This window comes from Larimichthys crocea, chromosome VI (genome assembly GCF_000972845.2).
Source record: "Larimichthys crocea isolate SSNF chromosome VI, L_crocea_2.0, whole genome shotgun sequence".
Lineage (NCBI taxonomy): Eukaryota > Metazoa > Chordata > Actinopteri > Sciaenidae > Larimichthys > Larimichthys crocea.
Genome location: NC_040016.1, coordinates 21,501,504 through 21,573,592, shown reverse-complemented (window position 1 = coordinate 21,573,592; position 72,089 = coordinate 21,501,504). Strand labels below are relative to the sequence as shown.

General features: G+C 39.8%; 1 protein-coding gene and 1 long non-coding RNA gene across 2 annotated transcripts; one reads left to right on the top strand and one right to left on the bottom strand.

Moving 5' to 3' along the window:
- Positions 1-17,244: 17,244 nt before the first annotated feature.
- LOC113745931 (uncharacterized) lies at positions 17,245-18,350 on the bottom strand. The gene is made up of 3 exons (XR_003462501.1): positions 18,183-18,350; positions 17,983-18,097; positions 17,245-17,883 (listed from the first exon to the last, which is right to left on the bottom strand). It is a non-coding gene; the product is annotated as an uncharacterized LOC113745931 (long non-coding RNA).
- Positions 18,351-26,373: 8,023 nt separating this feature from the next.
- LOC104936092 (sodium- and chloride-dependent taurine transporter) lies at positions 26,374-58,098 on the top strand. The gene is made up of 15 exons (XM_027279362.1): positions 26,374-26,605; positions 34,344-34,573; positions 34,676-34,810; positions 40,830-40,918; positions 42,086-42,231; positions 42,694-42,826; positions 44,301-44,435; positions 45,102-45,205; positions 45,315-45,439; positions 48,039-48,151; positions 48,801-48,938; positions 51,312-51,414; positions 51,942-52,042; positions 52,397-52,567; positions 52,671-58,098. Exons 2-15 carry the CDS (start codon positions 34,345-34,347, stop codon positions 52,824-52,826), a joined length of 1,878 nt encoding a protein of 625 aa, XP_027135163.1. The 5' UTR covers positions 26,374-26,605; position 34,344; the 3' UTR covers positions 52,827-58,098.
- Positions 58,099-72,089: the final 13,991 nt, after the last annotated feature.

Genomic DNA, 72,089 nt, shown 5'->3' with positions numbered 1-72,089 from the left:
GGAAATGTATCTAGTAAAAATGTATCGAAATATACAAATGCAACACTTTGGTTTTTAAAATATTTAAAATCTGCTCATGATTTTATGGAAATCTGTAAGCGAGCACAAAAAAATCCACCCAGCTGACAGATGTGGCATATCAAGACGCTGGTGGAACGGCATGACTGTTGTTTTATTTCAGTTCTGATACTTCCATTACATGGCCAGCTTGGGACTTTGATGTTTTGGCTACGTGTTAAACCTAAAGATTGTCAGAGCACCAACATCTGATTCTTCATGGACAACTCAGAACACATGTTTATTCTTACTTTACACAGACTTTGAAATCTATAACCTGACCTTTGCACATAGACCGCTGAAACCGGGGGCCCGTGTAACTTTTGTACTCTGACAAACTATTTTATATGAATAAAAGTTGTATCTGTGTTTTTACGAGCCAAACAATACTAGTCACCACACACCTTCACTCACTAACTTCTGCTGATAAAAAACTCCCACTGACTGCTGCATTTTGATTTGAAATGAGTGTGCGTTATTTATCAACTACGTCATGTGTGAGCGTTGTTGTGAGCTAACAGAAGTCAATATCTGCAATATCGGCTTATAAGTGAAGCAATGAATGCTGTCCCTGTGGCCAAAGAACTACAGTCAGAGGTGCACAGATTGCTGAAACAGTTTTTCACGATCACTACAGCATCAGCTGAAAGATCTTCCTCAACACTTCACCATATCAAAACATACCTGCGTTCAACTATGACACAGAGAAGGCTGAATGACTCGATGTGCAGCCACATTCACCGGTCTTCGGGAAGTTCAAGAACCACTAACGTAAGTCAGTTTTTTTTACATAACCTACATGTCGTTTTCTGTGTTATGGCTGCAGTAGGTGCAGGTCTGTTGTGTTGCTTACTTTTCATTTAACTGCGCAGCTGCACTTGTTGTTGTTGTGTGTGTGTTTGTGTGTGTGCGTGCGGCTCTGCACATCAGTCTGATATGAGTGTTGACTTGTGATGATAGTGACTGTCATGCTGATTTAGTTTCAAGGCAGCACGATGCGTTTGGGTTGTGGTTGTGGACTGGATGTACTTTGTTGTTTGCTATAGTTTCATCTAGTGTAAATAGGCTTGGCCTGTTGTGTGTACTGTAGTTGTGACTGTGTGGTGTCGGAATAAAAAAACAAAAAACGTTATAATAACGTTATAATATTGTCTGTGCGCCCCCTTCGCGTGACTTGAAATTATGCCCCCCCCTTGTTCAGATGCGTTTCGCGGTCCATGCCTTTGCATGTAAATAGATTTGGAGTGAGTTCAGTTCAGAACAGTTCAGAACGAGGACAAAAACAAAGAATCATTGTATTATATTACATTGTTACATGTGACTAACATGGTGACCCTTCGGAATAAAAGCATTTGAAACAGTTGAGGCTGATTCAGGAGTCTTATGATTCTGTCTCTTTGAATTTCTTGAAAGCTGTGTAGCTGTGTTTTGTACTAGCTGATGGTGTGATGTTTTATTTGTGATCGTCAAGGTTTAGTGATAAGAAAGCATATATGACCTTCTTGACCCAATTTTTTCGAGATGCTTGAGGGAGCATGATTAAATGACTCTTGTAACTTGTTTGTCATTTGGTCTTTCTGAAGTGTGGATGTACTTTGGAGGACAACATACAATTATTATTGTTGGGTCTTTGTAAATATTATAAAAAGCACAGTCTATACCTGCATTAACTTGTGATTTTGTTCTTATGAATGCAATCAGTTTAATTGAATTATTGGTTCATAGTTTACAAACAAGTTCTGGGTTATCAATGCTTGATTTCAGAGAGGCAAGATCTGCTTGTCATCCACATAAAGTTCAAGCTGGAAATACTGAATAGAAATGTACAGCATATTATATAAAGACTAACAGGGGACCAAGGATGGAGCCTTGGGGAACTCCACAGGTCAAGGGGTCCAAAGATAAAGACGCATTATCAACAACTTTTAAAAAAGCAAGGTAGTAAACATAAACACCTGTTCCCAGCTCCTCTTTGGTGGCCCAGCCGACGCCTGGTCCTCATTCCCAGTGACTGATTCGGGCCACACTTGTTCCTGATTCCCAGTTGGTGGTCTGGCAGACACCAGTCTATGTGTCGCTGTAGCCGTGGCACTCTTAAGTGGGTGACCTTCAGCAGCCCTGGGTTAACTCATCAAGTCATCTAGCCTTGCCATTCATTTGAAAGACACGGCTTTGACAGTGCATACAACAAAAACATTTACTCTGCTGAACTCTAACTATCTCTAACCTAAACCATTTGATTGGTACAGGCATGAAGCAGTTGCCACTCTTGTGACTACTGAGAGCTTCAACATTGTTTCCACACCAGATTCTTCAGGAGTGAAAAATCAAGTCACAAGCTTGCTTGGTTATTAGTTATGCTTTATCCTCTGCAAACTTCAGTTAACTGGATAATGCTATTGTTTAGTCACATTAAGTGACCTCTTGAGTCTTTAAATAATTGACTACACGTTTTGGAATGATGTCTTTTGCAAAGACGATCACAGACACAAAGCAAAGCATTCTAATGACAGCAGGATGATCAACAAACATCAACACTGTGCTCAGCCTCTTATCCCATCTGCATGTCAGCATTATCCAGGCTGCCAGCTCAGGGATCTTGTCTGTCAGGAGTAAGATGCAGAGTCTGTCTGTGCTCTGAAGATGCCTTGTTTCCATGCCAACCTTCTATTAAATCCTTCAGCTTGCCCTCACTCTCCTTCTCTCTGATAAATCACATCTGATCTGAGGGAGACGTCGCCCTCAACGAGTCCCCGAGGGCTGCCATGACATGTATCTGTGACATGGGTGTGACGGTGAATTCAGTTCACAGCGTCTTGCCATGGTTCGTGTTAAAAATAACAGCTGACTTATAGGCTCCAGTCAATACAACTTCTGTGGTCACTGAGAAAGTCGTCTCATTTTGGACAAGGCAAAATACTAAACCACCAAATCATGAAGCAATACATGTCCACTCCCTAGAAGGGAGCTATCAGATATCCTGTCTTAAGTAAAACAGCAAGCATATGGTTTGGCCAGTGAGATACAAGCTTGTAATTTGACCTCTGCGGCCATACAAATTGTAGTTTATATATTCCTTCTCCTTCCATGGTCAGACCATAATGTGCGGAAATATTCTACTTAGCCAGATGAACCCAGCCATTACAAAGTGATTAAACATGAGCTGAATTCTTAATTTATTGATTTTAATTTTGGACTGTTGCAGTTTCTACATATTGAGCACCTGGCATTGCAACAAGGGGTTATGTTTAGTGAGCCGTGAGGACAAGACAAGCAGATCTGCAAATCTGCACAATTAAAAAACCTGATAACAAAGAGCCAAGCACAGCGAAGCCTGCCATCAGACCGGAGGAAACAGCTGGTCATTTTTGGCATTTGGCCTGTAAATGCCAAACAGATATAGGACTAAGAGTGAAGCCAAGAACTGTAGACGCCGATACTGAAGATGGAACAATCAGTAAAAACACTGAATCTCTGATGTCTTAAATGTGTATTCATGGTTAAAAGAGACTAATATAATATCACAAATGTTATAACTGGCTCAGTAAAAGAAAGTAATTGTAATAACATTCACATTAAATGGGTTTCAAACTTGTCTGATACAAAGTCTTCATCCAATACACCAACTAGGCTTGTTGGAGACAGTTAATAACTTATGTACTTGCTAATGGTTACATGATAAGCCACTGTAGGCATGTTGACATCAAACTGTTATGTAATGTAATAACTGAGAATGGCACATTTTTCCTGAAAACTGATGATATATTGAGTAGGCCAATAACATCACTTTCCAGGATTCACTTCCCATTTTTTTACCAAAATACCTAAATGCAACCATGGCATCTGGATAATGTATCCACCAGTATATCATCAGAGTGATGTGCTTCTGTTAGAGAGCGAGGAAAGCTTCCAGGAAACCGACAGGGGAAAACATTAGACAACATTACCAGTTAACTGTCCATCAATACCAGGCTGGAGATGACATACTGCAACAACAACGTCTATGTGTCTGTCCATCAACATCATCATATCCTCATGTATTATTATCTCTCATTGCTCTCTCCGCTACATTAGAAAAGCGATGCACTCGACTGTTCCATCTGGCGTTCCTTCAGTCTGCATTCATTTATCACTCACTGTCATTTTCTGGATTCGTTTCCAAGTAGATATAAAACAAATTATAACATGTAAAAAAAAAAAAACAAGCTGCTGTCAGCAGGATAGCCCGAGAGCTTTAAAGCTATAATGCTGCACTAATAAGTAGTTTTCTAACAACAATGGATCAAATGACTGCTTAATGTGAAAGGGGTCAATCACAGCAATGAACACAGAAAGTCATCACCCAACTTTGCAGACCCAGTGCAAAGTGTTTTTATGTCTTTCAGCTTACTGTTTCGGTTTAATGGCTCATCAAACTGGTTGAAACCTAAATGCACCATACAGCAGAAGTTAGTAACTAGCAAATGAACATGGTCATGTATTTAGTACCCAAAGAACCCAATATTCCCTGCAGGAGTGAAGCAACCAATCACAGCCTGCGTGAGGCGGGACATTGAAAAAAGATTGACATACTACAGTAAACTTTTGAACGATGCGTGAATGATTTTTGATTATTAACAGGTTTGTGCTTAACAAAATAGATAAAAACATAAAATCACACCTTGAATTAATTAAAGTTTAATTCTTTACTTCTGTTTCTTTGGATCATTGGTTTATTTCTTGGCCTTGCTGCTCCGGTATTTGACCTTTGTGCCCCCCGAAATCACCACAGGTCAGAGGGCTTTGACCCTAAAATGTGGCCCTGTTCATCTCCCCTGGTCTTCCCTGCTAATTTAGCACCACTTTCTTTTCTTTCTTTTTTATGAAGAATGTATTCCTGTGATACTGATGGAATCAGAGTTTTTTAGCTGACCACACATCTTTCACCTCTGAGTCAGACATAAGCACATTTAGGCACCAAGCTCAGTCCACTCCTCTCTCCGCGTACTTAAAATATTAGTTTGGTTTACTCCCTTTCCCAGCATGTAGGGCACCGAAACACCATAACAAGAAATACCACTAATTAACTTTTGATAAGGCAGACCTACTACTACAACTCTTTTGTGTAACATTTAGGACGATCTATTTGCAAAGATGGACCACGATATTCATAAGTTTATGTTTGTTCGTGTACAATCACCTGAAAATAGGAATTGTTGTGTTTTCCTTACCTATGAGTTCCACAGCAGAACTACTTTACAAAAACACCACAAAGTCAATTTTATGAGAGGGTAAAGTAGAACAAATCCTTGTTCCTGAAAACTCAGCTTAATATGATGGATTTCTCTTCTGGGGTGTTCATACCTTTTGTTTTTCTTTGCTACAAATGCACCATTGTCTTTTTATGAAAGCAACATTTATACTTCAAGAGTCCATCCACATCCTTAAGGGTAAGACAAGGCTTCTGTAAAAGCAGGCAGATAGGAAAGGACTTGTTGTGGAGATTGATTGGCATTTACAGTAGCCAGTAGTGCTGAATACGCCTTACACTCCTCACATTGCAGGTGTGCAGGCTATGAGCTAGCGTAAGCGTCAGTGAACATGTCTGGACTCAGGACGCGTTTTTTTTGTTTTTTTGCTGGGTTTGGCTCTTGGCATCCTTTGTCTGAGTCTGTTTGTTTAGCTGCACAGCTGACCGAGCTGTAAATCACAGAACGTTGACGCTGAGCAGTCGGAGGACATCAGAGAGAAAAGCAGCAAATATATTCTGAATAAAATCACTGAATAAAGTTATGAAGCCGTGCTTTTGTACAGTAATCAGTGAGCATGCAGATGCATGTAGCAACCCTCAGAATCACTCATGAATCACTGTATCAGACAGAAATCACTCCACAAGTGAGAAAGTGTTTCATTAAATGTAAAATGGCCTCGAGTGCAGGATGAGTCACCAACAACGTTTTATTAGTTTATCAAGAAACTCTAAAATACCATCAAACCTTTTTTTTTTCTCTTCCTTGGGCCAGATGCTGGAGCTTAGGCGACATATAACACTAGACATATGTGATAAAAACGTTTTCTGATCCGGTGCTACTATCAGCAGGACAGCATGATTTATCTGTACCTCCAAAAACTGTTTTAAAAACTATTGTTTAAAAATACAAACATATTCATATGTGATGTTGGGTTTGTGTCAGGGTTCGATTCAATTCAATTGTTGCATGATCTTTGTTGGTGAGAGAGCGTGCGAGAAAACTTTTCTTGCTGTGTCTTTGGTGATTATCCAACAGCCTCAAGGACATTGCTCCCTCCTTCTGAATTAGACGACTGCCGATACCCTTAAATTTACATGTCAGTGTGCCAATACATGTTAGTTACATAAAAATCTCAGTTGTTGGCTCATGATAACATTGGGTCAAAAGTGTGTGTTTCCAAAAGAGTAGTGATCCAGCCCCTGATTCCAGGTGATGGAAGAGTGTCTACAGCCCTATATCTGCTAACACCTCTTCTGAGTAACTCAGAACTGTTTTACACCCTGCCAGTATATTCAGTTTCAGAATTACAGTGCAGTGTGAGCTATAAATTACTCAATTTGGGAAAAGTTTAAAACAAACTGTGAACAAAGTTCGACAGAAGCTGTGTATGTTGCAGCAGAAAGAAGTTTTTCACAGGAACCCATCGTAACTGCTGTGGATCCATTCTGAAAAAGACTTTTACTTGAGTATAGATTTTCAATACTCTAAACACTAAATGACTGCCCTCCTATGTCCCCGTTGGAAAATGCCCAGCAGCAGCAGTTGTTCCAGACGTCATGACACCCTGCTACCACCTCCCTTCAGCCAGCCATGACTGAAAACTAGGTGGCTTTGGTAGCCTTGTTCAAAGTTCCAGGTTCAAATAGAATATAAAAACCATAATTATGTTTTCATGTCATGTTTCATCACAACTGAAAAATGGGTTGGGTGACGGTTAGGTGAGCTGTATTCAGTTGGTTGCAATCTGCACCTTTGATTAAGAAATACACCTTTATGATTCAGTTATTTACATAATGAACAGCAGTGGACCATGGAAAGTACCAACAGATCTGAGGATACAAATATGGCCCAGTTCCCACTGATGCATTTAACATTTCACTACTCTAGCTGACTCTCACCGTTGATGGCTTTAATTCTGTAGTTATCGCCAAGACGTGCCCTCATCCTACATGCAAACAGGGACTTACCTGTGTTAGTTGCTGGTAAAGAGATCTGATTCACTGACCAAGCTGCTGTAAGAAGGTGTTGGTTAGAACTCATTTTTGATACAGAACCCTTGAAATAGCGCCACAACACTATAGTGATACAGGACCCAGTGGATATTGTACTGTAGTGGTTGCAACTAACACACGGTGGAATTGCAAAGGAGGTTAATGTCAAAAGGGTAGAGAGAACAGGAAGCCTGGTTTGCAGTGAGAACGTATCAAGAGATGAAGCGGAGGTTGAAAGCGGATAAAGGCGGAGATCGATGATTTGTTTAAGGAAGAAATGTAATGAAGTCAAAGAAAATCAAAGCACAGTAAAAAGAAATACAAGGAGGCGATGAAATATAATCCAGGAAGTCTAGTTTGAGTCATACGCACACAATGAGTCTACTATGAGACAGAACTTTACACCTCGGAGAAAGTTATTACAGCTACAATAATTCATAACCTCAAGCGTGATGATCCATCAGGTATGTATATTAGTACAAATTGCAACATCATCATCCCCAGATGACATTGCATTTTGTTGTATGACCGAATCACCTTGTGTTTTTGGACCTCAAGAAGCGATATATGAACAAAATTCCTTTTATCTTTTGTTTGTATTCACCATTTCTTTTTATTTTGTTAATAACCATTGATTTCATTGATCCAATGTTTTGTTCTAAGTGGCGAGTGCACATGACACGAGTCAATTATTGTTTTTCTGCGTGTTTCTTTTTTTTATTGTCATTTAATGCGGCCCACAGCGATGAGAGGACCCCAACAAATTATATATCATGCGGCCCACAGCGATGAGAGGACCCCAACAAATTATATATCAAAGTGGGTGACAGCATCAGCTAGAGTGAGGAGCAGAGAGAAAAATCTGTGAAAAAATAAAAAGTATTCGACTACCGTGGCCTCAAATGCCCCACTACAGACATGATTTATACATAGAAACGTAGGAAAATTTGTCTTCTCACTCACATTCGTCTGCTAAAGCTGTCAGCCTTATAGTTTTGGCGTAACACACAAAGATGCGCCACCAACACCCATCCACAGCCCCATAGACTGCCATGTTAAAAAGGCGGGAACATTTCTGGAGGAAAGCAGAAGTAACGTTTCTTTGAATCGCTCTAAAGGTCACATTTCTTCACTTTATCAACACAAAATAACTATGTAGACGTTCAGGAAGGGCTCAGGATGCTCCCAGTGATTTCGGTTCAATGATTGGAAATACGGTTTGGCCAGAAATCCTTCCTGTTCGAGGGGTGGTCTCAGCATTTTCTCTCTCTCTCTGTCAGCATTTCCAACTGACATTCTAACAGGTGCAGTAACTGCTCTGCTGATTAGGTCCTGGTTGCTTGGCAACCTCAAGCCTGCCTGAAGGAGGAGAGGGGGGAGGGGCTATTTTCAAAATAAGAGTCCCTCCTAGCTAGCGCTAGATGCTCATGTGTGTAAATAAACATGTTAAAAATGACTATTTGAGGTGTGCTTGAATACAGACCCCCGGCAACAGCCCACTTGTCAATCTCAAAATTTCTGCAGGATTTTTTTTTTTTTTGCTTTTCATGAATATCATAGACTCAAATGTATATTATCTATCCTAATTAAGGCCCCCAAACCCTGAAATGATATCGCTTGCTTTCTAAATGGTTTGCATTCTGCTCTTGGATGCTGTTACAGTTTTCAGTTTGTTGTGTGTTTCCTGTTTTATTTTGTAGTTTTTCAATGTCATTGTCTTGTCTACTTCCTGTCTTGTTTTCCTGGCTTTTTTGATTCTGCAACTGTCCCTGATTTGTTTCAACTGTCCCTGATAAGTCCTGCATGTCTATTTAGTCACTGTGTTTCATTTGTTCCCCTGTTCTGTCTGTTGTGTGTTTGTATAAGCCTTGTGTCTATTCTAGTTTTCCAGTGGTTTTCCCAGTGTATTATTGGTTCCCGGTTTTGTATCTTGCCTGTGTTTGTCCCTTGCTTCTGTGTTCGCCGCCGATCTGTATCATTCTGGATTTAGGTTATTGAGGTGATACATTTCATGAATCGAATGAATCGGCATTGAGCCATTGTCGCCAAATTCTGGAGCCTCAACTTCAGTGAAACGCACAGGTCCTGACACAGCACTTACATCATACATCATATATGTTGATGCTATAGAAACTTTAAGTTTATCTGTGAGTCAATTTTCACTGCTGCTGGAGTTCTTCTACGTTAAGTATCGATATCTCATCTCTTCGATCTTTTAGGTATCAAATATTTAGAGTGTGCACAGGTTGTACTCCTTATTAAGCTGCTGGAATTTAGAATTTTAGTTATTTTTCTCTCTTCTTAAAATGTATTTACTGTTACTATGGAATGCCTGGTTAACCTGCTTCTTGTTACACAAATAATTTGGGATCTATACATTTCTATCTCTGTATCTGTCTAACTATCTGTATCAATCTTTCTTGGTAGCATCTTTTCCTTGGTTCTTGCACACAGATGTCATGTTGTCTGAGGCCCAGTGTTATTCTGTGGTCAAGAAGGTAAAAGTGTGAGTAGCAGCAGAAGCAGGAGAAACAGCAGAAGGAGTCGAGCAGTCAAGCGAAATGACCCAAAAACCAGGAGGTGAGCTGGGATAAACACATTCCAGAGGTAAAAGAGGTCAAATGGAGAAGTAAAACATGAGATGGGTGAACATGGGAGGGAACGATATGTTCGGATGGTAATGAAGACAAACAAAAATGCAACGTTTCGTCCATGAGGGGACATGAGATCTAGCTTGAAATGAGAGAGGCCCTGTCCACACAAATACGCTGAAAAAAATATCCGTAAACACGGCGTAGTTTCCAGAAATATCTGCGTCCACACGGATTCACTGGAAACGACCTAAAACGCTGTAGTACATATGCCAGGCCTGTATGTGTCCTCGCAGTAATATAGAAGAAGGTTTTGTTGTAGCAGCCGTGATAGACTGAGTAGTTTCTGTAGTACGAGCACAAGCCTGTAGTCCGCCATTGTTGTTGTTATGACGCGTCTAGCGGCGGCTGAGGTTAAAGGTTGGAGGCGGGGCTTATACGTCATTGTTTCTGAAAAAATCAGCATTCGCCGTCCAGACGACTCGGTGCTATCCGGCGTTTTAGGATTTTCCCACTCTGGGTTAAAAAAAGTATCGTTTTTACACCTCGACAAAGCCGGATCTGTCTGGACACGAGGCCGAAACGATAAAGTATTTATGCAGATTTGACAAATACTTGTGTGGACGGGCCCTATGAGTGCATTTGTTTTGGTGAGGTGGAACTGTGTGTGTGTGTGTGTGTGTGTGGTTGAGTGTGAAACCAAGTGAAAAAAGATTTGACGTCTGTTTCTAAGGAGAAGAAAATAAGTGACTTAGAGTGTTTAATGAGCGAATAGCAGAACAGGAGCTCAGCCAACCGGATAATGCTTCGTTAAGGAGACGCTGAGTGGCCTGCCGGCTAAATCCCCCCACCAGACACATGACAATAATGAGGTCTTTTGTTAAGTAACAAGTGAGAAATCATAAAGACACACAGACACTTCTGCAGATATGACAGAAATTATGAATAATATTGCGATTAAAATTCCTTTTTCTATTTTTATTTTTCCTTATGTGGGCTGATGGTTTGTTGCACAGAACCATCTGGGAAGTTATCATTGCAAAGTTTTTGGAGCCGGACTTTAACCAATCAGATCAATGGACAATATAACATATTTAAACTGTTCTATCATTGTTGGTTTTCAGCAACCTCCTGCAGAAAACCGTTGTTTGGTGGTGGCGGCGAGAGCGACCCTGACTCTAGAGAAACCTACAAGTGACATGACGGATACTACATCTGTGTTTTTCACGTACCGAGCTCTGTATGTAGTTTTTTTTTTTTACTTTTCTGCACCTAAAATAGTTCCCGCCTGTCTGGATATTTGTTTATCTCTCTGACGTGTGATCCCTGTGCCACTGTAAGTGATTTGCATGTTGCATCAAGGGCAAAACCCAACAACACAGGTGATGTGCCAAATGTCAAGAAAAGGTGTGTAACACGCTCCTGAGAACAGAATGCAGAATGCTCTGCAAAACACAGCCTGTGCCATGGTAACAGATCGACTTTCTGCCTCACGCTCTGCAGTGATGATTATTACCATGGCAACATTATCAAAAGTTGCATGGCAACAATCATAAGCGTGCCAGCCAGATCTGCACAGTAATGCCCTTCCTATCCTTCTTTCATCTATTCATTCTGTGCGGAGAGAATTATAATAGCACCGTTCACCATCACATGTCCCGCGTCTTTTTTTCTCATATTGCGTTTTTATTGTTATGGCAATATTAGGCCCGTTTGACTGCAGGCTGTTACGGGAATGTAATATAAAGCTTGACTGCTTCATTTATTTGCATGTGAAAGTGAACAGAGGAAACAAGAAACACAACAACATCCAGAATCTGCCTTGACATTAATATTTAGGTTGACATCATTTCTATAAAGCATGGAGGTAATATGGCAACATGAACAGAGCTTGAAGGACACATTTACTACGAGGTCAACCTGCTTTTGATCATAAAACAGCAGCAATATTATGACAGGACATCCTGCTGCTTATTGTTTGATCAACCATAAAACAGTTTCAACTGCACTTTCCTGCACACTTTCACTTCAGTTTCCAACAGTACAGTACAGTGTCCTCATTAGCATTTCATGTGCTGACATTAATTCACAGAACGCTGCACAAACATCTTGGACTAGAAAAGGTCAGATTTTCTTCTGGCTTCTGTGTTTTGGCTTTGGCAATATTTTCTTATGTCAACATCGATTCAAATGTAATAAAAAGTTCTATTTTCAGAGAATATACACACAGCAGTCTAACCAGGTTTAGCTCATTTGAGTGACTGCTCTCAGTGAACTCCAGCAGCATTATACAATTCTACTGGAGTCTGGTTAAAGAGCAACAAGTTGTTGCTGGTAGGTCTGCCAAAGTCCACAGTGGCGGGGGGTTATGGTGGAAACATGCACAGGATTTTCACCCAAAACATCAGAGTTCATGTCAACAATGTGGCACCAAAAGATGATGTGGACTTGTTATTTTAGACTCTAATATATATATATATTAGATTTTTTGTTATTTTTTATGCTTTGGGCACCAAAGACGGTCGGTTGAGTTTAGGAAAAGATGGTTTGAGTTAAAATGGTAAGTCAGCATTGAGTTTTGTGAACATGAACCATAGACTATATAAAACATGGACGTAGGTTCTGTGACGTCACCCATAGTTTCTCAGGAGTCGTATGTGAAGCTCATCATCCAGAGCCTTAATATCATTTGAACTGGTGAGTTAAAAAGAAATCACACTGACCAGCTATGTGGTCGGGAATTTGCACGTTAGTTTGCACATTTATTGCATCAAATGCAGCTCAAATCTCCGTTACTAGATATTAACAAAACTAAGGTGAACAATGTTTTCACCGTGATGGATAGATTACCCATCATTAGCAGGTCTGAAGTCAATGCAAATATCAGTAGAAATTATATACATCACCATACATCGTGATAGGAATCAAGAACTAGTTCCAAACTGTCAATTTATTCATGAACTCTCGTGGTGGATATTACGCCTGAAGTTGCTTCATTTCTCGAGGAAAGACGACAACATTGCCACTTCAAGTAACAATGGAAACAGCAGCAATACGCTAAAACATTTTACACAACGTGGGCTTAAATCCCATGAACTGAGCAGCACATCAGTTACAAAAGGTCAATCCTTACATATCCTTATTATAATTACATTGGTACGACGCAGGCCGGTTAAGAACTTCTGAAATATTTTGCAAACCTGCGTAGGCCTAATTTTTTTCCACATAGGAAAATTAATCAGGCTGATAAGTGAAATAACTAATGATCACATTGGTATCAATAATTAATTAGTTCCCATAGCTAATCATACATGTTCAACTCAAACATGCCAACAAAAACGCAGTAAGATCCTGATGCCATGACCAGAGGTCTGACTGTTCAGAGCTGCATGAAATCACGCATGAATGGAGACGGAGAAATAGGCTGACTAATGAGATTGTGTGGAGAGAGATGGGTTTATCTCTATAGGGGATAAAGGCTCCAACCTTTAAACAACGTCGAAAGGTTGTAGTAAGAGGAGTCCGGCTACTGTTTCTACTAACGAGCACTGACAGTCCGCTGTTTAAGTGCACGCTTTGTTCCAGGAACTGGTTGAACGTCAGATTCTTCTATTTCTGTTACTTCTGCATCTCTAACTTGTCGTCTATCTATATATGGAGCAGCGTGAATGAACAGCAAACGAGAAGCTGGACTTTCTGTGGAGGTTTGAACCTAAACGTCCAATCATCTAAGCATGTAGCTAATTTCCCTGAAGAAATCAAATGAATGAAGCCATCTTTACTCAGCAATCATCTAATTATAAAACTTTTTTTTTTCCCACCAACCCCCCTTTCCTGTAATTCTGCTGTTTACGAAGAAGTGGTGCATTTATTTCGGTTTAATCCCTCTCCCTGGCCGGGCCGGGCCGGTCAGATGACAGACACTAATCTCTGGACTGCCTGCCTGACTGACTGCCTGTTTACTAATGTGGGATTAAAAACCTTAACACAGCCCCCATCACGTAGCAAGCTCTCAACCCAGCGAGTGGGGTGAGTGGAGATGATGACCCTGATGAACTGCAGCGAGCAGATGATGAGCTGTGTCTGGGGATGGGGATCGGGAACCAGGTCCATCTGAGAACCAGTTCTAAATCTTATTTATCAGAATTGTTTTTAATTAAATTCCTTAGTATTTATACCTACAACTGTTGAAAGGGTCACTTTGACGCTGCGCTCGACATTCATGCTGCTCCCACTGTCCAAGCAACGGCAATTGTTTAGATGTAGCTATATCATGAGCTAGAGATATGCTGAGCTATGCTTGATAGATCTTAGGCTTGATAGATGGATGAACTGGACCCGAAGAAGGACGAATGTCCAAGAAGTTCTGGCATTGCAGGGTGAAGGAGAATTAGATCAGATGGGGAGAGAACTTTTTAAGTGTTCGTGTGAGTGACTGTTTCTGATGATGAACTTTTAAATTGTATTTTACCTTTTTGAATTATAATAGAATAAAGCAATTCTAAAATTGATAAAGGCCATAAATTGAAGCAAGCAGCACGTCTGCTACCAAGGGTAAATATTCAGTATTAAAATTACCACATTATTACCACACGGGCATGAAGGCAAGCTTAGATTCTCAGCACTTGTTACGGCTGCCGCCGTTTCGCCCCACGCATACGTGTGTGCAGTGTTTTCCCAATAGGTAAATGCAGGTGTGCGGTTGCCGGTCTCTGGTTGGCCAAACTAGAGGAGGCAGGGACAACATGTTCATCAGCTGCAGGGCCAGGATTGGTGCGGCATCTTTCCCACGCCGCCAATGACAGCGCCCCCGCAGCAGCATCACCGGCATTTAAACCGCAGCCGCCCGAGCATCGTGGCGGCTTCACTCGTTGTTGTGTTCGTGAGCTCGCCTAGTTATACGTATCTGATGATACTCGGTCGTTTGCTCGTGTGTTGTACCTGGAGGTTTCGTGTTTGGTTTGTTGGGACTGGGCAGGGTTTAGTTTATATCTACTGATTACTCGTAGACTATTTCTGTTAGCTCCATTAGATTAAGAGTGCTGGTTTTGATGTGTTTTTGGTTATCTGCTAGAAGCTTAGTTAGTGAGGTTTTTCTTTCTCGTTTTGGTTTCTAGTTAGATAACATAGGCTCTGTTAGAGTTCTCTTTTTGTTATATTGGTTTGTTCGTTTAACAGCACTCGCTCGCCCTTAGTTCCCTTTTGCCTCACCTCCTTTTGTTAAAACAATCTAGAACTTTCATTTAATAAATACTTTTGTTTAATAACCTTTACAATCTGGTTTTATGTTACTTCCTTTCATACCCCTTTATTGGGTCGTAACAGCACTGGACAAATATTATCTCATTGCATTTGTTAAAAATTGGTTGGTGGTTGGTGAGAGCTTGGTGAAATAAAAGGCTGAAAGACAGACGCCGAGCTGGGCTGACTGCTGCTGGACTAGTCGGTAATATCAGCTGCTGCTGCGACCTTGCTTGACGTTGTCGACTCATTTAGAATGGAGATACAAGATTCTCTTATAATGGTGTTTACTGCCTGTCTTCCTCTTTCTCACTCTGTTGCTCTGCTGTGTTACGTTAACAGTCCACCTCTCACTTAAACCACTTGTTGTCTTTCACTCTCCTCAGCTGTTTCGACCTCGTTACCAGGAATGAATCATTACCACTGCAAGAAATAAACAAATCACTGCATGTGGAAACAAAGCAAACAAGTCAAGGATGTATTTGCTTTGCTTACATGTTCATAACAACAGGATATGTATCCATAACCTACATACAGCAGCAAAGCATGTGATCCAGCTTCATACTTTGGTCTGAAGGCAGAAAGAAAAACGATATCAAGATGATAAAAACCCCCGACAGGAAACGAATACAGATGAGATTGTTTGACATTAAACACAACCTTGTGTGCGCTCATTCTCTCTCTGCCTCTTTCAGGAAGTCTGCCATCGAGATGTTTGTCACTTTTCCTGTCACGTGACCTCTCATCCAACGACACTGACAGCAGCCGTGGAAACCGCCATTCAGGGCGTCTGCAGCCTGCGATCTGCACGCCGGCTGCAGGCAGACAGAAGAACAGACGATAAATAAATACATTTTAAATGAACCACAATACCTACTGTTGCATAATCCACCTCTCTGCGATCGATCAGTTTGCCCTCTGTGTTTTAAATACGCATATCTTTGCCAATATTTTGATATTTTATTTGGCAACATAGCAGTCAGTCTTGGCACATGCAGCTCAGCTCATGTTGCCTTGCAGTGCTTGTACTTGCCTTCATGGTGCCTTAGGTGAGATTTCAAAATGTACCTTGATATGATGGGTTTTTTTTGGCTTCATTAGATTGGCAACATTCTTTTAATATTGGTCTGTCTTGCCACTATGGATCCCAGTACATGACAGCTCTCATCCAATGTCAGATCACCCCCAGCTCCCTGCAGCCATGGTAAGGAAAAGCAGTTATGGGAAACGGATGGATGGATAGATTTCATACAGAATATATTTGCTGCTTTTCCTTCTGATGTCCTCTGGCTGCTCAGCTTCAACATTAACTGATTTTCAGAGTTTGCTGATGGGCGGATAGCTTTAGCCCGACAGATGAATGTTTACAGTCTGGGTAATAATTTCTATCTTTGTTTACGACCTGTGTGACTGTGTTTCTTCCCCCCGTATGACCTACTTAGAGCCATGGTTCAAGGTTTTAGCGATTACTCTGGCGAGGACATCGTTAAGATCACTGATGGAAGTGACAGCCAGAACATGAATATAAATTGTTTGTAATGATCAGTTCAGTTGTTCTGAGTTTTGATTCAAGGCTGGACGATGAGTTCTGTGATCTCTCTGAAACCGAGTCAGACTGATGCACACAGGTCAGTATCAGAAAATTATTCAAATATAAGTATATATAATAAAAATATATATGCTCTGTGAAAACATGTACGGCAGCGTTGCTATTGATAAATCACTGACTGAGGTGGGCATGAACAGGAGTACGGTGTTCATTTTAGGACATCCTCAGATCTCAGACTCAGGTGTCAGACTCAAACGAAAAGGCATCAGAGTTGCCTAAAAGTCACTCGGTCTCAGAAAAACCTTTGTCATCCTCACACAAAATCATCCTCACACACAACGGCCTCATTCTTACACAAAACGGCGTCATCCTAAACGACGTCATCCTTTTAGGCGACTCTGATGCCGTTTTGTGTGAGGATGACAAAGGTTTTTCTGAGACCGAGTGACTTTTAGGCGACTCTGATGCCTTTTCGTTCGAGTCTGACACCTGAGTCTGAGATCTGAGGATGTCCTAAAATGAACACCGTACAGGAGAGTCGAGGCTTGGACTCGAGGCACCTGCATAAAAGAAAATGTGATGATCTATTAAATCTTCAGTTTAACGTTGTACATGGTGGATCTAGTTTGTCGATGTGCATCCAGCGTCCCCTCAGGATCGAGAAGTTTCCTGATCTTTATTTGCTTAAGGGCAAAGAGCAAACAAGCTCACAGCCTCCGCTGCACCAAATTTGCATTTTTTACATCATCAACCACAATTTGCATGAGAGCACGTTTGTACAAGAGCAGACTGTTCATGGCAGCCATGAGTGACTCACCACGGGTTAGTGTCGACATTTTTTGGTGAAGAAGAAGAAGAGGAAGAGGCAGATAGTTTACAGACATTGTAGAAAAAGTCATTATAACATCAATTATTATCACTGACTATGCAGATTCACTTATACTGCCCCGCAGAACACACACACATGCATGTTATATATATATGCAAACTTTATTGGCATGCTATATAAAAGAAGCACGATAAGATACCTCAGTGGTCTGTGTATATTACCTCAGTTACCACCCATGGGACAGTAAAAACAGCTCTCACTGTGCTGAAAACGTCCCCGCAGTCATTTAAAAGACTGTCTGAGCTCGCTGTCTCTCTGAGAGCAGTGTTATTCTTCAAGTTCAATCCATTGTTTGAACAGCAGGAGATCACCATGGTCGAATCATTTCACATATCTGAAATTCAGAAAGGAGGCGAGATAGCTGTATAAAAACTCCTCATACACTTCTAGCACATGACAAAACGCATGCTTTGAGAAAAAAAAACAATTCCACCTCTAAGGTGCATATTTCAGAATAGGATGATAAGTTGGTCTCAGCACACTAGCTGTCCTCATGATGTCTATGTTTTGATCGTGATCAGAGCCTCCGCACAGCACACAATGTTTGCCTCAGAAAACAGAACAATAAAAAAATGTTATGACCTTTTACATGTGCTACCATAAAAACGTGAGCACAAAGGTCACATTACTCACTGTTGGTTGTATTTATCAGGGCCTGTGGCGTGCCGAGGCCCTTTTAGGTAACATTTTGTAGAAAGGAAATGAAACTGTTCAAAGATTTATCCTGCAGGAAAACAAAGAAACTAGATTTTATTAAACTAGAGAGTCAGTCTAGAAATAGAACAGAGGGAAAGAGTTAGCCGAAATATGTTAACTGAATATTTACTGAACAATTTAATACACATAATAATATATTTTCATGAGGGAGGGGCTTGAGGCTACAGGCAGCATGAGAGCATAAAATTAAAATGATATATTATATATTATATTAGGCCACTGAATATTTGCTGAAGCATTGAGGTACAATCTTCTCTAACCGTACTCACTGCTGCGTCTCTGAGCAGTAGCTCATGGAGCCAGAGGGGAGGAAGAGATGCTGTGCTATACCCCAGAGACCAGACCGGAGGCGTCGCCGTGTCACACGACAGGACATGTTGACATTATAGATGACTCTGAGCAACAGCATGGGAATATAATTGATAACTGATAATTGATAACTGATACCATCGCAGTATGACGCTGCGGACAGGACACTGACAGCAGACAGGCGAGGCAAGCATTACCATTCAACAGTGTGACAAATACGAATCTGTAGGTTCATGGACGCGTGGTCCATACCCCCCACCCCCTCTAACCGTTTATGACACCGGCTGGCCGTGACTGCGACGTGTCATTGAGCCATAAAGTGTTGAAACCTACCTACTTTTCTGTGTCATATTCTGATATGGTATGACAAAATCAGTCGAATGAGTCATTAAAAAGTTTCATGACAGGTTTAATGAATGACAATTGGAGTTAAACCAGGAAGGATCTTGTAGAAAACACAGTGAGAGCAGCTCCAAGAGGAAGATGTTAGTTCATCTGAAATGGTTGTAAAACTTGATATGATTACTTCAGAGTCATAAAAAGCCGCCATGCCCATCCGGAAACAATTCTCACAACAAGGTTTTTTCCCCATGTCAAGCTGTGTCTTGCCTCCCGACAATGGCTTGTAACTGAATTTTTGTCATTGGGAGTTGAATTTTCTTACATGCAGTATTCCAGTATTCAGATTGATTATTATAACAGAGGAGATGTGACGATTAAATCTTGGCTAAAGTCATTTCTTTGTGATGGAGGGATGTCCGTCCGAAAGGATTTTGCTTCACATTCGAAGGTTTGCCTCAGTGAACCAATGGAAGACTTTTATTGTGAAATAGCAATAAGAAATTGGTCTGCAGATATAATTTCACAGTGATTCATTGCAGGGAGGAATTGCACAATTCCAACTCCAAAGTTTCATTTTAGCTCACCTCAACCCCAGCCACTCCCCATGTCTATCAAGATGCCAGCTGCAAGAACCACCACACACTGAGCTTTTACAATAGCACTAAAAAACCTGTGGGACACTTCACGGATTCTACGTGCATGTTTTATATTGTCTGTAATCAAGTTGCCTTCCTGTCTCATCACTGTGCAATCGCATAAGACAAAAAAACGCTTCGGAAGATCTTCCATTCGGTAAGCAAGGAAAGGTCAGCGAGTGCGACTGCTTGACAGAACACTTGATTCCTTGAGTTCTACTTTATAATCCAGACTGGACCACTTCATTTGATAGGAAAGTGAGCAGGACGTTCGGTTCAGCTGAGTGGATTTAAGTGGCCGTCCTGATCGCATCATTTGGATGATGCAAAGTTGCCTTGAGGAACGAGAGTGTGTGTGTGCATCTTATTTTGCAGTTTGTGAAAGGCAGTGTGAATGTGCATGTGTTTCTGTGTTTGCATGTGTCTGTGTGTGTTTGTGGGGGTTTCTAAACAAATCTGGTAATTCGTGCATGGAAATGTAAAGGTACAAATCACGTTGCATTCACTGTGGTGGCAAGTCACGCAAGTGAGCTGAGGTTATGTAACTTAAGACTTCAAATGAGTCAACATTTACTTCTGGTTTCAAACCAAAGTCTTCTGCAGGAAAGAGTTTGTTTGACTTATCCATCCACCAACCGAACTCCTTACAAGAACGTTGTCATTGTTTTTACTATGTTACCTGCACAGATAGTTTATACTGGAGTAGATGTAAGCATGGTGCATCTCATACAGAGACAATATAATATTTAATGCAGCTTTCCTGTTTTATTCTCAATACCTGACGTTAAGTTCAATTTGTTTTTGTCACTTAGAAGAAGACATTGCATATTCCCAGGGAATTTACTCTTTAGCACTTCAACCATCATCACTACACCTTGACCCCATATCCCAAACTGAGCTGAAAAGTCTTAACCATCAAATATAATGGTTTACCTTGTAGGGACCAGCTTTTTGTCCCCACAATGTGGCTGTGTATGGAAGATTATAGTTCCCATTGCATCAGATTTAGAAGAAATACACATGCATATACTCAGTAAAACAGATAAAGTGCAGCTAGAATGTGAGCTGTAGACATTGTAGCCCTCATTTGTGACTATTTTCTCTTGAATATCTTGTTTCTTACTGGTTAGAACTCTTGGTTAAAATGAAACACTAACCTTCTGTTAGTGAATGTTATTTTTTACTTTGGTTGGATGGTTGGGTTCATTGGTTTGAAACTGACAATATTACTATATTATTTTTTTTTCAGTGTTTCAGGAGGATTTAATATGCAGAGGTTCATGCTCTCCACCCCGCCAGTTTCACCCTGCATGGTGCAGGTGGCCAGGGGTATCTATTACAGCAAAAAGCACAGAATTCCTTGTTGGCTTCCCACTTGGCCAATTGTGTTTGTTGGAATGTGAGATGGAGCCAGAGGTACTGATAACTCCTGCTCTGTCGGTTGGCTGTGAATTTAGCTTGAGTTTGTGCTATTTGTGCCCTTTCACTCAGTGGGTTTTAATGCCAAATTAATTGGTGTATCACAGCCAAACAGGTCAAAGTATAAATCTTACACTGCGATGGCGGGATGCCAGGTTGAGAATGTGCCCTCCTGCTGTATCTGTCCTCCTAAATGACTTGAAATGTTGTTTTTTTCCCCCACTCAGTTTCCTGCAACCGTCCAGAATTCTGCCTTCAACTGTCCCGAATCTAACAACCATTGTCCCAAATGGAAGTTGTTTTCATTCTACATAATGAATATCGTTATATAACCTGTGTTTCAGGAAGCATTATTTCAGTGACTCACTGTCTGTGTTGTACTAGGGATTAGTCTCCAGACCGTTTTTGAAGGTCTCTGTCTCTCAGAATCTCAGAGTCTTATCTCAGTCTCAAACAAACTTTATTTCAAGACAACTGCAGGATTATTGTCGGATTTAATTGTTAACTCTTAACTGTGATTGGATTGGTTTTGCCTTGTCTTGGTCTTGTCTCTTTTAGTGGTCTTAACTACAGCACTGTTCATTGTGGTCCACCATGGAAGTTCTGTCCTCTGCACTTATATCTGAATGAAATAAATTACTCATCAATAAATAGGAGTGTGATTTAATTTGATGAAAATATTATACAATTTCAGTTAATGGTCCAGTGTGTAAGATTTTGGGGACTCTGTTTATAAAATATGACATAAATTAGATTTCATCAGTGTATAATCACCTAAAAAAACAAGAATCGTAACGATTTCATCTGTACACCTTCTCAGCCACCATAGTTTTTCATTCATGTTAGGAAGGAGATGAGCTGGCTATGATGGCTAGATTCTAATAAATCCTACACGATAGTCTCAGACAGTTACTGGACCAGCATTACCTTCAAATCTTGTTATGTTGCAACAAAATCCTGCTTGTAGGTACATGTCTTGGGAGCATAGAGAAACTTTTGGCAAATATATATATATTTCAAGTGGAAGGGTAATTTTAGACATAGACATAACTTGGTTAGGAATTGTGAAATGAAAAAGACATACAGAGTCCATAGGTCACACTTTACTTAATTTTTCAACAACTACTACTACTACAACCATACAGCAAGGACTGAATCCTACAGGGTGGAACAAAAAGCTAAAAGTAGGCAAGGCGAGAGAGTAGCAAATGTGCAAGGCAAGCTACTAATAGAAACCCAAAACATGTGAAGCAAACACTCAGCACAAGCTGTTGAAGCACGACAACATGTGTTTACATCTCAGTCCAGAGGACAGAGATAAAACTCAAAGGAGCTCGATCTGACCAGACAATCCGGCAACTGTGACCCGACGTGGCGTACATGCAGTGAGTCTTCCTGTCGCTCTGCAGCTGTCTCTATCAAATAAAGCTTGAAAAGGCCAAAACGAAATGTGTAAGGTCAGCAGGTTCATGGAAATTAACTGGCCCCGCCCAATGAGAAATGCTGCCATCCAATCACAGAGCTTGGTGCAGGAAGATGCAGAAGATTTCCGTATACTTCATCTCATTAATTAGATAAAAAACAAAAAAAACAGAAAAACACTTTTTTACTTTGTCTTGTTATTTATTTTATTACTTTTTCTACATTTTATGCTGTTTTATTGTCACAAAGAAGTAAACCACAAACCGTCCTTATCTTCCCCGCGCTGCTTTGCGCCGTGTGATTACATTTAGCAACACGCCCATTTGCTTTTAATAGATAAAGATGCATTCTGGGAGCATGTGGGTGTCCTGACACAGAGTTCATTGCCCCAGAAGATAAACCGGTAGTGAGAACAAACATCAACATCAAAAATTTCCGTTTAAAAACATGCTGCTTTTCAAGCTTTTCTTTTGCATGAAAAGTAATTGTACATATATATGTAATGTAAAATATATGAGGTGATCTGATCCTTGCTTGCCAAAGACAAAGTGGAGGGAAAAAGAGGTCAGGTCATGGGTCACCTCGGGTCATTTTATTAACCACAAGAAACAAAATCACATTTTTTATTCTTATTTTTTCATGCTTATTTCCCAAGCAAATACAGAATTAGACAAAAAAGTTAAAATTGTTTAGATTGTCAATAAATCGAATGCCATTATATTTAACTGACAACTACAAAAGTTAATTAAGCGACTCTGCTTTAGTCTGATTAAGGCCACCTTGTACAAACTGACTAATTAATCAACTCTAGCATTTATTATTACTGAGTCTTAGTTGCGTGAATAAAAGTTCTCTGTCAAAAAGAGGACGCTGACGGAGGAAGAGAAAAAGGAGAGAGCGAGCGAGCAAGAAGCCGCCGGACAAGAGTAAATGTGGGACTGACTTTTAGTGGTTGGTGAGAGCTTGGTGAAATAAAAGGCTGAAAGACAGACGCCGAGCTGGGCTGACTGCTGTTGGACTAGTCAGTGATATCAGCTGCTGCTGGGGACCTGGTTGACGTCTGGCTTTCTGTAGATATGAAAGGTTCATTATAAGGTAGGTAAGGCGAAGGCTTAAATTCCATAGGTATGTATTACATACAGTATGTGACGCACATGAACACGACAGGAACACAAACAGCTGAGTGGAATGCAGTCATGCATTGTTTCCCGCTGTGATGATTGAAGTGCCTGCTGTTGTCACTTTGTATGATGATCTGATTTACAAGCCACAAGGACATACATGAAGAATGTCAACATTGTGATGTGTCATAAGTCATGACACTGATCTTAAGGCATGACATGTACAAATCAAGAAAATATCTTCTCACACTATGATCAACTGCGAGAATTACGCAACACCGTACAACTACTGTAGCTGCTGTTAGCTCAGTTTGTTAGCAGGGCTGCCTGGAGTGTGAGGTCAGAGCACCGGGGGGGAGTGTTAGTGTTTGGACCACAGACGTTTGGACCAATGGGAAAAGGAGGTTTAAAGGCCCGGGGGAGATGGATGATGGAGTCCATACTTAGCCAGAACCTGAGCCAGGTCAGTGGGCTCAGGACATGTGGAGAAAAAACCAAATGAGGGAGAGAGTGAGTCAATAAGAAGAGTAAATGTGGGACTGACTTTTAGTGGTTGGTGAGAGCTTGGTGAAATAAAAGGCTGAAAGACAGACGCCGAGCTGGGCTGACTGCTGCTGGACTAGTCAGTAACGGTGACCTGGTTGATGTGCAAAGTTGTCGACTCGCTGGTTTTGTTTAGTCTTGTCCATATTTAACAGTGGGATTACATTCTGGGCGCGCCGTATTGCAAAAAAACATCCATTTTTACGCAATGTTCAGCTGAAACCGTCGATACTTCTGTTCACCGTCTCTGAACTTTAAGCCTGTAAAAACTATGTCTGTTGTATACAAGCATGTGCATAACTTCCAATCTGTTATTCTTACTCGGTTGTTTGCATGAACCTCATCTGTGCCTTCCAAAACCACGGCATTATAGAAAGCCAGTGCAAACACAGTAGTAAGATAGTGTTTGGGTGACATTCACTCCCAGTCAAGGCCTCAAGATATGACGTGGATATATAGGGAGGTTTTAGGAAATAGGTTAACACTAGATGTCAACACAGCATGAACTGGACTTTTGCCAAAAGAAAGATAGATGTATGTACAATATAGCTGTAGGGAACGGATTCTCAAACATGCCTAGATAGTAAAACTAAAGAGTAAAACTCATCTGGATGGAGCTAAATGATCACTGAAACATTAACAACAACATTACAGCAAAGGAGAACAGGTCTGCCTCTGCAGCACAGTGAAGGACACACTTTGTATGAGCGATCCCTCAAATTTGAATCTAGTATAAGATAGATACTGTATGTAAACAAGCCTGTGTTACTGAGCTCGCGCTTCTCCTCATTGCCGTCCTCAACATCACGTCTGTCGAAGTATTCAAATCATTCGTCTGCTCTTTTCCACCAGGCATTTCCCCGGTAACGCTGCAGCTCTTTCTTTTTGACGTTGTTGTTGTATGTTCGATACATTTATCCCGTGTGTGTGTTTTTTGGATTTTTTTAGCTAAACTTCTCGGGCCACAGAAAGCAAAAGATGCAGCAGGGGGATGAAGCTTTTTAAGCTGACCTTACGTTGACACTCCACCAGATACAAAGGGACACGTTTGTTACGCTTTCGGGAATAAAAGGGCTTGAAAGAAAAGGTTTGGAGCGGGTCGAACACAGGCCTTAAAAAGTTTTACTTGAAGCACATAAGCTGAGGAGTCGGTGCGTCCATTTCAGCACGTTTAAAGGATATCTCGGCCTCGGCGTGGCGCTCGTAAATCACTAAAACATGCAGCGAGGATGACTATTATAAACCCAGTCATACCTTGGAATGGAACATTTATTTCAGACTGCTGATTACAAATTCCCCCAAAGACAGATGGAGTAATACATGATGAAAACTTCACTTAGTTCACATGCACAGCAAGTCAGTAAGTGCCACAAAGTCATACATACAGCAATGGAATATTAGAGTCATCATTAAAGATCATTAAACTGATTTAGCATCATGGTCAGAGCTCGTACAGGAATAACATTAAGACTGTAATAGATTACGGTAAGGCCCATTAAGGCGGTATACATATGCTCTTCTTCCTGTTCATGTTATGTGCATTTAGCAGGCCTAAGGCTATTTATTTTTAAGGCGGTATTAAAGTTAACTTCTTTAAAAAAACGTATGCATGCTGTGCTTTAAAGCCTCTGCAGCATATTTGAAGAAACACAAGCTTGCTGCTGTTAGTTTGCACGCAGAATCAGCTGCGTGGAAGTCCTCACACTGTGTTCCTTTATTTCCACTGATGCGCGCACCCCTGCTCACGGGCACGCTCGTAAAAAAAAAAAAAAAAAAAAAAAGATGACAGAGCGCGCATGAGAGTCTGAGCGCGTGCCCGGCAACAAAACTCGTGAAATGTGGTGGGTGGGGGGTGGGGGGGTGAATGCTGCGTTCAGGTGCTGCTCAGTGATTTTGGAAACTGTGGAAACGGTGAGATGTGTGACTCACTGAGCGGTTGTGAATGAAATTGAGCCTGGGGACAGAGCTCATTTCTGGCAGAGCGTTGAGGAAATAAGGTGCATCAGGTATGATTGCATTTCATATTTTATCCTGGCGTGTGCTGATGTGTAGAGGCAGCGAACATCTGTTTCAAAGCATCAACACCTCCTGCAACTTTATATTCCGTCTTATTACTTTAATTTTTGTGAAACCTTTTTAAAAATATAACAAGAAATATAAATATATTTTGCTTTTTATCCAGTGGCTTTGATAAGATGCGCCGATTTTCCACCGTTTGCGTCACTTGGTGCCGCTCCGCTCATCTAGGGGCGCACTTAAAATATTCCCACGGACCCTGAAGGGGACCCTGCTCTCCTATTGCTGAGAGTAGGCAGGCCGGTGATTTTCCACTAGCTCTCATGCCTCCTCCGGTCCCCCCTGTTTTAAAAAGACAAAGGTCAGAACGGGAGGCTTACAAGCAGGCTACAATATAGGCTACCGACGCGTCCAGCCCTCAGTCGCTCTCACGGACACAAGAGGACACGGACAAGACGAAACGGAGAAGGGATCCCAAATCAAAGGACATTAAAAGGACAAAATAATCTACAAAATTGCATCAACAGAACAGGTAACGGAAAAAAAAAAAAACATCCTCAGTGCACACCTTTAAAGTCTGTGACTGCTGTGCTCTTTAATCATTTCCTCATTTAAAACAAAAAATCATATTTATGATTTTGGATTTTTCTGCGTTTGAATGAGAGAAGCCTTTATTATTATTATTATTATTATTTCTCTGCAAACATGAGGCGCAATTAAGAAGAGGGAACGCGCACGTATGATTGGGGAGAAATCAATTAGCAGTGTTCTGTTAGATTTGTGTGTGTTTTCATGATTTTATTGGTGTGTGTGTGTGTGTGTGTGCAGGGATGTGTTTCCTGGTGAAGCTTGATGAGGAAGCTGCGATGTGAAGCTGGATAAAGGCTTGTTCTCTGTGTGTGTGTGCGCGCTCAGCAAGGCTCTCCGCTGAATTTTGTATTTCTTTACAGTTCTTTAAACGCAACACGAGCTCGTGAGGCGTTTAAATGTCTTTTAATTTGTTTTAAACATTTTAGTTTCATGTGTTTTTATCACATGCGTGCAGATGCATTATTTTACAGGAGCTTTTTCTAATGTATTTTTATATTTAGTTTCACAGCAGAGACGGACTACACATGCTACACTATATACATATAGATATATGAACATAAATACAGATGCAGACAGAGACGCACAGTCTTTGTCTCGTTCTTTTTTCTTTCTTTTTCTTATTCATTGGTTTTTAAATGTGAAGTCTGTCCAAACCAAAGGGAACAGCAGTGCTAATTTATTTTGTCTTTTGTTTATTTTTGTGTTTTTTTTATTTATTTTATTTTAATTTAATTCCGTTATTTAACTGAACCAGAAAAGGGGAAGTGAGGCGCGCAGAGTGGCGAAGGAAACGGAGATGCTCGTCAGGTCGCACGTTGCACATCGTCCGTCCCTGCTCACAACCACGAGTCTCTCTCTCTCTCTCTCTCTCTCTCTCTCTCTCTCTCTCTTCCTCTTTATCTGTCTCGCGTCGTTCCGCTTATCTCGTGTTTTAATGTGCTTTTATTTTGGTGAACAGCATCAGTGTTTAACCGCTTGCACTGACAGAAAAAAAAGGTTATTTATACTCTGGATGTATTTTTTGCATATGCATGCTGCGTTTGCAACACGCATCACACCTCGAACGTCAGAATCCACGTACATGTGTCACCGTCAGTCCTTTTAACGCGCATCTCTCTCTGCACATGGCTGCTCTTCATTCTGTTTGTGGTGGATTTGATCTCACTGTGTGTGGTTGGCATGCATCTTGTAATGGCTGCAAAAAGAAGAAAAGGGAGTTGGATTGTGATACCTGGTTACAACACTGGAAAATTACCCAGAGTCTAACTTTTTTTTTTTTTTACTTGCATTGCTCAAAAGATTCAGGAGGCTCTGCTGACACAACGAAATCTGAACTACAAGACAAAACATGACTTGTAGTTTTTGTGGTAAAATTTCATTTAACATGTAATGTTTAGCCTGAAACTGCTTTTTAGGATGGCCATGTTTGGTGTTGCAGTGTACGACTGATATGAGCTCGGTCTTTGCTGGTGTCTAAAATCCCCCTAAAAACTGAGAGTGAAGAAGTTCATGTTGGCTGTTTGAGACATGGTGACACACTGTAGGAGCATTAGTGTAGGAGGTGGTTGTAGTTGCAGAGGAACCTCGGTTCGTTTGCAGCTGGATGACAAATGGCTGATAAATGTCTTGCGTGTGTGATACTCTCACTCTCTTTGTGTCCTGTGTTTGGTGTGTCAGCATCTGATCTCCAAGACTTAGCTTGAATGCGTGCTGTGACTTGACTTACATCTGAGCTGAGTTTCTGGGAATTGATCAAATCGAGTGTGATGCACCAGTGAATAATCTTGTCACATAAGCACCTTGAGGAAAACACCCTGACGGACTCTGAAGTTCCATAATCCAAGATTTAAGGTAGTAATCCTCAAGATTTCCTTTTGGGATGGAGTTGTAGCTTTCGGTTGGTGCCACGCTTTGTCTTGCTGCACGGCCCTTCATGCCAAGTTCTCTGTTCTTTAATTGATAATGAAATAAGCTTCACTTGAAACACTTGAAGTAATGCATCACTTCCTGCGTGCCACAGCAAAGAAACATACAATGTGTACTTGCATGTTTGCAGCGTGGACCGCTGTAGCCAGTGAAGGCATACTTGTACCTAGTAGTTTTTGAGTAATGGTTGTTCCCGTTAAACAAACACTTGCATCTATTGTATTAGCTGCAGACTTGTTTGCTGATACGACTCTGGGAAGTCAGCCTTCGCAGTGAAACCTGAGAGAGAGTCTACAGCGGCTCCGTGAATAAAAGCATCACTCAGTTACGCTGCAGGAGCTGCTGTCAAACTTTTATGACGCCGTGTCCTTGACTTTATCTCTGTCTAGACCTTCACCGTTACTCTACATATTAAACAGTCTGAACCACTGATCCACATACACTCACATTAGTACATAACACCTTCAGTGTCCTAAGGCTCATTATTCTGTGTTGGCTCTGTATAATTGCATTGTACTCATAGCTAATAACTGTCATCAGCAGCAGGATTTAATTTACAGTTGAAGGTGAGAGCAGTAAAGATGTTGATCTACCGCCAACCCTCGAGGGACTGTCAGACTTAATGTTATTAAAAGGAATGGCGGTTGTTTGCCAAGTCTTCAGGCATTGCCTGGATGATGGAAACCAATCACTCTGATTGAAGGTGAATGACAGCGCCCCCTTCTGGCCAACGTGGGGGTCCCGTTTACCAATGGATGCTGGATTTGTTGGACAAACTGCAGTCCCGTTTACCAATGGATGCTGGATTTGTTGGACAAACTGCATTGAAATTTGGATCACCAGAAGAACAGTTCCACGACGGCTGCAGAAATGAACTGCGCAGAAGCTCACCTGGTAGCATGGGCCACATGTACCAAGTCTGAGTCTATACCGCAGTGGCCCAGATTCAATTCCAACCCCTGCCCCTTTGCAGCACGTCATCCCTTCTGTCCCCTCAATCTTCTGCAGAAGTTACAATGTGTACGACTGTTGTTTGGTCATAGCATCTTTCCAAAATGAGAAAATCCTATGACGAGTAGTCGCAAATTGTCATAGACAGTATAAAACATGGACGTAATATCCGTCAGTAGTAGTACCCTCAGGTCGTTGTGCCTCTGCCGGCTCCTGGCTAATCCAAAACTGTTTATTCCTGCTGTGACGTTGGACATTTTAACATGGAGTCTCATTGAGATTGACTCGTTCTAGAGCCAGCCTCATGTGGCCATTTGAGGAAGTGCAGTTTTTGGCAGCACATCATTCCCCATGCTGCCCCTAGATGACGCCAAAGTAACAAAGCTGTTTTTTTACAATAGTGCTGAACACGCGTGGACGGATGTAACTGTTATTGTTACTGTCAGTCAATCTGACGGTGAACTACACAGCATGGTGTCTATTTAAACATACCTTTCTCATTGTTTGAGTGCGGTTAGAGAATGTAATACTGATGGGATAGCAGATTGAACACAACGTTGCACATCAGAGGAAGTCTTTGTTGTTCGTGAACATGCCTCATCATATGTAACACACCCCATATTAGATAAACGGTCCGACTCGGGCCAAGTCGGCTGGAAATCTGCCTGAACAAGAAGAACCAGACGCATCTGCGAGAGCAAATAAACCATGAGCTTGCAGATTCGTCTGGCTCGCAGGCTGGTGAACGCAGGGTTAAAATGATAAAAGCTGGCATTTTCTTGCAGGAAGCACATAATTCATGATAAGCCCTGGCTTAGTGCTAAACTGACTCACTCGGGATAAGAGCAGCGACCTCTGTCAGGACAAACCTCCTCTGAACCACCAACATAACCCAAGGTTTTTTGGAAAGTTTAGAACTGTGATACTGATACCGACTGTGATATGCACAATAATCTCTGGCACAGACGGTGTGTATGCTGAAGCTTACTGAACTGCTGTAACCGGTACATGAATGAAGAACAGAAACCTACCAAAAAAAAACCCCAAAATCAATAATGACTGTTGACTCTAGTTAAATAAAAAACAAAGTCTTATCTAACTTCTAAATATTTCCCGGTATCTCTGTTGCACTCTTTGTATCTCCGTCAGATTAACACCCATTCCTGATATTCTTTGTCACATTTAATGTTTCGTCTCTGTTCAGCGCTGCCTTTAATCTTGCTCACTTGCTTTTTATCTGTATGTCAGTTATTTTTGTCACCGTATCTCGACACCCCTGTCTTTTTCTTTTTCTTTTGACTCCCCCTCATGTTCCTCTCTTTTTCTCAGGTAACTTTTCTCAGTGCTTTCTCTTGTTTCATTCCCCTTGTTTCTTTCTTTTCTCTCACACAGTCATACGCAGAATAACTTCTTACAGTAAGAGGGACAAGGAGGTACGAGGCAGCATGATGAGTATAAAATGAGAGTTAGGATAGGAGAAGGAGGACGTAAGAGATGGACAATGAGAGTTAGGATAGGAGAAGGAGGACGTAAGAGATGGACAGAAAGGTTGAAAACACCAGAGGAAAGAGTTGGAGGAGGACAGGAGAAGAGGGACAGTAAATTAGTTGGAAAGGGAGGGACAAGAAGGAGGAGGAGAGAACATGGGGGGGGTTCGAGACGCATGGAGGAAATTTCAGGAGAACTGGGAAGCGATCAAAGAGGAGAAGTAAGATGCTGAGGTGGAACGACAGAAACTGGGGGAAAGGACAGAAAAGAAAGGTGAAGGAGGAGATTGGGAGTGAAAAAAAATTGGGAGGAGAGGGAGTGAAAGAAATGTGGAGCAGAGGAGGATGGAGGAGGGAGGAGAGAAGAGAGGAGGGGATTTAATAGGCGGTCAGCCCAGTGGAAATGTACATGGTCTTAAAATAGGAGAGTGTGTTATGTAAGTGGTTAGTGAGTGTGTATGTAGTGCTGGCTAGGTTCTGAAGTCACTACATGACTCTGGGTCCAGCTATCACACACACACACACACACACACACACACACACAAAACACCAGACAATGAGTCTCTATGTTTTACACAGAGATTTTGGCCTGAGCCTTAAATCGTCCCACAGTTCATTGTGGTTCCCACGGCCAGTATCGCTCTCTAGAGGTTGCTTTATAGGCAACAACAACATCTCCTGCTGATATATCAGTGCTGTCATCTGAGAATCTGGACAGTAACTCCAACTTTCAGCGCCTTCATAACTTACCGAAGGCGGCTCTCTTTACTTGAAACGTGAGTCTGCAAACCTCTCGTCTTGTAATCAATCTTTAAAAACCGCATGGCGACGTCCTGTAATTTATGGAGCTTCTCTAGGTGGCACTCTCTCTTTTCTTTGGCTGATTAGCCATGGCAGCATGTGTCTGGGCATGTGTCCTCCTCCTCAGGCACATCCTCCAGCTCTTCCCGGGAGGGCTCTTAAGGTGTCAAGGAAGTGTCCGGGAGGCATCCAAATCAGACGCTGGAGCAACCTCAGCTGACTCCTTTCAAGGCAAAGGAGCAGCTGTTGTCAGCCAGCTGTGTCTATGATCTTATTTTTTAGGACATGACCATGGGTCATAGATGTTCAAGTGCTTATGCACTGACTCGTCAACAGATAACTGGGCGACTCAAGGTCTTCTTGTTAGCACTAAGAGAAGCATGCTGTCCTTAAAAAGCATGCATACAGTAGCAGCCAGTGTCTTGTTTAAACAAGACATTAGATTAAATACATGTGTCATCATTATGGTCAGCATAGCAATGACCTAGCACCAATAATAATGTATTTACATCATGTGATAGATTCAAATCCTTCCCCTGTAAACAAAGTCTTTGTTATTCTGTTCTCTGTGGGCAAAGAGCAGAAGAACATATGTCTCAATCCACTTCCATACTGGAAGTAATATGAATATCAGTGGTGGCCATTACTATCTATTGCAGTTAACAGTTTGTTGCAGACATAATGGAGTCCATTGTCTGTCCGAGCAGGAAACACACACACACACACACACACACACACACACACACACACACACATTCAAAGCTGGTACTTTCAGTTTCCTCTTAGCGTTATTAATTAACTGCCGAGGAAGTTAGTCATGAAGATAATGTGTGTGTGTTTGAAATCATTAACTTGTCGGAGGGATCTTAGATGTGCTAGAGAAATATATATATATATATACACACACACACACACACACACACACTAGAAAAAGTAGTTTGAGAGCAAACACAAAGGAAAATGTCGAGCAGTTGAATCCATAAATGTCACATTTTTTTTCTCCCCTTTTCTATTTCCGACTTTCATCTTTATGCTGATCTAGATTAGCAATTTCAACGGTAAATATTTCCTCACTGGAAGAATCGTGTCATCTTCATATCATGCTGGGTAAACGTAGTCCTGTCCTTGACCCCCCGACCTGTGTGAACATCTCGTACAAAGACAGAGACAGAGAATGAATAAATGAGCGACAAAGAGAAACTGAAGGCACAGCAGCCTGACAGATGGAAAGAGATAAAGACATGACATTTTTTCCACAGTGACAGACATCTGCTGACTGCTAAGTCTCTCTCGCTCTCTCTCGCTCTCTCTCTCGCTGTGTCTCATGGCCAATGTCAGGTGGAAATTTACAGCTTTGGTTGTGTCACTGTGGCCCCGATCAGACTGCTGAGACATCAGACCAATCACAAAGTCGCATTTAAAAGCACGGAAGGGCAGAGGAGGAAGTGCTTCTGTTTCATCTCTATTATAATTTTGCACAAATATGCAGATACAAAACTGACTGACTTAAACCCTGGTTTACATTATGGCACAGAATTAAGGGTTTGTGCATGAGTGTAGACATTAGTGTGTTTTGCCCTGTTGCTAAACCGTTTTTTTACCTTTGACACCAAGGACTCTGAACCACATCCAAAATGGAACGGACTATCGGAACCCAACCCTAGTCTGGTGCCAAATTTCGACTGGTATTCAGTATCACTGTTCTGTGTCCCTTCTTTAGTTTAGTTCATTTGGCCAGATCACAGAGTCTCCATTTGATCAGAGCTGGAACAAAATAACCAGATGGAGAAGTACAAACATTTAAATGAGCCAAGTACAAAAAAAAAAAAATCCACAAAGCTTTTCTAATGCGGCAGGGGGAAGGAAACAAAAAAAAAAGACACATTAGGTGTAATTACATCCATAGAGAGAAGTGAGTTGAACATAAATCACTGCTCGTGGTTTTGTATTTTTTAAAAGTTTGTGTTGGCCTTGACGATAGCAACATTGTCAGATTTGTAATATCATAAAACAAAACGAAAGAATATCACTGCAGCCTACATCCACACCAATGAAATGACCAGTGACTCAAGGAGTGTATTTGTGGTTAGGTAATGATCTTGTGATGCACAAACAGTTTACATAATTTTGGGAAGCTTATTTTATCTCGGTCAGTTTCCATTTAGTGCCTCCATTGTACTGATGGCTTGCAGTTGAACAGGGTATAAAATGAGACGCCACACTCAAGCAAGACATTGTTTAAAAATCCAAAGAGCATTTATTACCACTTGGAAGAGCACCTAGTTTGAACTCTCCTCTTTAGAGCGCACGTTAAAGCCTAGTTCATTTCAGTTGGGTAACAAAGACTGAGAAACTACTACCAACATCTCAATGCTGCAAACACTTGGGTTGTGGCTCCTGAGTTGGTCTACCAGCCACTTTGCCAGGTAGCCAGACACTATTAAGTGGTTGCTTAATGGTAAAGGATGCTGTCAGTGGATTAATTTCAGCCAATTCTTTCTTTTGTTTCTACAGAATGGCTCAAAAAGAGAAACTTCAGTGCCTGAAGGATTTTCATAAGGACACTCTGAAGCCATCTCCTGGCAAGAGCCCTGGCACCCGGCCTGAAGATGAGGCAGAGGGCAAACACCCCCAGCGGGAGAAGTGGGCCAGCAAGCTGGACTTTGTTCTGTCTGTGGCTGGCGGCTTTGTTGGTTTAGGGAACGTCTGGCGTTTCCCGTACCTCTGCTATAAGAATGGTGGAGGTAAGGCATGAAAATATCACAACCATTTATTAACATGCTGTTTTTTTATGTTTTTACCTTGACTATTGTTTTAACTATTGACCCTTCCTTCCTTCCACTCAGGTGCATTTCTCATCCCCTACTTCATCTTCCTGTTTGGCGGAGGTCTGCCAGTCTTCTTCCTGGAGGTCGCCTTGGGTCAGTTCACCTCTGAGGGTGGCATCACCTGCTGGGAGAAGCTCTGCCCCATCTTTACTGGTATGTAGCCCCTTCCCCTTGAATAGATGACCCGATATGTTGGTTAAAACATCAGTCACAACACAAATGGTCGACTATAGCAGGGGGGGGAATAACAGGTTTGGATGTTGGAGTGGTTGGTGGATGTATATACCCTCGTTAACAGTATCCCAGGTGTGTCTTGTCTCATGGGGGTCTGGAAACGACTCTCAGCGTTACAGAGTCTAATTCTGAACCTGAGGTTAACATTCACAAGGGAAAACAACAACCTAAACACATTAAGATCCAGCTGGAACTCACATGGTATAAGACAGTAAAGATAAGGGGTACAACAACAATCTGTTCCCCAAAAGACCAAAATCAAATGGTGTAGAGGTTATACGAAGACGTGTTTTGCTCTTTGAGGCAGGCAAAACCTTCCCCAAGAAAGAAAGAAAGAAAGCTGTTTCAGTCCTTAAGTTTTTAGACTACTACTCAAAGACATTCATACAACGTGTTCAGTGTCTCGCTCAAGGACACTTCAATCATCAAGGAACCATCCCGATTAATATAAAGCTCTACCTCCTGAGCCATGCCTTGGTGAAGTCACATGATATACATGATGTTACATTCACATTATATACAGTAAATATTACAATCATGCTTTATTGTTTACAGTACGCACTTCGCTGCCAATACAGCAAACGTTGTCGTGGTCAGCTCCGTCCACTGACTCTGACTCTGACAGTGTCACCAGCTGTTTTTCCTGTTCAAGTTACTGGCTTTAGATTTTTCCAGAAGTCTGATGCTTTTCACAGAGGAATGGCTGTGCAACATAAGGCTGAGTCACACCACACTCCTCCAATCAGACTTTACCCTGCAACTGTTACCAGGCAACCAGGCCTGCGCTGGTACACCAACACACTGAGGCCTCTATTCTGCTTTAACCTTCTCGAGCTCTCACCTCTTCCCCCGTGAAAACCTTCCCTCTTCTGAGAAAGCACATTCGGAGTCCTTCAACGTCTTCCCTGATTTTTACTTCAGATGTTCAGATGACGAGACATTGTCTTGTTTTGGCCATCCACGCTCTTCTTTCCTTCCTTATTCAATCATATTTCCTTCCTTTTCTCTCCTCTCTTCCCTCCTAAGCGTTCCCTTATCCGTTCGTTTCACCCCTCCTCCTCATTCATCGACGCCTATTCTTCTGCGAGTGTTATTTTTTTGCCGTCGATCACGACATCACGTTCCTGAATCTAGTTCATCAATTTTATTCTTTCGTTATCTTCATTGAATTATTTACTCATGCTGCCACTCTCGCTTTCACATAAACACGTTCCTGCTTTTTTTTTTTTAGACACATTATCCTCTTCCCGCCGTCTCACATGCACACACACACACACACACACACACACACACACACACACACACACACAAGCCGAGACGGCGTACAGAGTGTCCCAAATCACACGTTGCTACGGTAACAGCGCGGCAACACATCAGAGAGATGGAGAGGGTGGAGGGAGGGTGGAGAAAAGAAGCAGAGCAGCGAGATCTGAGGAGCCGAGAGATGAAATGATAAAGACGAGAGAAAAGGGGCAAGGGAAAAAATGAAGGCCAATATGTGAATGGAAGAGAAAAAGATGGTGATGATAGGAGGAAGGGAAGACAACACAGAGGGGAGAGTGAGACAGAAAGGAGGAGGCAGTAATGGAGGACTGGAAAAGGAGAGACAGCATGGATGAAATTGGGTGGAGAGAATGAAAAATAAAAGCAATTGAGGCAAGATGAGAGAGGGGAAAAGAAAGATCTACCTTATTTCCATTATTGAAACCTTTTGATCAAACATGAAATGAGAAAATACAAAAGAGAGAGCGAATCGAGACATGTGATTAGTCTCCAGACAGTCTCCAGTTCCAGACATCCAAATTGCTGCCCAGGTCTCAGATTTTTCAGAGCTTGAAAATGGTCTCATCTTCAATGAAAACAACCGAGTCAGTCAGAGCCGGTCCAAAGAGACAAATGGAGGAAAGTGGGAAAGCGTGCAGGTTGTCCAACCTATAGAAATGACTCTCTCTTTGTCTGACATTGAAAAGTTAAGCGCTCCTATTAGCTGCAACTGCTGTGCAAACTGAAAATGACGTAAACAGGACACATACTGTACATCCGTTGCTTACGGCAAAATAACCTCGACCCAAGCTGAAAGTGGCAAACACAACAACAGAAATTCAGTCTAATCATCTGGCAACGTGTGATTAGCTCAACTAAAGCCGGGAACAAATTTGAAGATTATTGACGACACTCGACACCCCACACATAACAACTGTTTCTACGGAAATAACGTCAGAACATTCTTGGCACCCAAGAAGCACGTATTGAATGACTGATGAAATGCATTGAAAATACTCGAAGCAATAGGTAGACTATTATTAGAGTCACGTCGCTTGGCAACTGCCAAAATCCCAGCTCTTGACACGTTCTACCAAAACAGAAACAGACATTCATCAGAAAGAGTTCCACATGGAAAAGTGAAAGAAGAACGCTAAATTTGGATGAGATGGTGCATGGAGAGCTGCGGCTCGGTATTAAAAACCTGATGAAGTGGATTATAGAATGATTGCTACTCTCTCGCTCAAAGCACATTGCAGTTTTGCCATTTGCTTGTGGGTTTTTTTTTTTTTTTTTTTTGACCAGTTCTGTTTTTATCATTTCTCCCATTCGTCTAGTCTTAAAAAAACATCTGGTGTTGTGAAGAAGTCGGGCCCTGAATTACAATGTAACTACTATATTCAGGCAGTTGGAGTAATGTAAATGTGGGACTGGATTATAATCCTTCAATACTGACCCAAACTGGAACGAACAGGTCAATCATTACATCAAACTCAGAAGCTATTTATTTATAACGAGAAATTTCCTGCAGAACTTTTGAGAGTGACGAGTGGGCTGTTGCCGGGGGTCTTAGTATGTTACAATTAACATGTATTTAATTCTTAGTGGCTAGCACTCATTGGCCGCTAATGTTAGCAATTAGCATGTCTTTACAGCTAACGCGCTAGCTGCTCTGCTGTCTCTGTCATTTTAGACAGACGAGTTCAAATTAAGTGCCAATAACTGCTAAAATGGCCGCCGCTGGGCTTCTGCCTGCCGGCCCTAATCAGCAGAGCAGTTACTGCACCTGTTAGAATGTCAGTTGGAAATGCTGACAGAGAGAGAGAGAAAATGCTGAGACCACCCCTCGAACAGGAAGGATTTCTGGCCAAACCGTATTTCCAGTCATTGAACCGAAATCACTGGGAGCATCCTGAGCCCTTCCTGAACGTCTACATAGTTATTTTGTGTTGATAAAGTGAAGAAATGTGACCTTTAGAGCGATTCAAAGAAGCGTTACTTCTGCTTTCCTCCAGAAATGTTCCCGCCTTTTTAACATGGCAGTCTATGAGGCTGTGGATGGGTGTTGGTGGCGCATCTTTGTGTGTTACGCCAAAACTATAAGGCTGACAGCTTTAGCAGACGAATGTGAGTGAGAAGACAAATTTTCCTACGTTTCTATGTATAAATCATGTCTGTAGTGGGGCATTTGAGGCCACGGTAGTCGAATACGTTTTATTTTTTCACTGATTTTTCTCTCTGCTCCTCACTCTAGCTGATGATGTCATCCACTCTAGCTCAAACATTCTGCGCAATACACACCCGTTATAAACCCAGAAATTTAAAAACCTGCTCAACTTTAAGCCTTGATAGTTTAAAAACGGTAAAAGCTGTCGATGAGTGAAGTGAATCCCTGAGGAGAAGGCAAGAGTACCTACATTTTAAAGTTTAAATGAAATCTCTCGATGAAAGTATGCCAGAGCAGTTCATTGTTGAAAATGTCTCCCCCGATTATTTTTTTTTTTTTCAGGGTTTCCCATTCATTCCTATAAGAAAAGTAATAGCGCGGGATTCGGGATCAAAAATGCACGTTTTGATATATAATTTGTTGGGGTCCTCTCACTGCTGCGGGCCGCATTAAATGACGAAAAAGGGCAGAAGATGAATAATAAAAATAATAGTTGACTCATGTCGTGGGCACTCGTCACTAATAAACATCAATCTGTCATTAGCGTTGCTTAATCAATCCAATATTTCAGAGTTTAATGACACTGGTTGGAAGTCATATTACCTTGATGCTAAACTTCTTACTTCAATCTCTCCAACGACTTTGTTCTCCCTCTTGGATTCATCACGTGTCCGGTGAAAATATGTATGTGCATGTCGTGTACGCTTTAAAAGGATCAACTGTCAATGTAAACAGACCATGCGAGGTCAGCCGAGGTCAGCAAACGAGCACAAGGAATGACATCATGGAGGAGGACGCATGTGTTTGTTTGATCAGCACTGTACCATGTGATACACGCGAGCGAGCGTGTGTGTGTTTGTGTGTGTGTGCGCGTCGTAGAGATGTAGATGTAGCTCGGCGGCTGCTAATTACGCGGAGTGATTAAAAGGACTCGATGCGATGGTGAAATAGTTCACACATGCACACAAAGACATGCAGACTGTTCACAAGACCCATACGCACACACACACACACACACACACACTTACACACACATACACACAGACACACAGATGGCCAATGACGTTGAAGGACATTAATTTGGATGAGTGGCCTCTGTTGGCTGTGTGCTGACTGATAGTACACACACACACACACACACACACACACACACACACACACACACACACACACATAAGTTCTACTAATATACTTATGAGGACCCTCAGCAGCTACAGTCACGACTTAATCTGTATAACCTTAAGCCTAATCCATGTTCGAATCCCAACTCCCACACCTGTTCCCATTTTTGTAGGATTTTCTTATCTTTATATCCGTGTGCAGTAGAAACACACGGACACACACACACACACACACACACACACACACACACACACACACACACACACACACACAGTTTTTGCCCTGTCTCAAGGCCAGTATCGATGTAGTGACTCAGCTCAGATCATCAGTCTCCTAAACATGTCAGACGGGGTTTAAGTGCAAGGAAAACCACTGAAGAGTAATAAAAGACCTAAAACCAGACTGCTGCAGACCTTGAGCAAGATAAAAACATATCAAGGGTATTTATGAACATAAAACTACCATCATGCATACTACTTACTCTTCTGAAATGGAAATTGGTTAAAGCAAAGAAGCAGGAATTTGGCTTTATAGCTTGGTTGACAGCCTGCCTGAATTGAGAACAGTGTTTCACTGTGCAAACAATGAACACAGTGTTTCTTCAACATGAAAGAAAAAAACACAAATCCCCCAAAACAGGAAGTATCTGTAACACTGAAAAGAGTCGTGCAGAGTCAGGATGTGGGCGGCTGGATTTATCTCTTACCAGGTTCAGTTCACGACCCTAGGAGAGTGTTTTAATTCAGTGTTTAGTTCTTAAAGCCTATGGCTGCAGCATTGCGTCAGATGGAAGTAACTTTTGGGTCTTAACCAGAATTTTTAATCACATTTTGTGGGTTTGAATAAACACTCTTTGGCAGAATTGAAGACGAGGACCAGAAGTTAAAGTTTCAATTTAATCCTATTACTTTCTCCAGTTACACGGGGAACATGCATAATAACACACAACTTGTATCCACCACTCAACCCGCCATCTGTGTCAGTTCACATGTGATGACATGTGACATGAATGTTTCATAAACTACTTTTACATCCTGTTTCTTGGCCAGTCAAAACCTAACACCCTAACCTCACAACATGCACTAATATGGTGAGGATTGTGGCTGTTTTGGAGGAAGTTGGGTTTTTCAGTCGCATGACTAAATGAGGAAATGTTTTTTGTTAAAGCCCCAGATGGTGTTTTGTTTTTTAGCATAAAATAATACATATTTTTTTGAAGAGGTTTCAGTTAAGGCCATTGTTTACTTTCTGAAAATGTTGCTCATCTTGCTGCTTCCAGAAAAGGACAGTTTGGTCACATTATGACCCTCAGTTGCTCGAAGCCAACAGTCTCTGGACTGTTGACGTCTTCGTATATCATTAACTTGACCTCTCTCCTCTCTCCAGGTATTGGATATGCCTCCATTGTGATCGTGTCCCTGCTGAATATCTACTACATCGTCATCCTGGCCTGGGGTCTCTACTACCTGTTCCAGGTAGGTTTGGGAAAGAACACGTTGAGAGCAATAAATTCTTTGCCTGTCACTTCCTTCATAAATGACTAGCACTGGAGATTTTATCATGGCAGTGTGACTTCTGATTCCCGACTTAAACTTTTGACCTAAGTAGCAGGAATTTCAAGGTTGTCCTGTAAAACGTAAATCTCACAAACTCGGTGTTCATTTAGAGAACAACCACAGTTTTTACACTTAAAAACAATGGAGGCCTGCCCGGTTGCGTGTCTCAGTTTTAAGAGGTTTTCATGTTAAGCTTTCATGCTAAGAATAGTTCTTGTCTGTCATCTATTGTACAACCTCACTGTTGTCTTTGACAGCTGGATTAAGGCTGATCCATTAACCTGCAAAGCCATTTGACGGTGCCCTTTGACTCCAAGGAGTCAAAGGGCACCTTTGACAGAAGTATGGCACGAACGTATAAAAGTGTTGAATTCCCATTGAAAATTCAGCTCAAAACAAATAAAATGGATTAGTAGGTACGGTTTTAAAGGTGTCTTTATTGATGTTTTCTTTGAATGTGTATTATCAGATTGACACCATTAACACCTAGCAGAAGCTCTGTTTACATCTGCGTCTTGGTTGATCCGATCACAAGTGGACAGCTCTAAGTAAATGCACTCAAGACGCTGCAACCAGGTCACTCAGGGTACCTTTAAAAGTGTTATGGGCCCCATATGGTGACCGTGTCCTGGGCCACACTGAAAGTCCACTTACTCATGTTTTGCATAGGCGGAAGTATGTACTCATTTATGCACAAACAGCATCATATTAAAGCGTGAAAACATTGCAACAACATGCAAAATGAAGTCTCATGGGCATGCACAAGAAACACACTATCTCGATCTCATTTGGTCTGCAGAGTCAGTACAACAAAACCTAAGGATCCGATCGCAAGTGGTTACTCGAGCTGCATGTGGAGATGCATTTTAATGCCATTTGTGAACTGACGTACTTAGAGCAGTTCCAGTGAACTGTTTAACTACCGTTTGAAATCATTGACTAAAGACATCAGAGGAAATCTGAACACTGCTTCTCTTTTCATCCACTACCCTGTTGTCCTGGCATTAATGTGCGTCTTGGGTGATCCATCCGATACCGAGTGGAAAAATGTAAATATGTAACCCCTGCTTGTTTTGGTGTTTGTAGTGTTTTCAGCCGGAGCTGCCCTGGGCCAAGTGCAAACAGTCCTGGAACACTGAACGCTGCATTGAAGACACCTACCGCAAGAACAAATCCCTTTGGCTGGCTGCTAACGCCTCCAACTTCACCTCCCCCGTCACCGAGTTCTGGGAGTGAGTTACATAATAACATACATACCTGATCACTTGCATAACCATAAAATATTTTCATGTGAAAGTTCAGCTGAAAATGTTTTGCAATTTAGATACTATCCTACAACTGTGTGTAGGCCAAAACCGTCATTAAGAAACTTCAGCAGAGAGGCTTTGTTTTTTCTTTGATTTGATTGTCTGGCAGTAAAAGAGACCTGGACACATTTGGAAAACAGACGGAATACCAAAGACTGAAGGGTTATTAGGTTTTATATTCTTAAATATTTATCCCTGCCAAACAGACAACCTGTTGAAGCGTCCAAGAGACACAGGAAGTAGCTCACACATCAGTTATGTGGTCTTTGCACGCGTAAACACTCGCAGATGTGCGTTAACTGGAATCGTCTCAGGCTTATTGTCGCCTGTGACCGACTTGCACAGATGAACGTGCACACTTAGAGAGCTCTCCTTTTATGTTTACAGACGTAATGTGCTGGGAATCACCAATGGCATAGACAACATCGGTCCTATTAAATGGGACCTGGCTCTGTGTTTACTGCTCGTCTGGGTCATCTGCTTCTTCTGCATCTGGAAGGGAGTCAAGTCCACTGGCAAGGTAAATATATGTGTCTGTTTTCTTACACTGTCCCATATTTATTGTTAAAGATAACTGGTTCTGTTTTGCACCGTTGAACTCGCTTTTATCACTGCTGTATAATAGTAACTGCCAGAATCCCCAACAGGATGATGCTCATATGATTTTTTTTTTTTCATTGCTGCCTGCCTAAGAGAACAATAGGGCCTATGTTCAAACTAAATACAGGAAAACTCAAGTTTTCCTGAAGGAACTAAGGACTAAGTGGCGAGTGTATGTGCTTGTAGCGTTATAGATCTAAATTCCTTCTTCTGTTTAACAAAACAGACGTGGAATAATCAGTTTCATGAAAATAGTTGAAAGACAGACACACAAAAAAAAATCTACATATTAATACATCATGCTTCATAGCAGACATGAAGTGATTTGTGTGCAGGATTGAATTTTTGTTACTAATAGAGTCTATTACAAACAGTTCAGAGGCAGGGGAGAATAAATTACTGTCAGATCAACATCTGGTTTTACTTTGCCGTTGAGTGTCCTGCTTGCAGCAGCATTTCTTCACCTAATATGAAGACTTCTAGACACAAGAGTTTGACAGACTCCCATGTATGGAAGTTGAACAGTAGCTTGCAAACACCCTACACCAAGAAGAAATTAAAACTTCCTCATGGAAAGGGTTTAATGGTTATGCATGAACTGAATATGCCCTTTCCACCCTAAAAAGCTGTATATATATTTGCATTTGTGAACATATCTAGTTACTGTTTTTGAGCTTGACATTTTGTGGTTGACACAGCAGAATATCTGTAATGCTAGCAATGCATTGTTGGGGGAACAAGTTGGCTTGAATATAAAAGAGGAAATGTATTAAATTTGAAAGAAATGGGAAGGTAATTTAAGGATTACAATTCTGTATTATATATATGTCTTTCTTTAACAGCTCAATATTCAAGAAACGGCACTTTTGCACCAGTTACCTTTTTGTATAGTTGTGCAGGATGGATGTAGTCATGGATGAATGTGGAAAAGAGAACATTTCAGTGCTTGTTCGATTGCTTGCTCACACCGAGACCAGAGGCAGCTCAATCAATCCCAGACTACTCTTTTTATAGCCTCAACACTCTTTATTGATTGGTTTGGCCTGATTTATGCTCTCTGGTTGCTCCAAGTTGTAACTCTGGTAATAAAGTCGCTCCTACAAGGCCAACTGTGGTCACCCCTTTCCAAATAACAGACACTGATACACTGCTATTGATTTAAGGGGACAGCCTGTGGTCTGTTCGTGTCATAATCCAAAAATAACTCCCAGGGTTCCCACATTTATCAAACATAATTCCCTATAATGACACCAAAGATATTAGCAAAGAGTAAGTTCACAGCCATGTCAGACTAAGCTTCAACAACTAATTAATAGACGTTCCCTGTAGAATACAAACCGCAGCGTTTCCACAAAATGTGACCTTGCTTTTCTGCATTGTGTGATCTCGCTCAGGTGGTCTACATCACAGCCACGTTCCCATTCATCATGCTCATCGTGCTGTTGATTCGTGGTGTGACTTTGCCGGGTGCTAGCCAGGGCATCAAGTTCTACCTTTACCCTGACCTTGCTCGCCTGAAGGACCCAGAGGTAGGTGCCCCTGTGCTGCCTAAGTGAGAAAACCCCATTGTTGGGCCTTTGGTGTAGTCACCGTGTCTAGAAAATCTAACATCAATGTGTGCCGCTATCAGACAGACGCACATATATATAATCATTTCATTGAAGCTATAAGCAGAGCTTCAGGAGCAGGACCACGCCTCAACCATGTCACTTCCATCATTCCTATAAATACCCTCGTCACCCTCTCCTCCTCTTTTACTCTTGTATACACAACATAGCTTCGAGCACACACTAAATACAATCATGAACGGTCGATCCTTCTAAGCGGATCACTGCTGCATTTGTTCAGATCTTAAAGGTCACACAGCTGCTCCGTCTTGTCTCAAGTAGCTGGAGGGCTTTGGGGGTCTGGGTGCAACAGTAGATCCCTCACCAGAGCTTCTCCACGACGCAGCAGCAGCCCGAAGAAGTACAAGAGTTAAAGCTTCACTTACAATCTTTAATAAATCATTTAAATTCTCGTTGATGGTGTGGTCCTTGCTAGTGAATAGGCTACAGATCTGTATAACTGATGCATTAGACAGACCAAAAACATTTCAGAATGAATAATACAAGGCCTGAACAATCCATAAAGTGCATCCATGGTCAGTAGGCCTCAGCCTTTTTTTTCCACACCCCCCCACCCCCTCATTGCAGGTGTGGATTGATGCCGGCACCCAGATCTTCTTCTCTTATGCCATCTGTTTGGGCGCCATGACGTCCTTGGGGAGCTACAACAAGTACAAATACAACTGCTACAGGTGAGTCGTCAGTTCTCAGAGAGGGGCTTAGCTGTAGGGGAAGAAGGGTGGTAAAGGGATCGTTGTGTGTTCATTAACAATTCCTCCTCATGACATATGTGTGACATAGGGACTGTTTGCTGCTGGGAGCCCTCAACAGTGGTACCAGTTTTGTGTCTGGCTTCGCAATATTTTCCGTCCTGGGCTTCATGGCACAAGAGCAAGGGGTGGACATTGCTGATGTGGCAGAGTCAGGTACGAGGTGATGGTGGGCGCTGCTTCCTGGTTAATAAATGAAACAACAGTAATTACAAAGAAAAACAGCAACGAAACCCAAAAGAGACTGAGCCAAAAAAAACGTCTTCATTCAGAACTTGAATTTAAATAAATGGATTTCTTGATGAATTAAATGGATCCCTTTTATTGGTTACAAATGACGGCATCGGAATATGGAAGTTTCCGCAATCAAACACTCCTTGACAAAAGCAGAATGTGAGAAAATATGAATATTTTTGTTGGATGATTTAGGGCATAGAGACGTAAAACAACTCGCTGTGCATTTACAGTGCATCTTGTGCCAACGTCCTAGCGTTTCTTTTCGACTTACATGTGGCAACTATTGTCACCATTGTCGTGGCTCCTATGATATATTGGGGTAATTAGTCGATTCCACAAACGTTTATTTGTTCAAATTCTAGCATCTAAAACTATTTGACTCATGTTAGGGCCCACTGCCCGGCAAAGTATTTCAGTTTTAGAACATGTATTCATGATCACAGAAGACTGAAGTGGTGTGGAAAAGCTTTCATGTACCCTTAAGTGCCAGCATCTTGTCCATGGACTTACAGTATATCTCTTACTGCCAAAAGCAACTTTGTTTTTTGTGAGTTAGCCCAGTTTAAGGTGGAAATCATGGCTGGTTTTCTGATTTAATCACACAATAATTTCTTTTATGCTTGTTGTTGAAATCCCAAAGCAGAAGACTGTTTTTTAAAAGTACCAGTTACGCTCAAAGAAAGGTGTTAACACACCAACAGAGAAGTGAAAGCTTTTTGGGGCTTTTCTTTTTTTGTTGCAAAGTTTGAATCTTTTCTGGATTTTACATGCTTAAAACACAAGGCTTTTTGTTTGACATGAAATGAGTCACAAATTTGAAACAAACTTTGTCATTTGTCATGTTTGCTGAGAACAGAACGATGGTATTGTTAGCGTCAAATGCTCTGTGAAACCCAGGCTTCATCTATTGCCCCATGATTGACGCAGGTTTTAACTTAGTGCTTTCCACTAACTTCAAACACTGTCGATGCTGCCAGCCCAGTTGATACGTATATTGGACAATTCTGTAGTCTCCACGGCCAACTTAAGCTTTGCAGAATTGTGCAATAACAACGTTTGTGTTTGGCAAGTGGGTTGATGTTCCACAGTCACCAAAGAGTAGAAGTATATATCAAAGGACCGAGCATGGTAGATGAGCACCATGGAGTTCAGTTACTAATAAAGAAGTCTATGAGCTGTAGATCTAAGAATAGACGAGGTGTTCAGCTAGGAAGAAGATTAGAAACATTGCAAGTAAGTCTGCTTTAACTGTGACTGCTTGATTCTGATGTACATGACAGAGGATTTGATGGTCAGCGTTTGAGACTTTGCTGACTTGAGTACACAGAGAGTACAGTGTGGTTTCACAGTACAGTGTAAGCACATATGTAAGGACATACTAAAAAGAAGAAGTACGATATGAAAGGTTTTATGTTTATGTAGTGTTTTTATACTTTGTACAGTCCATTAATGACTTATCACGCTATTCTGTGGATCCTATTTCATGAATAATACACTCCAGGTTTGATTAATGTTCTGCTAGCATTTCCCCTCTCCTGTTACCATTTTTGGAGTCAACGCGGTGTTTGGTTGGATGCCTTGTCATAATTCTCAACAAAAACTGAACATACTTATGTTGTTGCTATCAGCTGCAATGCTGTTTTTGCTGTTACGACTGCTTCCTTGTTTCTTGACTTCTGTTTTACAGTTCCCAACGTAGCATCAACATCCAAATTCAAAAAACATCCAAAAAGCCTTTGCTTTTTTTTTTGATTGGACACCCCAGTTTGCATCTGCTGCTGTTTTGCAACGGCCATTTTGCATTCTCTATTAGAAAAGGAATCGTGCTTGATTCAGGCAGGGATGCAAAATGGCTTGAGTGACGTAGCTGTCAACATATTTAAATTGTCTGAGAAATCGAGATGTGCTTGATTTACCTTTTCACGCTGTTGTCTGGAAATGTAAATCAAGCACACCTTACGCAGATTTAATGCGAGCAATGTTTACAGTGTTTTACTGTCTTTTTACCTTCACACAACACACACGCTAGTTACGATCCACTACACTTAGTAGGCTTCACCATTTCTCTCATGACTTACCTCCACAGAGATGCTGTTACAGGATACTTTACATTACATATAACACTGTACATGTTCTTTTTTTTACTGTTCTGTTTTCCTTGTAATACATCATTGTAAATGCTTTGAAAATGTGTCATGTGCTAAGTGATGTGTCATAAGTAATGTTTACGATAAAGTAAGTCACAGGTAAGTAATGATGTGCATTGGACATACTTATTAGACAACACTTAGCTTTATACAAACACACACACACACACACACACACACAAACATCTATTCGCTTTTTATTGTAGCCCAGGTTGAATCATGCATCCATATCTGGTTCTGCGTCTCCATTGTTTGGGCTTTTTTCTTCCCACAGGGATGCAGATCAGATGAGCTTATCATGATACTAATGTTGGGCCCCCCCCCACACCCCTCTGTCTCCTTTTTACCCCCCCGACCCCCCTCCTCTGCAGGTCCGGGCCTGGCGTTCATTGCCTACCCCAAGGCTGTAACCATGATGCCTTTTCCTACAGTCTGGGCAGTTCTCTTCTTCATTATGCTGCTGCTGCTTGGCCTCGACAGTCAGGTGAGTAAAAAAAAAAACATGAACACATGAAACTGTTAGAGCCGCAGGGTTAGGTTCGGTCTAGCGTGGGGAGGAAACGCTGATAACAACATAACAACTGTCAAACGGCTGTTACTGAGAAAAACACTTGAGCTGCACGTGGACAAACTTAAAGGGTGTTTTTGTGTTTTTGTGATTTAAGGCAAAGATATACAGGTTTTAAACTTTCTCAATAAATCAAATGCTGATTAACATTAACAAGAATCAAAGTAGAGAAACAAACGAACAGCTCATACACTGCAGGGCTCTAATGTCCGATTATGTAACAGTAACTGAACGTTGATGCCCTGCAGCATGCAGCCTCTGGCCTGGTTGTTTAATTATAGTTTAATTATAGTGACATTTGCTTCTGCTACACCTGAACTGAGATGACAAAAGACATCTGTTAAAGGGCTAAACTTTGCTAAAAGTCAAGGTGTTTGGAATCATAAGAAACAACAGCAAGAAAAGTTAGACTACAATACCTTCAGGAAATAGTCCAAAGGGAACTGAAACTACGAGAACCAAAAGATCTAAAGCTGTGAAGTCTAAAGTGGGAGGTCATGTTGTCCGTGGATCTGTATCCATCCCTTCTTTCTCATAACACCACTCTGTGTCCTCCCCGCTGCAGTTTGTGGAGGTGGAAGGGCAGATCACATCACTGGTGGATCTGTATCCGTCCTTCCTACGGAAGGGTTACCGCAGAGAGGTCTTCATCGCTATCATCTGCTGCATCAGCTACCTGCTTGGACTCACCATGGTTACCAAGGTAACAACACGATGAACAGTGAACATAAAAGAAGTCACAACCAAAAAACAGTACCAGTAGTTTTTGTGGTTAACGATTACAGTATTTATCCAGTATAAACAGTTCTTATTGATAATTGTACACTGTGGCTGCTGACCTCATTTCAGGCTCGAGTCCTCAGCTCAATAAACCAAGAACAGTGTTCAGACAGCTATTAGTGTCTCAGGGGAGATGACAAGGAGCTATTTATACTGTCAAGTCATGAGAACTTCCTTTCCCTCCCCTGGTATTAATAGATACAGCAGACCTGACTTTGCTTTTCCAAATCTTCCTTGTTCTCTTCCATCTGTGTATGAACATCTGTGCGTGTGTCATCCATCCAACACCAGCTGTTTACCAATAGATCCGTCTCGCTGCAGACATTCTGTCATATGTTCCAGGTTTCTGGCGGTTTCTGGTGAACCATCGTATTAGTTACGCCCGAGATTTTTCTGATATGACAAATCAAAACTGATAGCACAGTCTGCTACGAGGACGGTCTGTCGAGGCTTCACACAGTTTGAAATGTTGGGCTTAGATGGAAACAGTGTGGTGGATTCACCCAGACGTTTGTCAAAGCCACTTCAGGAAAAAATCTTTATTCTCTACAGAATTAGAAACGAAACATAACATTCCCAAGTGTTTCTTATTAGTGTATAATCACTTGATGAATAAGAATTGTTGTTTTGATCAATCTACAGAGGGAGCAGGTCTTTTTCTATGCGATCCGTCATGTTGAACCGCCTTTTTTCAAATACTCCAGAATGGACAAACTAAACACGGGTTCAAGATTGGGCCTAAAGCCAATACGCCAGTGCAGTTCCTCTAACGTCCACTCGAGGCTGGCTATAAAACAAGTGATTCTCCATAAGTCCCCATGTTTAAATGTCCAACTTCACAGCAGAAATAAACTTGTTTACAGCCTGGTTTTGGTCTCTGTAGCTAATTTCCCCGTCACAGAGACTACGTCCATGTTTTATACAGTCTATGTAAGACATGTTGCCTTGAATTACAAACTTCATCAAAATTAGACAAAATTTATTACAAAAATTACAACATTTTTGCACCTTTAGAGCCTTTTTTATATACAGTGGTCCCTCGTTTATCGCGGGGGATACGTTCTAAAAATAACCCGCAATAAACGAAATCCGCGAAGTAAGTTTTACAATTATTCTACATGTTTTAAGGCCGTAAAACCCCTAACCACACACTTTTATACACTTTTCTCAGACAGGCATTAACATTTTCTCACATTTCTCTCTTATTTAAACTCTCAAAGTTCAAACTTTCGCAGATTTAATAAAAATAAGTACAATACTGTATTAGTAAATGAAACCAAAGATCAAAACCTGTTTTCAATGCCAAACGTTTTTAACAAATTTAATTTTAATGATCAATGTACGAGGTTTGATGCATAAGAAATTATTACCAGTAACTCGCGTATTTCACAGTTCCTCTGACGGTGCCGAACACAATGCACGTTCATACTGTACAGTACACTGTAAAAAAGGGATGCAAAATTACACAAAAAAAATCCGCGAAACAGCGAGTCCGCTTTATAGCGAGGGACGACTGTACCAAAATGTTTGGCAGAACGTTTCACCTACTGGGTTACATGACGAACTTAACGTGAGTCCCTTTTGGTTACTAGCCCTGCTCTTACAGATACTGACACCTCATATTTGTCAAACAAAATAGGAATGTAAAGTAGTAGCAGTAATCTCCCTCTGAGCTGAAGGCTTTCATTTGTCCAGGAAATGAGAGATAAAATATTCACAGGTTCAATCAGTTATGATACCACAAAACAAACGAGACCTGAAATTAATCTTGATTCTGCTTTTATTTCACGTTCGTGTTAGTCAGTCCAGTTTCTCTACTTGATCTCACGCTCGTTTGTCTCAGAGATGATCACGCTCTCACCTTCCATCATCCTCATCCTCTCCAGACCTCTCTCTCTCTCTCTGTTCTCACACAACATTCAACCTTCTTACTGTCATTCTATTTTCTTCCCCGCCCGCCCGCCTCCCTCGCTTCCCTTCTCTCCTTCCCTCCGTCGTTCCCATGACAACATCTTTTTATGGCTGCGGTGGCCTGGTTCAAGTTTAGGATTCCCATGATTGTTAAAACAGTTTTCATACTGGACACACACACACACACATGCTGAGACACAGCAGCAGTCTGGACATATCTGCTTCGAACATCATAGAATATAATAACATTATTATTATTTCATGATCTTTCATGAATTACATGTATAATTAGGATTTTTTATTGCAGTTTACTTTAATTTTGAAGTGTAAAATCACCTCTCTGTCCTGAAAACGTGTTTTTCTGTTTCTCTTTGTCTCTCTGCAGGGTGGCATGTATGTTTTCCAGCTGTTTGATTACTATGCAGCTAGCGGTGTGTGCCTTCTGTGGGTGGCATTCTTTGAATGTATAGCTGTTGCCTGGGTTTATGGTGAGTACAGTAACAAAGCATTGTGAACCTTATGTACACCTACAACGATTTACTTGCTGACTTTGGTGCAAAAATAAAAATAAATGCTTTTCGTGCATTTTAATGTCTCCGTGCACTGAATGTGACATCTGGTTGTCTTTGCACGCTTGACTTTAGAATAAATGGCAGAGTTAGATGACCGTACAGTTGCAAATACTGGAAGGTTTCAGCTGTACATTTGAAATCGGATACATTTTTTGCACAGAACAACATTTTAATGTCTTTCGTTGAGGTTAATAGAGGCCATTGTTGGAACTTTATAAAGCATACTGAGGTTAATAGAGGCCATTGTTGGAACTTTATAAAGCATACACAAAATCTGCTGAAGTCAAAGACAAATTACAGCAACTGAAAAACATTTTTTTGCACTTTTGCGCATTTTCGTCTATTTTTTAATGAAGGTTACGTGAAGCACTGTGCCTGATTAAGTTCAGTAACTAAGTTTTTACTTGCAAAAATATTCAGGAGGTGTTTGAATGTCTTCACAGGCGTTGATAATTTCTATGATGCTCTTGAGGACATGATGGGCTACAGACCAAATTCTTGGATGAAATGGAGCTGGACTGTTATCACTCCTTTACTGTGCATGGTAAGATCCTGCTGTCCTCATCCTGATAAAAACAGTAAAACCACAATCAGGGGTTAACTTCAGTCTGCTCGTGCTGATCTGAATCGGACTCTCTTCCTGTTTTTGTTTCATAAATCTCTCGTTCTGCTTCCTAAAACTTAGGTACTCACGATAATATCATCGCCTGTCATTTCTGCTTTCATGCATGTTTGCATGACAAGTTTTTTTAAAGAGACATGTCAACATTTTATCAGTTCAGCAATGAAATAAATGCTTCATCGAAGTATTTTTATCAGGCGAAAACACATTTTGAAATGAGGTTTTTGATGATGTAGCTCTATCCCCATTAAAACATTTCTTCCTCTTCCTCTCCAGGGCTGCTTTATCTTCTCCTTGGTCAAATACAAGCCATTGACGTACAACAAGGTCTACGAGTATCCTGACTGGGCCGTCGGAATAGGTTGGACTCTGGCCTTGTGCTCCATGATCTGCATCCCCATGGTGGTTGTCATCAAGATCATCCGATCTGATGGACCGCTCATTGAGGTGGGTGGAGAAGCGATCTGCTGTGTAGCTGTTTTTTTCTGTTGTCGGTCCTCTCTCCGCTAACCTGCCCTCCTCTTTCACTTCTCCGATCCGTTCCCTGCAGAGGATCAAGGCGGTGGCAGCCCCCGTTCGCGGCGGAGCCAGCTCCCGTCCAGCGGACCATCGCGGTCTCAAGGAGCTCACCTACCCGCTGGATCCCAATGGGAACAAGGGCCTGCTGAAGGCCCCCACCCACACCATCGTAGAAACCATGATGTAAAGGAATGAGGCGGAGGCTCTCCATGAGAACGCTCTCCTCTCCTCTCCTGTCCTCTGAAATGCTTCTAAAGCTAGCTAGCTTTCTGTCTATCTGTCTATCTGTCTGTCTGGTGGACTGATAAGGGTTTTAAGGAAAAAAAAAAAAAAGTTCCCGTTTCAAATCTTTTAGGAATACTTTGGAAGTAGTTTGCTCTTGGTGATGTTCTTAAGAGGGTAGCAATCACATTTCAAATCTATTTCTGAATTGCTCACGAGTTGTTTTTGTTTTCCTATTCGTAATATTCATGTGACTACACTTCCCTCTCTCGTCTTGTTTAAAGGCAGAGTGGCGAAATAGCACCAGCCTCTGGTCGTACGCTGGTAGATTTCTGTTCCACCAGCTACTTTTGCAGAAAAAAACCAGCCATTGTTCTAAAAAAAAAAGCAAAAAAAAGAAGAAGAAAGTGGTTATTGAGTCTTGGAATCAAACAGCCTTTTGTAGCCACAATATGAAAAAAAAAGGTTTCTTACATGTATCACAGAAAAGCAGTTTTTTTTGTTCTTGGAAAGTATAACATCTCTTTGCCTGTGATACAAGGAACAGGGTGCACTTATTTAAGGCATGTGCCATAGGGTTCAACTTCGGCTTATTCTGTTCTACTGAGGCCCAGTTGAGGTAGATGATCGAGGCGCTACAGGTACAGCATCATTTTATTAAAAAAAATGATGTGTTATTTTAATCATATCACAATTAGAGATGAAGACTAAATAAATAAACACCCCCTGCTTCAGTGATCAGAAATCCTGAAAAGCATATTGATGTCATTTCAGCTGCTTATAAACTCGACCATATTTCAAAATGTGGCTGTCACAGGGAAATGATCCACAATCCCACAATTTCTACATCCTGTTTATTTCATTTTTTCTGTCCAGATCTAAAAAAAACAAAAACAAACTCGCAGAAAATCCCAAAGCTGCGGCCACCAAAGTTAAACTCTTTTCCTTTTGCCGCCTTTTCTTAAAAATCATAGTCCAGCCACAAACATGCTGAAAAAATTCAGACATTTGAAAATAATTGACACATTGCCAGGATAGCCTACGACCGTTATTAAACCAGAGTTTCTGGTTCTTAAACGCACCTTAGCTCCACATATCCCCCAAACTTCCATAGCCATAAACTATGGGTCAAAGAGAAAACTAGCACTGAGACAGTGTCTGGGAAACCTGCTCCTGCACAAAGAGAGACGTATCTGAAAGGATTTGAAGTGTGGAGGTTGAACCCTTGAGTGTGTTGTCTGTGGCGTACTGTACAGTAGTAGCTAATCAGTCTATCTATATCTATCTCTCTATCTATATTTCTCTGTCCTAGACCAGTTTACAGTACATTAGTGACTGCACTAGGCACTCTTGGCTTACAATTTTGGATTGGATTTATTTTATTTTCTGCAGAGGAAGTTACATTATTATTAGTTTTTTTTTCCTCTGTCAATGTTTAGATTTTTTTTTATTAAGACTATAATGTTATTGGTATTCACTATTGATGATAATTGCTGTAGTTTTACATAGAAGAAGGAACACTTCTTTCATCTGGTGAAAATACTAAGCTATTATACAAATCATACATTTACAGTGGCAGCCATTGTAGTTACAGTCCTCATCATGCGTCTCTAGCGTTGGACCTGCCAACAGTTCTGTTTTTTTTTGTTTTTTATCATCGCACAAACAAACAATGCAACTGATTTTTCCCAAATATTTTTGCTTGTGGGGGTGTGGGTCAAACATTCAGTGAGCATTTCAATGTACAGTCAAAAAAAATGGGAATTCTACAATGGCTCCATCTGTAAGTTTGTAGGTGTTGGGGGGTTTATAGCTTTTTTTTTTCCTCTTCTGTAAATACCAGGGGACAGTATTTAATTTGGAGACATTCATCCAGACAGGGCACTGTAGCCAGTGGTTAAATAACTTGTCACCAACTCAATGACTCAAAGCAACCGTTGGTTCGGTGACACTCGACAACAAATCAGCCAGAGTCAGACTGTCGACTCGTCTGAGTGTCAAACTCCTTTCCAGACACTGTGAAATGTGGCAGCTGGCTGCAGACAAATCGGAGCCAGTGAATAGTTTGGTCAGGGTTTTTTTTCCACGGTCGCCATGTCGTCCTCACCTCTCTGAAAAAATAAGAGCTGAAGACCCAAAAAAACGCAATTAAAATTTTTAAAAATGAATGTTTGGCAGAGCAAGTTCTACCGATTTTTCTACACATCCCATCTTAAATAAAGTTAGTGAGGACTTGATGTGTCATAAATAATCCTACAAAACTTAGAACTGACTAAAGTCAGACTCAGACTTGACTGCCTGGAATTCAAATCAACCAAAAACCAAAATAAAAAGACGACATTCGTAAACTTCTGAACTTCGAATCTAATAATAAAAGACACCCCCTAAAACCTGCACTAACACATGTGCATAGATTAGCCTTAACTTCAGCTCATTTAAAATGTCTCAAGACTTTTAATGACCTGCAGATTTCATAGAATCAAAACTGCCAATAAGTAAACTTTACTTAACTTCACGTTGACATGGCTCCCATTGAAACCAGCAACATCCGAACCCCGTTAATCACTGGTGTGGTGCAAAAACGTGCCCTGCGTATTCTCTACGTATTCTCCAACTCTGGCTGATTGTTTTTAATCAAACATTAAAAGTGAAACTACATTACATTCTTCATGAAAATAGAGGGCCATAATATTAACAACGTGAACTGTTAGCAAACTATCTGATAAGTATGACAATTATTACTGTTACATTCATTTTAATATGTCTGTGTAACAAGGGGTTTCCCATGTGTATGTGTCACCAGCGACCATCCACTCAGGACCTTCTCTGTAGTGCTTTTATCTACTGTATAGCTGCATTAAACCCAGCGTCCAAAAAAAAATTAGACTTGTGACTGTGGGTGACAAAGAGCGAACATTTAATGGCAGCAATCAAAACATCGATGTTTTGATGCAGCTTGGAAGGCACTCAGTGAGTTCTTTGCCACACAGAATGGAAAATCACACCTTAACTGCCTATTTTGTCCACAATCAAAGACAAAAAGAGAGAGAGAGAGAGAGAGTCAGAGTGAGTTTTAATTGCACCTTATTTGTAGAATTTGGATGATGAGGCCAAATAAACACTGCCATCTTTTTATTCAGGGTCCTCATTGGCCTCAGAAATAATGTCAAAACTCTTTTTTTTTTTGCTTTAGGTGCTTCTCTTCTCCCAAAAGCAGACATATTAAAATAGATCAAAAACAAATCATCAGCTATACAGTTATACAGTAAACGTGCACTGCAGGAATTCGACCAACAAGGTCACGTCAATGTGATCACGAGACCAGGGCTTCATTTTCACGCTTCATCTAAGCTTTGATCATCCGTTTTTTTGTGTCCGTTTATTGCATTTTTATTTCAATAGAATAAAGTAGTTCATATCATTAAAAGGGATTTGTTATACCAAATCCACAGCAGACATCTATTTTCATACAGTAACAAACTTTTCCTATATAAGTCGTCTTTGTACAGTTAAGCTCCCATTGCAGATCTCCCATTTTAATACAGATAAAAAGAAAAAAGCTTCATTTTAATCTTTAAACTTTTTGTACAGATCTGGTTCTTGGTTCCTCCTGAAGGATCTTTGCTCTAGGGTTAAAAAAAAAAGAAGAATCCGTCCGGACCTTCCAAAAAGAACAACAGCACAAAATTATTAATGGCATTTTTTAAAAAAGAAAAACAAAAATTGCACAGAGCTCGTAGGGACAGTTTAAGATTCTGTCTCACCCTTTTAGTTTCGTCTACTCAGGTTTTCAGCATTGGTGTGTCTATAAAAAATTCACAAAGATGCACAAAAAAAAGAAGTTGATTATTGTGGAAACTTCAAGAAATAGCTGCCAATCGCTAATTAAACATCTGTAGCAAAGAGTAAAAACACAGACACAAAAATATGCCATGAAATATAGAGTCTGACTTTCCTAGTGCTGAGATCTTTCATTTGGTGGGGAACCATGGACCAGAAATAATAACTAATGCAGTCATTTATTGGTTTATTCTGCCTCTCTGTGTATATTTACATTATGTACCAGTCCCTCCGCCTTCTTACACTCCCCATCAGTTAGCCTATGTAAGCTTCCCGTTAACCTAAGCTAACCAGTTTTTCCTCAGAGATAATGAATTTGCAAAAGAATCGAAGCATTAGTGATGCACAAGTTTTTACCGCCGAATGTTGAAATGTGAGTCACCTGCGGGTGAATGTAAAAGTTTCTGAAGATTTATTTTTTAGGGTGAAGAAGAATTCATATCTTTTTATTTTCATCGAGCTTGTTTTATTTGAACTCAGCAGTGTCTTTGTCTTATCTTGTTGTTGTTGTTGTTTTTTTTTTTTTTGGATTGTGTGTCTGTCACATTTGCCTTTTTGTATTCCAAATATCGTGTATTTGAACCTCTGTCATTGGAGTAACATGTACAACTATCAATCAAAAAAAAGAAAAAAAAAAGAAACAAAAAAAAGCTACAATTTGTTACGTGCAATACTTTGTAGAATACTTATTTTTCATGCTGTTTTTTCCAATAGGTGATACTAACCTTTGAAGTAAGACGATAGCCTGTGAATTATTGAGGAAGATAATTTGAATCTTCAGGGTCCAGTTAAATTAAAAATCCTGCCACAATATGCTCTGCAGTGTGGAACCAAAATAAACGAAACCACTATTCCATCAGAAAAAAATCGTGTGGTTTGAAATGCACTGAGAATAAAATGATGAAGTGACTCAAAGTCATCACACAACTGAATTTCTTTGCGAAATACCATTTTTATTTTATTTTTTGTGACAGACTGCTAAGTTGGGAGTTTGTGAGGGGTATGAAACACAGTAACACTGCCACTAAGCCCACCATCTCTCTACCTGCGTATCTTTTATCTGCGTACTGCTGTGTTGCTAAAAATCAGGCGGCCTTCCAAAAGCATGCCACCACCAAAGTCCACCAATTTCATTCAAACCAGTACCTTATATAAGGCCTCATTTTCTTGTGATGGAACAAAATACCTTGGAGTAATTGTGGCTGCTTTTGGAAGAGCTTGCACCTCAGCAACGAGAGCAGTAAATCCAATTTAAAAAAAAAAAAAAAACACCATATCAATCGTGGGCTTTTCTTTAAAACCTTGTATGCAATTTCTTACATTCTGCTTATTCAGACATTTGAATTCAACTCCGCCAAACCCTGCAACCTTAGTGCTTTATCCAACAAACTGAGAAACCAAACTGCATCCACACAGAAACAGATCAGCCTGATTTTCAATTCCTTAACGTTGCCTTCATCGTGTTTCGCGATGAAAATGCCACCATATCTGCAGGATTCTGAATCTGATCGGTCTGCCTCTGTGATGTAGATGCAACATTAGACCATACAGATGTGATCTTCGGGCCATGTAGATGTGACTAAATCCGTTTGAAGTCAATCTGTGACTCTGCGTGGCTGCGAAGGAAGATAAATGGGGCTCCATTTCCTGGCATCATCCTTAACGCAAAGATGACCTTTGTTCTTTGGTTTGAAGGTTGCAAAAGATGTCATCTTTTTACCTTTTCATTGAAGTTTGACTTTGGAGGACAAGATTCTAACAATGAAACAAACCAAAACAAAACATCCTTTCCTCCTTTTTACTTGCTTAAATGATGGGTATCTCAGCGCTAAGTCATCTGGGAAATGGAGTCCTGCTCATCCTCCACATCCTCTCGTCAGACTCATTCTGATCATGGTCTCCAATGACAATGCCTCTGTCTTTCCTGCATTATACTGTATACCAGCCCTTCCTTTTTGAGAATGTACATGGGGAAAATGTTTTTTAATTCTTGGTGAAGGAAAAAAAAAACATTTCTAAAAGAATTTGAAAGCTTTTATTTTTTATTTCTATGGCCAACCTGTAAGCTAGAAAAAAAAACCTAAAAAAAAATAAAAAAAATAAGTGTTTGAACAGGTTTTACAAAGGTGTAAAACTTTTTTTATTTCTTAATAAAAAATTTGTCTTCAGAAAACGAAGTCTGTGTTTTTTGTGTCTCGTGTGATTATTGAATATTTCTGGGGCATTTAAAGTACGTAGACACTTACTTACATTTACACACACATACACATGGATTATTACATTCAAGTTCAATTTCCCAACTCAGGGGACTTATGTACCAAAATCCCTTTGACAACATAATGAACTCTAATCCTACAAAGCCTGTAATACAAGATTTAAAGTATTCAAGCCAACGCATGAGGCTGCATTCCAGCACATTCGCTGCTGCTTCAAATACATGATATCAAATAGGTTAAAAACTGTCCTGTGGCAATTTCAATAACTGGCAACTGTAATGTGTATGTAGTTAAGAGCATCTGGCCCTTGTTGCAACATTGCTGTTTGTCCGTGTTCTCATAATTCAAAACCTACAGAAGCAGTTTGGAGTCGTATATAAAGTATAGAACTTTTCCCAGTAAGCACTGATTAGGCCATAGATGTCTGTGCCTATATTTGGTTGGACAATTTAAGTACTTTAGATGTCACATAGTTCTTTTTTTCATACTAAACAGATGTTGACATATGGTATTTGAATGCTGGCGCCTGTTATGGCCGCTGCCGTCTCGTCCCCCGGTTTATATTTGTATGTATGAAAATACAGGTGTGTGGTTGCCGGTTCCCAGTTGGCCCCACCTGAATGAGGCGGGGTCAACATCGGCACAGGTCTGTGAGTCGTGCAGGGCCGGGATTGGCACGGTATCTTTATCGATAGGTTGGATAGTGAGGTTTTTGTTTCTCGTTTTGGTTTTCAAGTTAGATGATATAGGCTCTGCTCAGAGTTCTCCTTTTGTTATATTTGGTTGTTCTTTTAAACTCGCCCTTTGTTCCCCTTTTGCCTCACCTCCTTTTGTTAAGAAAAATTTGAACTGTTCATTTAATAAATACCTTTGTTTATTTACCACAACACCTTGGTTTTATGTTACTTCCTCATACCCCCAATATCTGGTCGTAACAACACCCTTAAAGTCTGAAAAGATTTTTGCACACACAAATGAATATATGAAAAAAATATTACGACAACTGCAGGTATAATCTCGAGAAATACATGTTCTTTCATGCAGGAGTTTGCAGGAAATGCAGTTCCTCAAACGTCCACTTGAGGCTGGCTCCAGAAGTGAGTCAGTCTCCATAAGTCCCCATGTTCAAATTCTTCACTTCAGAAATAAACATGTTTACAGCCTGGTACAAAAAACAGTTTTGGTCTCTGTAGCTAATTTCCCCGTTCATGACAACTGTACTGAGGGTGAATTTTTTAAAAACTTACCTGTTTGAATTTATTATGTTTTAAAATTATGCATAATTAACAGCGTGGGGCGCTTTGATTGACAGGTGGGTGCTGTTACAGGTGGCTTGTTTGAGCACCTAGGGGGTCATTCAATTATTTCTTTGCAATGATCCATTGAATCCAAGGACCTTCGTTCTACAATCTATGGATTGCATTGATAACCCTTCACCACTGTTACAATCCAAGTTTCTATCGGCTTTGAATGCTATGGTATGTGCTGTGAATCTCTTTCCTGTGGACCTCTTGTGTTTGAGCTGCAGGTGAGCCGCTATGATTGGTTGGACTGAATGCCCAGGTGGTTCCTGGTAGATGATTGGTTGTTTCATGGTAGCCTCTGGGGATAAAAGGCCAGCTGGCAGCAGGCTCTCCTTGTGATATGTGTGCTCTGTCTGTAGCCAAAAGATTTGAGGCAAAAACCTTTGCACCCCTGGGAACTGTTAGGGTGAGTAATATTTGTTCACCCTTTGACAAATGTGTTTTTCCAAAGTTAAGAGCTTGTGTTGGCTTCACGGTGGCACTACAAACCCACAGAAAGCGAGCTAAATCAATCCAACCCATGCTTACCTAAGCAAACAAAAATAAACCAAAACAGAAATCACTTACCTAAGCTCCTGAAAACAGGAGGAAACTCTGCACAAACAACCCCCCCCAATAAATTAAGCTGCATGTTCTGAAATAACGGCAGTAAGTGGCTCTGTGAAGCTGCTTCAGTTTATGGAATATTTTGACCCAAACATCCGTTTCACAACGGGGAAATAAAGGCTCAGACACACTGGTGATTAATAGGAGCTGGGTACTGAACACAGCTAATTTTCCCAGACTAATTTTCCCTCAATAGCTGTGGTTACGTGAGCTTTTTTTTTTTTTTCAAATCAACTCACTCCCATGAAAGTATTTACATGAGTGCTATACAAAATACTAATTTAAAATGTCCTGTTAATGCGTCATAGCAAGTAATCAGTAATGACAGAAAGCTCTTTCAGGCACAGTACCAACACAATTATCAATATAATATATGATTGTTGCTTCCATGTGACCCAGCCAAAGCCCCCTCCGTTCAGTCAGAATGCTGATGTTGGTGGCTTGGACCTGCTGGTAATAACATGAATGTTAATTTTGCTGTCATGTTACCAAAGTCCAAGCTTTAAATAACTGACACTCTAGAGAAAGAAACACAGCGCTGACATTTCCATTCTCTGCCTGCCAGCTCCAGAAATAGACTTTGCTGCTGAGAATTTCTCTTTCCGATTCATCATCCTGACAGTTTTCTGGCCTTAACGCAGAACAAAAAGCAAAAACAAAATCTGCGTGTTTTTAAGATTAGTGTTTCATGGTACTTTCGCCTTTTGTTCTACAGTCCAAAAATAGAAATAAGACAGGAAATGGAAGGGGCAAAGCGAGGAATGATGTGAAAATCAAATGTGACCAGTTTGGATCCCAGGATGTTGTGGTAACTCGGTATGGGCCATAGGGACACCATGAATGCACGTTTTCCCATTAGTTTTTTCCCCACGTTTGCTCCCATTTGGCAATGTCCCTTTCCCTCCACATTGTAGCCCACTTACTACGAACTACTGACTTCCTGTACAGGGCTGCATTATGACATGTGGCACCTCATTAACAAGATTTTGCCATAATTTGGCCATAAATCATTGGATGTTTTCCTCTGTGTCCTTGGTAACCACAGGAACCAAACTGAAACACCTCAACAAAACCAAGAGGAAAATTAAAAAAAACAAAAACATACAATACAAACGAATGAGCGTAGGGCAACAGCAGCTTCATATTTAGAGCAATCTCAGAACCCATCAGCGATCATCTGATGGCAATTTACCCTCTGTTGAGCAACGGCGAATGTTTTCTGGGCTTCCAGTGTAGCCAGGACAAGCCAGCAAAGACTTCCTCTGCAGTCCGATTGGCAACTTGATACACAAAAATTATATGAAAGACACATTTCTGATAATTTCTACACATATATGTTTGAGGAAATTCGCAGTTCTGCCTGTGAGGTGCTAAACATCAATAACAGCTTTGACATTATCATTTTAAGTCAATCATACCAAGGCTGGCATAGAGTAAGGGGGCAAAAAAGATACGCGTGTGTCAAACTAATGATAACCTGTGTTATACAGTGGGATAATTACTCTTTCTGCATGTCTTTGCTTTAGACTCTGGGTCTTTGAGATCCCCATGACAACACAGTGCCTCTGACTTTGGATTCTCCTTTTGAAGAAGATGGCAGGCCACAGTTTGAACCACCATCGCTCAACCTGGGAGAGGAAACGAACCCTCCCTTCAGCTTTGTATCTCGATGATACCTTTCTGTGTGTGTGTGTGTGTGTGTATATATATATATATGTGTGTGTGTATGTGTGTGTGTATATGTGTGTATATATATATATATACATACATACATACATACATACATACATACATACACACACACACATATTAAACTTACCTGTTTTGTGTTCTTTGTTCTCTGCTGACCTTTTATTACTTCAGGCTCCGTAGTCGTACCTAAAATTCCGATATTGTTTTAAGTCGTAATGAACTTAATTAGTTATCGGTTCCTCTTACCTGGAGACACCGGGTAAACCAACATCACATTTCTTTTCTCTCCATTTGTGAAATCTGTGGTTGTAGGAGAAATGCAAACTTGTATTGGCCTGTTTCCCTCTGATGCAACTCATTGTGTTTCTCTGTATTTACTCAGTCATTTAGCTTGTGCTGCCCCTTTCTGACAGCTTGAACAAAGAAAACAAAACCTGTGTGTGGTAGTGGAAGTCAAGCATTCAGAGTTATTTGCTGAGTTTCAGCTGCTCTTCAGGTCTGTCTCCAGCTTTAGTTACAAACAACAGTTATAAAAATCATGATGTTTGATCCAGTCCAGAGATTGAATTACTCGTTACAAAGTTGGATTGTTTGTGTGCACGAGTAGAGTTTGTTCAAGTGTGTGTGTGTGCATACGTCTGTGTGTGTTTGAAGCATTTAACTACTTTCCCATGTGTTACTGCTGTGTGTGTGTATGTGTGTGTGCATGCTTTTTATGTACATCGTGTGTGTGTGTGTGTTGAGCCTGTTATGTAAGAGTATACTCTTGGGGATAATTAAGTCAGCAGAAGCAGAATGTACAGTATACAGGCACAGTATGAACCATGTTATTTAGCAGAGTGGGAGAAATAAAACATCACGTGTTCGGACAGACATGGAAATACAAAGAGACTTACACAGACGGACACTTTGAATAAGACGCAGGTAAATTTGTTTATGCCTTTTTGTGACAAAGGAACCAGAGTTGAAACCAGGTGTTTTTGTCTAAATGTTGTCTTTGTCACCACACATCATCTCCTAGTCATGCTCCGGCTGCATGTCATTGTGTGCCAATATGCATGACAGTCTAATCTTGTACAATAGACCAAGCGTTTGACTTGCTAGTCATGCCCCTACCTTCCCTGACAGTGTATGATTCTTCAAATTTAAGACTTGTAGCAAATTTTAAATAAATAAATAGTTACACCTATTAAAACTGCATAGGCAGAATTGGATGCTGTTGACTCGGGTCCTCAGGAAACTGGTATTTTTAAAGAAGCATGCATTCTTTTATAACTTTTCTACCATGAAATAACAATTCAAAATCATTTTTTATGCCTGTTTATTGACTTGTTTTCAGGTAAATGGTGTCTCTGTCATTCCTGCTCTGCACCGTGCACGTCTGTTTTTGCATTATAGAACTTTGTGCTGGGGTACAATCACCTGTGATAAGTGTAAGGGAAGGGGAAGTTGAAGGAGGAAGCTCTAGAGAAACAATAAAAAAGTGACTGAGCAAGAAGCTTCCAGACAGGAGTGCTGCTGTCATGTTGTTGCACTTGCTTGATGTTTGGCTGTTAGTAAAGTTGCTTGTTGAAGTATTCAGGTCAGTACATAAGACATACTAAACCGCAAAAATACTAGTTTCCAGTGTCAGTGTGTTCCTGATGACTTCCAGGCAGTTGTTTTTCTGTATCTGATTTAAAGAAACATTACAAAGTCATGAAAAATTGGAGTTATAGTAGAAAGTACCTGACAAAAGTGCATGTTAACAATCGGTAATTGGTAAAATTGGGGAGGGGCCTCGTCAGCACTGGAGCTCTCCTGGGTAAAGAGAGAACAACAATATTGAGACATGATTGAGTGACATACTTTGTCCTTTCGGCTAAATGATTACGGCACTGTATCACACTAATCGCTTATCTTCTCACGTTAGCGGGGCCGTCTGAGGAGAAAGCCAGCTTCCTCTTCGCAGACTTGCGCTGCGGCTGCTGCCTGGGCTGCTGTTGTGGTTGTGGCTGCGGTTGCTGTTGTGGCTGCGGCTGCGGCTGCTGCTGCAGCTGCTTTTGGGGCTGCGGCTGCAGCTGCTTTTGGGGCTGCGACTGCTGCTGCTCTTGTGGCTGCGGCTGCGGCTGCGGCTGCTGTTGGGGCTGTGGATGCTGGGGTTGCTGGGGCTCATCTTCCTCCTCGGAAGACAAAGAGGAGGAAGATGGCTGGGGCTGGCACTGAGCCCGCATCTTTCTCTGCAGAGGGAAAAACAAACAGCAAGAGAAAACAGGGATGCAAAGTAATTGCAATGTAAAAATTTAGAGAAATTGTTAATATATTGTTATATATGAAATATATTCAGAGAAATTGATTATGGATAGATTGTATATTTGCTATTTATTTTTCATTCACTCACCTTACAGCGAGCAAGGCGACTCTCTACCTGGCCCGTCAAATCCTGGACGTTCTTTAAGAGCCTCTTACACTGGCTTTTGGCAGCCTTGGGGCTGGGATGTGGAGGAGCCCTCCCCTGGGTCATCCAAATCCAGCTGGCTCACTATGGCCGGCTGAGGGTTGCTGGCCCTCAGTCTTGCCAGGGCGGCAATCGATGAGGCTCTCTTTATTTTTGCCCGCTCCTCTGCAATCTGGACCACTGTAAGGTCCCGGTGGACCTTCAGATGTTTGTCAATATTTAATTAATGTGGCACACACCCTGCAATGGGGCAAGGTCCCGGGTGAATGACTGTTCGAATGTTTTGCGAACAGCAGTAGGCTCTTGCCACATATGGGGCATGTCCCATTCTCTTTGGGCTTTGTCATAAAATCCAGATGTTTTTTCCTTTAAAATATTAATAATTAATATATATATTTTTTCACTTTTTCTGGGATTCGAAACCAGTGCAGCATGGACTGAGCCTTTTTACATGGGGCTGATGCTCTACCCACTGAGCTAATTTTTTTTCTTAAAATTCTGATTTTTTTACTTAAAATCCAGATTTTTCTTTGGTAAAATTCAGACGCTTTTTTTCTTAAAATTCAGATTTTTTTAAAATTCAGATTTTTTTTTCTTAAAAAAAAATTCTGACTTTTTCCTTAAAATTCAGACTTTTTTTTCTTAAAATTCAGACTTTTTTTTCCTTAAAATTCATACTTTTTTCCATTGAAATTCTGCCTTTAAAACTCAAAATTCTGACTTTCTTTTTTTTTTTTTTTTTAACTTTTTCTGGGATTCGAAACCTCTGCAGCATGGACTGAGCCTTTGTACATGGGGCTGATGCTCAACCCACTGAGCAAATTTTCTTTCTTAAAATTCAGACTTTTTTTCTTAAAATCCAGATTTTTTTCCTTAAAATTCAGATTTTTATTTCTAAAAATTCAGATTTTTTTCCTTAAAATTCAGATTTTTTTTTCTTAAATTTCAGACTTTTTTCCTCTTAAAATTCACTTTTTTCCATTAAAATTCGATTTAAAACTAAAAATTCTGACTTTTAAAATTTAAAACCAGGATGTTGTTTCTTAAAATTTTAGACTTTTTTCTACAAACCAGATGTTTTTTTCTTAAAAACCAGATTTTTTTCTTAAAATTTAGACTTTTTTTTCTTTAAAACAGATGTTTTTTCCTAAAATTCTGGACTTTTTTTTTTTTTTTTTTGTACTTTTTCTGTGATTTGAACCCGTGCAGCATGGAATTGAGCCTTTGTACATGGGGCTTTTTTAACTTACAATTCAGACTTTTTTTCCCCTTAAAATGTACTTTTTTTCATTAAACTTCTTGGCCTTTAAAAACTCCAAAATCCAGAGACCTTTTTAAATTTAAAAAATCCAGATGTTTTTTACTTAAAATCCAGATTTTTTTCTTTAAAACAGGATTTTTTTTAAACTTCAGATTTTTTTCTTAAAAATCAATTTTTTTTTCTTAAAATTTCCGGACTTTTTTCCTATAAAATTCACCTTTTTCATTAAAATTCTTGCCTTTAAACAAAAAAATTTTGACTTTTAAATTAACACTCCAGATGTTTTTTCTTAAAAATGTAGTGACTTTTTTCTTAAAACCAGATTTTTTTCCTTAAACTCACGTTTTTTTTTCTTTAAAACAGATTTTTTCCTAAAATTCTGACTTTTTCTCTTAAATTATGCTCTTTTTTTAAAACTCAAAATTTCTGACTCTTTTCTTTCTTCTTTTTTTTCTTTTTTACTTTTTTCTGGGCTTCGAAAACCTCTGCAGCCAGGATGAGCCCTTTGTACAGGGGCTGATGCTCAACCCACTGAGCTAATTTTTTTCTTTTTTAAAATTCAGACTTTTTTTCTTTAAATCAGATGTTTTTTTCTTTAAAAAATCATATGCTTTTTTTTCTTTTAAAATTGATGTTTTTTTCTTAAACTTCAGACTTTTTTTCCCTTAAAATTCAGACTTTTTTTTCTTTAAATTTCTGATTTTTTTCTATAAAAATTTGCCTTTAAAAACTCAAAAATTCTGACTTCTTTTACAAAATTTTTTTTCACTTTTTCTGGGATTCGGAAACCAGTTACAGCATGGATGAGGCCTTTGTATATGGGGGCTGATGCTCTACCCACTGAACTAATGTTTTGTTCTCTTAACATCCAGATTTTTTCTTTTTAAATCCAGCTTTTTTTTTAAAAATTCAGACTTTTTTCATTGAAATTCTGCCTTTAAAAATCAAAAATTTGACTTTTTTTTTTTTTTTTTCCTTTTTCTGGGCTTCGAAACCTCTGCAGCAGGACTGGCCTTTTGTGGCATTGGGGCTGATGCTCAACGCACTGACGTAGTAAATTTTTTTCTTAAAATTCAGACTTTTTTCTTAAAATCCAGATTTTTTTTCCCTTAACATCTGGACTTTTTTTTTTTTTTTAAGTTTTTCTGGGATTCGAAACCAGTGCAGCATGGATGAGCCTTTGTACATGGGCTGATGCTCAACCCACTGAGCTAATTTTTTTTTCTTTAAATCAGAGTTTTTTCTTTAATCATATTGCTTTTCTAAAATCTGATGTCTTTTTTCTTAAACTTCAGACTTTTTTCTTTAAATTCTGACTTTTTTCTTTAAACTTCTGCCTTTAAAACTCAAAATTCTGAACTTTCTTTTTTTTTCACTTTTCCTGGGATCGAAACCAGTAGAGCATTGGACTGAGCCTTTGTATATGGGCTGTCTCTACCCACTTGAGCTTGATTTTTTCTCTCTTGAACTCCAGATTTTTTTCTCTAAAATCCAGATTTTTTCTTAAAACTTCAGACTTTCTTTTTTTTTTTTTTTTTTTTCCTTTTTCTGGTTCGAAACCTTGCAGCATGGACTGAGCCTTTGTCATGGGGCTGATGCTCAACCCACTGAGCAAATTTTTTTTCTTAAAATTCTGACTTTTTTCTTAAAATTCTGACTTTTTTTCTTAAAATCCAGATTTTTTTCCTTAAATTCAGAATTTTTTTTTTCTAAAAAATTCAGATTTTTTTTCCTTAAAATTTCAGATTTTGTGCTTAATTTCAGAACTTTTTTCCTCTTTAAAATTCTGCCTTTAAAAACAAAAAATTCTGACTTTTTCAAAAATTTAAAAATCCAGAGTTTTTTCCTTAAAATGTAGATTTTTTTTCTTAAAATTCAGACATTTTTTTCTTTGAAATCAGATGTTTTTTCCTTAAAATTCTGACATTTCTCTTTTTTTTTTTTTTACTTTTTCTGTGCTTGCAACCAGTGCAGATGGATGACGCTTTTGTAATGGGGCTGAATGCTCTCTAACCCACTGAGCTAATTTTTTTCTTAAAAATTCTAGGATTTTTTTAATCAATTTTTTTTTACTTTAAAATCCAGTAGCTTTTTCTTTTAAATTCCAACTGCTTTTTTCTTTAAAATTCTGAGTTTTTCTAAAATCGTTCAGACTTTTAAATCGCCTTCTTAAAATTCGAACTTTTTTTCTTACTAATATCTGACTTTTTTCTATGACATTCTGCCTTTTTAAAACTTCAAAATTCTGCCTTTCTTTTTTTTTTTTAAATTTTTTTTTATCTTTTTCTGGGATTCGAAAAGAGTCGCTGGCGCTGCATGACTGAGCCTTTGTACATGGGTGATGTCAACCCACTGAGCACACGACAATTTTTTTTTCTTAAAATTCAGACTTTTTTCTTAAATTCATGATTTTTAAATCCTATTTTTCCTTAAAATTCAAGATTTTTTCTAAAATGGTTATTTTATTTCCTTAAACATCAGATTTTTCTCTTCTTAAATTTCAGATTTTTCTCCTCTTATAATCCAATTTTTGCACTTAAACTTTATTAAAACTAAAAATTACTGACTGTTTTAAAATTAAAAATCCAGATGTTCTTTTCCTTAAAGTAACTTTTCTTTTTACAGTAGATCTTTTTTCTTTTAAAAATCCAGATTTTTTTTCTTAAATTTCGACTTTTTTTCTTAAACTCAGATGTTTTTTCTTTAACCTCATATGCTTTTTTCTTTAAAACATCTGATGCTTTTTTTCTTAAACAAAAATTCAGACTTTTTTCCCTTAAAATTCTGACTTTTTTTCTTAAAATTTCAGGACTTTTTTTTCCCTTAAAATTCAGACTTTTTTTTTTTTTTTTTTCAATTTTTTCTGGGATTCAAAACCAGTGCAGCATGGATTGAGCCTTTGTACATGGGGCTGATGCTCAACCCACTGAGCAATTTTTTTTCTTTAAAATTCAGACTTTTTTTCTTTAAAAAATCAGAGTTTTTTTCTTTAAAATCTATGCTTTTTCTTTAAAATCTGATGCTTTTTTCTAAAATTCAGACTTTTTTCCCTTAAAATTCTGCTTTTTTCTAAAATTCAGACTTTTTTTTTCCTTAAACATTCAGCCTTTTTTTTTTTTTTTTTAAACTTTTTCTGGGATTCAAAACCAGCTGCAGATGGATTGAGCCTTTTACATGGGGCTGATGCTCAACCCACTGACTCATTTTTTCTCTCTGAAATCCAGATTTTTTCTCCTTAAAAATCCAGAGTTTTTCTTAAAATTCCAGACTTTTTCCATTGAAAATTCTTGCCTTTAAAAACTCAAAATTCTGACTTTCTTTTTTAAAATTTTTTTTCACTTTTTGGGATTCGAAAACCAGTCCAGCATGGACTGAGCCTTTGTTATTGGGGCTGATGCTTCTACCACTGAGCTAATTTTTTTTCTCTAAATCCCGATTTTTTTTTAAATCCAGATTTTTTTTTTTAAATTTCAGACTTTTTTCCTTGTGAAATTCTGCCTTTTTAAAAATCAAAATTCTTGACTTTCTTTTTTTTTTTTTTTTCTTTTCTGGGATTCGAAACCTCTGCAGCTGGAGCTGAGCCTTGTCCTGGGGGCTGATGCTCAACCCACTGAGCAAATTTTTTTTTCTTAAAATTCTGACTTTTTTTCTTAAAAATTCTATTTTTTTCTTAAAATCCAGATTTTTTTGCCTTAAAATTCATATTTTTTTTTCCCAAATCAGATTTTTTTCCTTAAAAATTCGATTTTTTCTTAAATTTCACAGACTTTTTTCCTCTTAAAATTCTGCCTTTAAAACAAAAAAAACTTCTGCGTTTTTAAAATTAAAATCCAGATGTTTTTTCCTTAAATGTAGACTTTTTTCATTAAAAATCAAGATTTTTTTCTTAAAATATGACGTTTTTTTTCTTTAAAATCAGATGTTTTTTCCTTAAAATTCTGACTTTTTTTTTTTTTTTTTTTTTTACTTTTTCTGTATTTGAAACCCAGTGCAGCATGATTGAGCCTTTGTTACATGGGGCTGATGCTCCACCCACTGAGCTACTTTTTTTTTCTTTTAAAATTCAGACTTTTTTCTTTAAAATCAGATGCTTTTTTCTTTAAATCATATGCTTTTTTCTTTAAAATCATATTTTTTTTTGGGGGGGGGGGGCTTTTTTCTTTAAAATCTGATGTTTTTTTCTTCAAATTCAGACCTTTTTTCCCTTAAACAATTTCTGACTTTTTTTCTTCAATTCTGACTTTTTTCTATAAAAATTCTGCCTTTAAAAACTCAAAAATTCTGACTTCTTTTTAAAAAAATTTTTTTTTACTTTTTCTGGGATTCGCAACCTCTGCCGCATGGACTGGACTGAGCCTTTGTACATGGGGCTGCTGCTCAACCCACTGAGCAACTTTTTTTTTCTTAAATTCTGACTTTTTTCTTAAAAATTCTGACTTTTTTCTTAAAAAACTCCCGATTTTTTCCTTCAAACATTCCGATAGATTTTTTTTCTACCCATTCAGATTTTTTTCCTTAAATTTCAGATTTTTTTTTCTTCACTTTCAGGCCTTTTTTCCTCTTACAATTCTGCCTTTAAAACCAACATTCTGAGTTTTTAAAATTTTAAAATCCAGCTGTTTTTTCCTTACACTGTAGACTTTTTTTCTTACCATCCCGATTTTTTTCTTAAAATTCTGACGTTTTTTTTCTTTAAAATCTGATGTTTTTTTCTTTACAATCATATTTTATGCTTTTTTCTTTAAAATCTGATGTTTTCTTAAATTCAGACTTTTTTCCCTTTAAAATTTCTGATTTTTTCTAAAATTCAGACTTTTTTTCCCTTAAACTTCAGGACTTTTTTTTTTTTTTTAAACTTTTTCTGGGATTCCAAACCAGTTGCCGCATGGATTGAGCCTTTGTAATGGGGCTGATGGCTCAAACCCCACTGAGCTTAATTTTTTCTCTCTTGAAAATCCAGATTTTTTTCTCGTAAAAATCCAGATTTTTTCTTAAAAATTCAGACTTTTTTCCATTGAAATTCTGCCTTTAAAAACTCAAAATTCTGACTTCTTTTTTAAAAATTTTTTTTTCACTTTTTTGGGATATTCGAAACCATTACAGCATGGACTGAGCCTTTGTATATGGGGCTGATGCTCTACCCACTGAGCTTAATTTTTTTTCTCTTAAAATCCAGATTTTTTTTCTTTTTAAATCCCAGATTTTTTTTCAATTAGGACTTTTTTTCATGAAATTCTGGCCTTTAAAATCAAAATTTTCTGACTTTTTCTTTTTTTTTTTTTTTTTCTTTTTCTGGATTCGGAAACCTCTGCAGCATGGGATGAGCCTTTGTACATGGGGCTGATGCTTCAAACCCCACTGAGCAAATTTTTTTTCTTCACAATCTGACTTTTTTTCTTAAAAATTCTGACTTTTTTTCTTAAAATCCAGATTTTTTTCTTAAAATTCAGATTTTTTTTTCTAAAAATTCAGATTTTTTTTCACTTAAAATCAGATTTTTTTCTTAAATTCAGACTTTTTTCCTCTTTAAAATTCTGCCTTAAACAAAAAAAATTCTGGTTTTTTAAAATTTAAAATCCAGATGTTTTTTTCCTAAAAGTAGACTTTTTTCAAAATCCAGATTTTTTTCCTTAAAATTCTGACGTTTTTTTTTCTTTAAAATCAGATGTTTTTCCTTAAAATCTGAACTTTTTTTTTACTTTTTCTGTGATTTGAAACCAGGGCGCATGGATTGAGCCTTTGTTACATGGGGCTGATGCTTAACCCACTGGCTAATTTTTTTCTTTAAAATTCAGACTTTTTCTTTAAAATCAATGCTTTTTTCTTTACAATCTGATGCTTTTTCTTAAATTCAGGACTTTTTTCCCTTAAA

Excerpts from the sequence above, each read along its gene's own strand:
- LOC104936092 (XM_027279362.1), top strand. The coding sequence starts at position 34,345 with ATGGCTCAAAAAGAGAAACTTCAGTGCCTGAAGGATTTTCATAAGGAC. Across the intron at positions 34,574-34,675 it reads CTGCTATAAGAATGGTGGAG|GTGCATTTCTCATCCCCTAC; the intron begins GTAAGGCATGAA and ends CCTTCCACTCAG. Across the intron at positions 51,415-51,941 it reads AGCTGTTGCCTGGGTTTATG|GCGTTGATAATTTCTATGAT; the intron begins GTGAGTACAGTA and ends ATGTCTTCACAG.